The 59,810-nt window shown below is 35.2% G+C and overlaps 4 protein-coding genes across 18 annotated transcripts; 1 reads left to right on the top strand and 3 right to left on the bottom strand.

Annotated features, from left to right (window-relative positions):
• Positions 1 to 2,181: 2,181 nt before the first annotated feature.
• LOC148615300 (uncharacterized) lies at positions 2,182 to 10,643 on the bottom strand. Of its 5 annotated transcripts, none has more exons than XM_088590139.1 (10): positions 10,489 to 10,642; positions 8,879 to 9,765; positions 7,277 to 8,585; positions 6,595 to 6,761; positions 6,124 to 6,250; positions 4,852 to 5,015; positions 4,526 to 4,562; positions 4,283 to 4,309; positions 2,890 to 2,928; positions 2,182 to 2,433 (listed from the first exon to the last, which is right to left on the bottom strand). In XM_088590139.1, the coding sequence occupies exons 1-10, from the start codon at positions 10,520 to 10,522 to the stop codon at positions 2,237 to 2,239; spliced, it is 2,988 nt and encodes a 995-aa protein (XP_088446265.1). In that variant the 5' UTR covers positions 10,523 to 10,642; the 3' UTR covers positions 2,182 to 2,236. The 5 variants fall into 5 exon arrangements, 4 of the variants coding, with proteins under 4 accessions (XP_088446265.1, XP_088446268.1, XP_088446266.1 ...); XM_088590142.1 differs by having other exon boundaries at positions 8,879 to 9,776; positions 10,489 to 10,575; XM_088590140.1 differs by lacking the exon at positions 10,489 to 10,642 and adding an exon at positions 10,308 to 10,446.
• A 3,573-nt stretch (positions 10,644 to 14,216) lies between these two features.
• LOC148615299 (uncharacterized) lies at positions 14,217 to 16,970 on the bottom strand. 2 transcript variants are annotated; one of them, XM_088590143.1, is made up of 5 exons: positions 16,820 to 16,970; positions 16,120 to 16,206; positions 15,863 to 15,880; positions 15,528 to 15,623; positions 14,217 to 14,383 (listed from the first exon to the last, which is right to left on the bottom strand). In XM_088590143.1, the coding sequence occupies exons 1-5, from the start codon at positions 16,853 to 16,855 to the stop codon at positions 14,255 to 14,257; spliced, it is 366 nt and encodes a 121-aa protein (XP_088446269.1). In that variant the 5' UTR covers positions 16,856 to 16,970; the 3' UTR covers positions 14,217 to 14,254. The 2 variants fall into 2 exon arrangements, with proteins under 2 accessions (XP_088446269.1, XP_088446271.1); XM_088590145.1 differs by lacking the exon at positions 15,863 to 15,880 and having other exon boundaries at positions 15,528 to 15,641.
• A 1,449-nt stretch (positions 16,971 to 18,419) lies between these two features.
• LOC148615298 (uncharacterized) lies at positions 18,420 to 34,410 on the bottom strand. 4 transcript variants are annotated; one of them, XM_088590135.1, is made up of 8 exons: positions 34,324 to 34,410; positions 30,558 to 30,746; positions 26,887 to 26,970; positions 26,117 to 26,263; positions 25,641 to 25,790; positions 23,820 to 24,113; positions 23,366 to 23,571; positions 18,420 to 20,461 (listed from the first exon to the last, which is right to left on the bottom strand). In XM_088590135.1, the coding sequence occupies exons 2-8, from the start codon at positions 30,727 to 30,729 to the stop codon at positions 20,276 to 20,278; spliced, it is 1,239 nt and encodes a 412-aa protein (XP_088446261.1). In that variant the 5' UTR covers positions 30,730 to 30,746; positions 34,324 to 34,410; the 3' UTR covers positions 18,420 to 20,275. The 4 variants fall into 4 exon arrangements, with proteins under 4 accessions (XP_088446261.1, XP_088446263.1, XP_088446260.1 ...); XM_088590137.1 differs by having other exon boundaries at positions 25,641 to 25,787; XM_088590134.1 differs by having other exon boundaries at positions 34,363 to 34,410.
• Positions 34,411 to 41,174: 6,764 nt separating this feature from the next.
• LOC148615297 (uncharacterized) lies at positions 41,175 to 59,525 on the top strand. 7 transcript variants are annotated; one of them, XM_088590133.1, is made up of 3 exons: positions 50,474 to 50,766; positions 53,161 to 53,498; positions 58,471 to 59,525. In XM_088590133.1, the coding sequence occupies exons 2-3, from the start codon at positions 53,193 to 53,195 to the stop codon at positions 58,501 to 58,503; spliced, it is 339 nt and encodes a 112-aa protein (XP_088446259.1). In that variant the 5' UTR covers positions 50,474 to 50,766; positions 53,161 to 53,192; the 3' UTR covers positions 58,504 to 59,525. The 7 variants fall into 7 exon arrangements, with proteins under 7 accessions (XP_088446258.1, XP_088446259.1, XP_088446255.1 ...); XM_088590129.1 differs by lacking the exon at positions 58,471 to 59,525 and adding an exon at positions 50,941 to 51,011 and having other exon boundaries at positions 50,482 to 50,766; positions 53,161 to 55,708; XM_088590128.1 differs by lacking the exon at positions 58,471 to 59,525 and adding an exon at positions 50,941 to 50,997 and having other exon boundaries at positions 50,483 to 50,766; positions 53,161 to 55,708.
• Positions 59,526 to 59,810: the final 285 nt, after the last annotated feature.

The following is a 59,810-nucleotide window of genomic DNA, read 5'->3' as shown; positions in this document are numbered from 1 at the left end:
GGATTTTTTCTTCGTGACAGGCATGTTGTCAGCTGTTATCAGTGTGGCTTAGAACTTTGTGCTACATGCTTTACAAGGTTTCCTATGGAAGTACATTCTTTGCTTATGCCGGATTGTGAATTTATTTTGAAACAGAATGGAAAAATTTAAAATTGACTTTGGAAGAAATATTACGTGTACGATGTGTCTAGTACAAATAGCGAGTTAGAATTTAGTCGGATTAATCATGTTAATAGACTCGCTAATACTAGCGCAAAAACAATTCAGACTGAGTTTCAAACACATGAATGTGTTGCATTCATGATTTGTGATATAGATTAATAGAATATTTTTAGGTCAAGACCGGATGACAAAAGTTGAGAAAAAACTGTACAAAACATTCACTTTATGTAGTACTTATCCGGGCTGAATTTGACTTCTATTTCGATGTTATTGGTTTTGAGTACTTCTTGTATATATGTTTTTTTCTTAAATCTTGAATTATAATGCTACTCCTTGAAACACGTGTACTGCTTACCGACGTGGTTGATTATTAAATGTGTTGATAACAGTATGTTAATATTTTACATAACATAGGTCGCAAGAGAAATGTATCGGTAAATGACAATTGCTTTTTTGAGATACATTGTATATAAAAAAAATTATATCAATAATTTGTAGTTTTATATATCCAGCCTTCTGAAATACTTAAGAGGACACATTAGGTATAGTTTATATCCTTCAAAATTGAGAATAATAAAAAGTCTGATGAAAAAAATGGTATGTACTCAATATAAAAAGCACATACAATGTCATTAGGTAAAAAAAAAATACAAATGTACTTAACTCTGGACTAGTTTATAGAGCACAGTTTGGGAATATTAGTTACCGAACTCGAAACGCTAAGGACGTTAGACCTAGATATTTGCGCGCTAAAGTCCATGTACATGGTGTTTTATGAGCTCGTAAGAAAAACATCATTCGGACTCAGAAGTAGTTCATTATTTTATGGCAATTTAATAACTTTTTTTCTCAAATGGAATGCTTGATTTTACCCAGTACAAGGTAAGCGTCCAACTAAACGATATTGTTTGTTTAGAACTCGGAGTTTTTTCACTTGTATTTTATTTTAGGGTCTTGACTATACAAAGCATTTGGTTGCAATATACTCCAGCCATGCTAGAGGTTGTCTGCCAAGCTATTTTCCGACTTAATGCCAGCCTAACGGAATTCCAACCTCTTACATTGTTTGGATAGTTCTACTATTGCCTTTGAGAGGTTACTCCATGAAACGTGTACATCATAATGATAATTTGTAATATTTACAATGTATTTATGATTTGGTATTTTTTTAATAATTATAAACCACTTGACCGATGCCATTGAAAGTGGTCCATATTCACAAGTCCGGTATTCTACCTTGATACTCTCCCATGCAGAATATCGAAATTTGCATATGATTGGTATTTTCAGTGGAGTCAGGGTTGCTCATTTACTGAGAATGTTTCTTTGTACCTGTTACGTTTGTATTTTGGTTGTTTCGTGTTCTTTGTTGTGTTTGTCTATTTTCCCTGTAGTCTAGTCGTGATCATTGGAACATATTTTATTACCGCACGAATCAGTACTCTTTTCTTAGTATTCCATTTTTGGCCATGTAGAGTTTTCATATAAGAATGGGTTTCCCAATCAAGAAATACCATTTTTGTTCCTTTTTACAGGATCCCATCCATGAAGCGCAGTGCACATATCTGTTCGATTTCTTTTCAATTCCATTAACGATTTTGCATATAGAATGTTTAACCTTTTTGGAGAATTTAACATTTTCTTTTTATACTTCTTATTTGTTCAAATAAAGTTAAGCTTTAAGACAGGTTACTCATTTCCTTTACACAAAGTGAGCATGTTAAAAGGTTCGTGGTTACAGTTCAACTTTCTTCAGTTTTTTCCCACCAGTGTCTCTTCACTTATTATATAATAAGCTTAATATCTTGCAATGCCGTCCGTCTGTCCACATTTCTTGTAAAACAACCACAGAAACCAACTTTAAATAAACAACAAACCAGGAAAATAAACAACTTACGTGAATAGGTACAGAATGAATACGTAGGATAAGCGTACTCATATTTTATTACTAGAATACATCGCTGTGTCTGTTCTGGATTTTCGTCTTTTATGTCGATATAATGAAGAAAAAATACTATATACGCATAAAATTTACTATATACACCTACGATTTACAGAATATTAAGAGTAAAGTTTAAGCCAGGAATGTTTTAATGCGGCTCTTAATTTTCTTGTCACAGATAAGACAGTGATCAATCTTGTTGCTACACTCTTCACAGACAATCCTGTGTCCACATGGTCGGAACACAATGTGACTGTCATTCGTCTTACACCGATGACATAGAAACTGTTCTTTCAATTGTCTGTTCACTTCTTTCAATTTCTCTGGATCTAAAGAAAAACAGAAAATATAACATGCTTATTGTTAAATACGGTCAATTACTTAAGTTGTTCTATTCATTTCGTCGACCCATTACGAAGAATTGACTTTTTTGTGATGTAATATTTTCTTGGAGTAAAAAAGCAATGTTTTGTCAAAGAAGGATGGAGATTGATGGCATTTACAAATGAAAATATTATCTGTTACATATAAATAATTTCACTTTGATAAATCATTATTTCACAGTAATATTGATAATAAAGTTGTAATATGGCAGAAATGTACCAAATCTGATTGTTTTTGTTTGTTTGTTTTTACTTCGTTTTTTACAATATACAACAGTCACCTTATATGTGTAATTTGATTTTAATATTCATTGGTATAAATATATATGTAGCCCTTTTTCGAATTTGGCATGTCATTGCATTTCATTTTTTTTTTAAATGAATTCGTATATTACAACATACCATTTTCAAACTGTCCAACGTTTGTGTCATTGATGGTCACTGCAAGTGAATAGTAGTCGTTATCACATAAATCAAAAACCATTCAAATATGAAACAAGTTTCGTGCCAACCACCGCTCTTTACAAAAGCACTTATTCCTTCACATTTGTTATTATCACTTTGGTCGTGATTATTTTTACCAAGGCATTTTTTATTTATTTATTTATTTTTGTTATTTGAGATTTGACTAGAAATCAAGTTGAATGCAAATCTTTGAGTCTCAAATCCTTTTGTAGATTACACTTTCTAACAATTGTTTGTTTTGTGCAAATTAGATATGTCTAAAACTGACAATTAACAACAGGAAATAAATAAAACATAAACAAAAATTGCATGAATTACTAAATGATTGATTGATTGTTGGGGTTTAACGCCCAACCAGCAATATTTCAGCTATATTCAGGCGATGAACGCGAAGTGGATGATAAAATGAACATGAAATGATGATGAAATGAAAAATGGGATGGGGCACAAGGATAATGGGTCGACAAATTTTGATTGCCACTGCAAATAGGGAGAGGTGGATAGGGTCGGCAATTTAGCCTCCTGTGACGGAGCCCTATGGTTCCTACTCCGGGAGAATGCCACAGTAAGGTTCTTTAACGTGCGAGGAACGTGGCATCTTTCCCAACACGGTGCACCACTATGGTTTGCGGCAAGGTTTTCCGTATTGTAGCCTGACAACCCCAGCATGTAACACGCCAGGGGTACCCCATTCCACCACCTGGGGTACACAACACACGCCCTAGCCCCTGGCTAGGGTTCTGGGCACTATTTAGTCGCCTTTTACGACAAGCTTAACGCTGCTGCAGGCCTATTCTTTCGACACCCGGATCTGCATGGGCTGAATTACTAAAAACTATGAAACATATCTGTAAACGTATAAATTGTCTCTGAACACACGTGTTTTTATACAAATTTGACATTTGTTCATATTTACATATATGTTCAGGTTTACAATTCTTCCTTTGGTTCAGAGGAAAGATTTATCCCTGGATTGCATTCTTTTGATTTCCGCAATAATCTTGGTTACCTTGATTACTCTCTAGATAGTGTATTTAAACATGGATTTTATGAAACTCAATTCAGAAGAACACATGCTACTTTCCCCAAAACATACACAGCAAAACAAGAACTTACATGTACATATAGGTTTAACATGTCGTCACGCTCTGGTGACAATTGCCAAATAATGGGTTTAACGTGACGTCACGGTTTGGTGACAATTGACAAATATATAACCGTTGTTATTTGACACCCGTCAAATGACGGACCATTTCAAACCCACTTAGTTGGATATTATTCGACAAGGATCATGTAATATAACTTGGAAAACAGAGCATATGAATCATACCTTCACTTTTAGGACGTTCTGTCATTGCTGAAATATAAGTGCATAAGTGTGAATTATAATAAAAGTATTTTTTTAATGTCTTTGTCAACATTTTAGAGCTTTTTTTCTTTTTGAATATGCTGAAATGAAAAAAATATAATCAGGAAACTTATTTCCGCAAAAGAATTTTAGTTCAAGAGTATTCTATCTATAGTATGAGTATTAATTTATGTCAAAGCTGTGAGTAAAATAGTGAATATTTACCTCGTGAAGTTGTTTGTTCTTCGTTAACATCATTTGTCTAAAAATGAAATTGAATCGTTTATTTCCCAATTAGTACTTTAGTTTATACAAACTTTACTAATACGGACATATTTCAACAGACAAAAAGAAAATTAAGCTGTAAACACTTTCATTGCTAGAAAAACTTGTCTATTAGGACTTACAATGGGTTCCTGACAAAATATATTATTAATGTAAAAATATGTATGAATGACTAATAATCAACTTCTGCGTGATTCTTAATTTTAATGATGCTTTTATGTCTAATGAATGCGTAGAAACGAGACAAAGATGTAATTTTCCTAGACCTCATTTTGTCTGCGAATGGTATCGACATATTCTTTTCCTTTAATTTTTAGGACATATTTGCAGAAGGGAAACCATTTTGCATGTTCTTCCCATGGTACGTCGTGCCACTCCCAGTTCCGTAAACCTCCGTCACAATAATGACATCTTACCACGTCTTCATCGCCTGCATCAAAAATCATACGTTTTTGTTTTGCTTTGTGTTACATTGTTTTGTTTTATGTTTTATGTTTTATGTTTGGTGTTTTTGTTTTCTCTTTGTGTGTGTGTTTTTTTTTCTGATTTTTTTTTTGGGGGGGGGAGGGGGTGTTATATTTGTAGTTTTTTTTTGTGTTCCTATGGTTTTGTTTTCTTTTGAATGTGTGTGTGAGTTTTTTATTTTTTTTATATTTGTAGGGGGGTTTGTTTTCTTTTTGTGAGTATGTGTTGTTTTGATTTTGTTGTGGTTGTTTAATTGGGGGTGTTTATTTAAGTTAGAAATGTCTACTACTCAAGTACAAAATAAGATATGCTGCCTTGTAGTATGGATTTGACATAACTGAAGAATCATTTATTACTAGAGATATTTCTTAATAAAAAAAACAAAAAGTAGAGAATGATGTCAGTAATTATACATCTAGTTGGAAGCATAGATAGCGTCTTGTCCAGATATTTTAAAGATGTTGCACATTTAATTAAAGCAATTATCAAACAAAGTAAAAGAAATTAGCATGATATTTTTAAAAGAAAAGAAACCTCAGAAATCATTTCGTATTTTTTTATAATTATTATGATTTCTTTTCTTACCGTTATTGGCTCTTTGTGCAAGAAAAAAACGCAAACTAAAATTAACATTTATACAAAAAAAAATGTAAATACTGCTGAAGGAAAACGGACTAGTCCTATCAACGAATTCAGATTTCAAAACGGCCAATCCAACCCTACCATGTCAAGCATAGTAATATTGTTCAGACGGATATAAACGAAAACATTATCATAGACATTTATATGATTTTATTACAGTTATAGCTAAAAACTATGAACTGTTTTTTTTTTCTCTTTTGGCCCATAGTTCTAAAACGGTTGAGGACATCACCCCTAAAATCAATACCAACCCTTTTTGTGATTTAAAACCTTGTTATGAACTTTTATAAAGATATGAAGTTTTCAAGGTATCGCAAGAAACCCAAGTGTCTACGGACAATGACAACATGGACAACAGTGCCACGGCATTATACCACCGCAATTATTTTTTTTATTTTTTTAAGTATAAATAAATATGAGTCAACATTTACCAGTATAGAAAAATCCAGCGTCAGCAAGAATTTCTGGTGTTTGTTGTATATCTGTTCTCCATACATCACGGAAAGTGTTCAGTCTAGATTGTTTATTCTGTAATGCTGGGTGCTTTGGGTTATATATCTAACATTGATGAAAGTAAAACAATGTGATTAAAACATATCATGTTCACTTGTTGTATTTCCTTTGAATAGGGGTTGCGGACGCCCTCACCTGGACCCGCCCCTGGGAATTATTTATTTCAAGTATGACTTAACTTTACCATAAACTTGACTTATTGTTGTGTGACTTTGGTCGTTTTTAAGTATCTTTCCGTTGTCTCCCCCTTTTCTATAACTTCCCTTAATACCATAACTTTATCAATGAATATGAGAGTTGGTATATTTCCCTGAGTTACAAAATATTTATCCCTTTTCCTCCATTCTAGAGTGTCTGAAATTCTCTTACCAAAGAATACCAGAGCTTACTTTTTTCCAATCATTCTGAACATCTCTGACGTAATCTTCTCCTTTTTCTGTCACTAAGAACCAGCAGTCAGCACTGTGTCGCGCATGCTCTAACCATACATCATCATCAGTGTTCCATTCAGCCAGACCAAGGTCGCAACAGAAACATCGCACGACATCTGCCTCCCCTGGTTACCATCAGGTAGAGAAAAATGGACTTTGTTAACAACAGAAATGGAAATCAGTTAAATTACTATATTACTACACTGGGTATATCTTTGAGGTGTTTTGTTTTATTTTTAGAGTTACTTTTTATGTGTTTTTTTTTCTTGTTATTGTTTTTATATTTGTTGGCTTTGCTTTGTTGTTCTGTTTTTATACAAAACAAGGATACTGGGAAATGTTTTTTTTTCTAAGCACTACTTATAGGTAATACCAGAACGGGACTTTAAACACATCGTCTAGGATACAGAATGTAAGTGTAAAGGGTGAGCATGATTTGACTTCACAAAATTATACTCCGCCACCTCACTACTTACTACAACGTAGGTATGCCGTCCCGCCACATAAGCATTAACTGAAATTCTTGTAAAGTACGATCACCAAATAAAAAAATACAATACGTATACAGTTAAATGAACCAAAATCAATTGGCTATTTCTATCTGTAATAAAAAAAAAATCTGATAAAACTACATTCTAACCGGTATAGAAGTACCCAGCTGTAGACAGGACTTCCGGTTTGATGATGGCGGAATAGCTCCATCCCATATAACTGTAAAGTCTAGAGTCGAAGGTTCGGTATTCCGGGTATCTATATATAACTGTTAAATCATCTTGGAGACTTGTATCAAACATTTCAGTATTAACTGTGCCGTGGGATTTATCAAGTGTTCGTTCTATAACAGGTTTATATGCTTTATTATCTGGATCCAAACGGCCAAGGATAGCGTCATCGTTTCCTAGTCCGGCGTCTGTTTCCAATTTGGCTTCATGGGTGTTAGCAGTTTCATTCCTTGGTAACTCATCTATGGTATCCGTTGTAATGCCATGTCCCCATGCATCATTTTTCATCGCGGTACTATAATGGTTTTTGCCGATGTTCAAACGATCTATCGATAGATTGTCAGGCGAGAAGACGTTACCATCGTCGTACATAATGTGTCCTTCTCCCGATTCCTGTGTAATGTGTCTAAACTCTGTAAAACAATCGTTCACCTGTCTTGAAAGTGCAGTAGCGCGTATAATGCTATCAGCAACATTGTCTCCGATATCAATACTATCAATTTCAAATGATGGCGTATCAATCGGTTTTAAACTGGCATCATTCACATTTGATAAAAATTTACGGTTAATATTTTCAGATTCATATTGCGTTGGACTGTTTATTTCTGCTGCTTTTTCCATTTCCTTAAAGTCTACAGCACTAGTGTTTACTTCCGGCTTTTTATTTGAAAGATTTTGAATTCCAATAGAAATAAGGTAATCACATCCCGGATTATTTCTAGAATGAACCAACAAAGCTGTATCAGTGCCTTCCCAGTTACGAACAGAATCAGTGAAATCACATGAAAAACACTGTACAATATTATCTTTCCCAGTGTAGAAAAATCCTGCTTCAGCAAGTACAATTGGCCAAAACTTAGGATTGTATGGCCAACTATTGAATGACATTAGTCTTGCCTGTGGTGTTCTAAACAATACATTGCCCGTGTATGAGGTAAACATCGTTAATGTAGCATTACATTGTTGTACAAAACTTTTTCTGTTGGTAGCATTATCATATATTGGTTTATTTTTCAACGTTAACATTTCATTCTCATGAGGGTCTACTCCTCTCGTTAAAGCCTCCCTATTAGTCTTGTTGCGTGGCTGGTCTTGGTTTCTTGGAGGTATCACCTTTCTAGATTCTAACACATATGTAGCATTACATAATTCAGAGTCTTTTGAAATACCCGGTAAAACGTGGTATATCTTTGTTACTTTTAGCACCCGCTTGGGGATATTTTCAGGCTGAAACAGGATAAAATATTTTCTTAGAATGTCTATCTACCACCTACATCTACTTTAAGTAATATCTGCCTTTACACGGTCTTTGGCGGTGGTTTTTGTAACAATTAGAAAACAATAAAAATTAAGGAGGATTTTCTCTTCATTTCCTATTTTAACCATCTAAAACTATATTTTCTAATGGAGAACGTTTAATGCGGTCTTTTCTTCGTCAAATCTTTATATTATAATTCAATTCACATTAAGCAAAAAAATGTGTGCATTGAAAACTTGAAAGAAATTAATACCAAAGATACCTTCGATTCTGTTTTCATTGTAGTTCTCCTAAGCTTTTCATCTGTATCGTCTGCTTCCTTACCGCAAGGGACATGTTGTATTAATTGAGACTCAATCTTCTTGAAAGATGAGATTATTTGTCTCATTACTTCAAAATCGAGTGAAGGATTTCCAATTTTTTTTCCGATTTTTATCAGTTTTACTATATGAACTTGAAGTTTTGAAAATGTTTGTAAAAGATGCTTTGCCAGGAATACATTGTCCTCTACAAGTTGTTTCCAAGATATAGCTCTTGATTGACACAATTTGCTCAGGTAAGATATATGTGCGTCGGTTTTCAAGAAATTATGCGGTAATTGATTCGTGTAAAACGAGCACGAAGTCCATTCGCTCTGCTTCCGATGAACAGGGGATAGCTGTACACTCGAAGGATTTTGAAAAAACTTTTTGATTTCCATTTTGTGCTCATTCACTAATTGATGCAGCGTCTTATTCCGATACTCAGTACAAAAGTACCAGAATATTTCGTCACAAGTATGAACGACCGCTAGTGCTATATCCATATCCATCTCTTCCAAAGGCATTGGAATAACTGTTGATTTATCTTTGATGAACAATCTGCTTTTGTCAATAATCGATAATTTACGAAGCTGCTTCCATGTGAGAATCCGACTTGTGGGTAATTTAGGATCCGGTGGACACATACTACATGTATTATTTATAACACAACAGTGATATAAATCATGTCTGTACTCCCATACTAAATCTTTGAAAGTTAGATGGCTCTGAACCAGGAAAACCTTCAACAGACTCTGTACGTGAAGTAGGGCCCGATTCTGTATGGTATCCCTCAGAATTGTTCTCTCTCTATCCATTACTGTTATGTTCTTTTGCTTGACTCGTACACCTAGAATCAAACTGTGACAAATTAAACTTTCGATTTCATTCTCCTATACAAATAGTCCTCTTCAATCTGATGTGTTTCAAAGTGCTATCAAATAAACAAAAATAGTCCTCTTCAATCTGATGTGTTTCAAAGTGCTATCAAATAAACAAAAATAGGAAAGATCAAATCTAATAATACTTATCATCAACTAAAATATTTTCGTGGAAAATTTAGTTCATTTTTTACCACAAGTTTAAAAATAGTAATATTAGTCCATGCAATACTCCTCAGTTCCGTCCGGGCGAGATACGAAAGTGTGCTCAAGGATCAATCAACACTCAGTTCTTTAACATCTAAATAACGGGCAAATACTCAAAGTGAAGTCTAATCACAGGGGCTTGCTCCCATCACTATCAAATACGCAGCCCGACAAGTATATATTATTTTAGTTGACTATATTTGATCATATTTATAGTTGTGGTCTAATCTATTCCACATTTCGTACTTCAGTATCATATATCTGTCTTTCTATATTCAATACATTCTATCATTATTCCACTTACTGCACTAGTCCGAATTTCCTCTGACCCTACAACCATCCTCCTTTTCATTTGGATATTGATATGTCGGGTCGGACTATCGCTGCACTCGAGTATGTGAGTCACCTGTAGTGTGTAATTTAATACGCAGTTAGTCTTTGTACTGCTTCATGTTTTTTCTACATTGAACAATTATGACACCTACCTGTTTTTTTTTCTGGAATACAAACCACATTCATAGCATTTACGTGTCCAGAACAGGATCGATGATCTGTATCATACTTCCTTGAATTTAAGAATTTTCGTTTCTAAATTTAGCTTTAAATTGTCGATATACTCGTGTATATGAATTAAACAAACCAGTAAAAAATAAGCAAAAGCAATCGTTGAACAGCAACTGGTTAGACAATAAAAATTCCGGAGTTGTGTTGTTTTTTTAACTTCCAATCTCTTATGGTCTTCATTTCCAATTTGAATTAGAAATACATTAGTATGTGCTCACGTAAAGAAACACCTTAATACATTTTGTATTTATGATTCAGTGCTGTCACTTTTGCTTAATCTCACTTGGCCACATACTTTGTGAGCTATTGACATTACTTGGCGTCCGCCGTCTATCGTCTGTTAACATTTTTTTTCAAAATTATTCTCAGAAACTACTGGACAGGATTTAATGGAATTTAATGGGTGGTTCTAAGGTATCCTGTACAAAATTATCCTTGATATTTTTTATCTGTGAAAAAAAACATGGCTACCGTTACTTAGAATAGAACAAAGGGTTATATAGCAGTTTTTCGCATATACTTCCAAATTCGTCAGGTTGTGCTCAACTCACACATGTGTTCAACATGATGAGATCTGTTTGAGGTCAAATTTTCGTGAACATCTGTTGGAGTTATTGCCCTTTTAGATTTTTCTTTTTCTATTTTTTATGTTTTTATGTTTGTTTTTTTTTAAACATTTCCTCGGTGAAACTACTTTACAGAATTCAGTGGAAGTTGATGCGATTTTTCTTTAGGATATCCTGCACAAAATGATCGTCGGGATTTTTATCCGTGAAACAAAATGGCCACTGTTACTAAAAATATGACAACTGGGTCAGACTCCAGTTTTTTTTTGTTTTTTTTTTGGCATGAAATCTGTTTGCCTCTCGTTTTTATTTTTGTTTTGTTTTGCTTTTTTTTGTTGAATATATCTTGTATTTATTTGATCGAGCGGTAATAAAAACAGTGCAATAGGGATAACTAGACAAAGATAACAGACACACGCAACAATGAACATGAAATAACCAAAATAGCACGCACATAGTTAACAAAGATCAGGGGCGGGTCCAGGTAAGGGCGTAATGGGCGTCCCCCCCCCCCCCCCCCCTTTAAAAAAAAAAAAAAAAAAAAACTATCGTTATAATCTGCTAGTATTGTATTGAATGATGGCAATTTATCATATTCATTAATTAAACACATACTCTGATTTCTTTTTATACTGATTCCCCAATTTGATGGGTCATCATCAACCGTAAAATTTCGTTTCTCGGAGTCCGGCGTGTTCGACTCTGCGATTAGTATCCATTGTTGTTGATGTGATAAAGAATTCGCAAAGATGTCGATGTCAAAAACAAAACGTCAAAAGACCTTAAAATCGTATCAAGGTGTCTTGGACACCTTTTTTAAACAACCAAAACGGTAAGTAAATCAGTATAATACATGAATTTTGGTTGTTTTGTGTGACACTAACTCGGCATAAAAAATGTCACACCCTGACACTTTAACTATAAAATATACATGCTCCAAGTCAGGAACCGTTACATTAGTGCAATTCTCTATTATTTTATGCTTTTAAGCCAAAAAAGGTCCAAAAATTTTTTCGCCTCGCTTCGCTTCGCTCGGCGAAATATTTTATTCTACGCCCCCCCTTTCAAATATCCTGGACACGCCCCTGAAGATAAATGAGCAACCCGGAGTCCACTAAGAGAATAGACCAACGCGGTAGGGTAAGCGTCCTCTGCTTTTCAATAAACACCCTCGTGTTGCTCAATTAAACGCCACGACCGGTGTAGAAAAAGAAGAAAGGAAAACGGTGAAAAAATAAGCTCTCATTGTGCAGATGGATATATACACCATAACGATCCACGAGTTCATGCTAAGACGTCCTCTCCGAAAAATGCATGCTCGTTTCAGATTTATTATTTTCACCCAAAATGTACATTGAAACCAGAGTATTCATAGGTACTACTCTGACAAATCTACGCTTACCTCTGTGGGGAGACGACAATAATGGTGTTAAAACGTGTGTCTAATAGACCATAGTTGCAATCTATCCTTTTTGCCTTTCATGTTCAAATATAACACAAGATATTGTAACATGGATGATCTGTATTAAACGAGAATAGTAAATATGTGTACAACAATTTGCCGTTTGTTCACGATTACAGAGTTATTGCTATCTTTCATTCTACTTTGGTTTTAGTTAAGATAATCATAGACGTCTTTAAACAGCCTATACATTGTTTCCGGTATGGTTAATATTTAATATATTTTTTCTGATGATCAAGAAAAAGATACACATTTTCAAAAGTGAATTTTCTTTGCTAAGTTCCTGTTATATATGAATCGTTTTAGGTCTATTGGCAGTGGGTTGTTCTGTGACTGGACTGTCGGGTCCAACATCAAAAACTTTGTTTCTCCTTTCAGAACGTGTGGTCTCAGAACCAACCTTGTTATCATCAGAACAGCGACAATGACAACATACACAACCATTACAGTCACCGCAGTAACAAGTTGTGCTTGGATCACATAGACAGCAACATATAATATACACGTCTGTGTTTTGGTTGCCCGTAGGACAGCAGCAACAGTCACATCCAACCGTTCCACACGAGAAAATTAAGAGACAATATTGTATTGTATTGTTACAACACATGCAGAATTCTCCAACGCATTGACGACATTCAAAGTCAGAACAGCAGTCCCCTCCGTCACTACACTCACAATCGAGACACTTGATACAGCTAGAATCATTACTAGGACTATTTTCACAACAGCAACAGAGGCAATGGGTGCAGCTAGAACAGTCACAGTCACAGTGTCCGTCGCCGCCAAATGCATTACAAATATCACCACACGCTCCACATAGTTCACAAAGGGCACCAAGTCCTTCTAAACCGTCACACATGTCTAATCTAAATGAAAATTGTTCTTCAGTTTTTGTGTACGTTACATTTAGAAGCTGATATTTTTATAGTATAAAGCTGGGTTATTATACATAAAGGTCATTAGTTATACGTTATTGTTTAAGATTGGCAAACGGACACTGTTTTATACTCAATTTCTGTATTGGAGAAATCAACATGTATGTAAATTGCTTTTATTCTTAGAGCGATCTCAACAATTAACGTAGTTTGTAGTATAAAATCGTCAACTTTTCTTTTCGTAAAATGTATATGTGTCATTCAATACTGAATGGATATAATGTGATTGTGCTGTTTGCTAGAAACCATTGTATTTTTATGAATTATATGTAAAATCTTACCTAAAATCTGAATTCACACAAGTTAAGTTTGTTTATGTATAACTGTAATTAGTAACTATTGACCATGTTGAAGTTTAAATTCTTTCCACACATGGACATTTCTCTAATAATAGCAACCTTTATTTAGTTATGGTATAGGAATTTAAATCTATGAGATTTATACTACTTCGCCTGGCTTTTTGGTTCATCGGTTCTAATGTGTAAAGTAATCTAAAATAGGTTATGGCAGTATAAAAAAAATATATTGGGAGCATATAAACACTGTTCAGCTGAGTTAGCATGGATAATGCATTTTGTAAATACTCCGAACAAATTATTTTTTTCTCCAGGGAGTGATACATGTGTCAAAAAACCGTCAAGTTTCATATCGTGCAGGTTGTTTGCAAGTATATAATGGTAAACATGTTTGATTGAGTTGACAATTCTTTTATTTCACTTAAATTTTACATGTTAAGCGATTTAGTCTGCATATGAGCACAGAAACGAGCTATAGTGCGACTGAAGTTGACGAGTTCAGTGTGAGTCAAGTGTGTGGCATTGGTGACTGTAGTAATAAGTTCTATCATCTTAGCCTGAAAAAGGATATAAATATTATGCATGTGAAAACATTAGCAGTCTTACTTTTTGTAAAAATGTTATATGCCCCAGCAACTAAACCTTACGTGCATATTATTTGACCCTCGTCCTTCCGTCCCATGAAAACTCAAAAACGCTTGCACAAATTAAATTGAAGCTTTAAGAAAGTGTTCATATCTATAGCAGCCTTTAAGTAGCATTCAAGATAAGAATTATGCAAAATGTTATTCATTTTTGGAAAGCCTACATATTTTTATTTTTGATATTTTGTTCAAAATTAAGGGAGATAACTCTGTAAAATTACACTAAAATACAATAGAAACTATTGGATTTTCAATGTGGATTATCTCCTTAGGGCAGGCAGATTGAAAAATAAAATCATTATACATTTCATCATATAGACCTATAAAGCAACTTATTAACAAAAATAAAACAATGTGTAGCCTTTTGCGAGGTGTATCACATATTACAGAATTTGCATGATTCTTACAAAAACTACTACTTAATTTTCTTTTTTAAATTCCAATTTTTCGTTTTCGAGTTTTATTCATTGCAAAGGGTGGTGTGTTCCGGTTTTCCCACACTAACTCAAACAGGCTTTCACCAATTATAATGAAACTTTGGAAAGTGTAAATATATCTATATTGGGAAGCTCCCTTTAATTCGTTGAATTTTTTATTTGAAAATACTAGCAGCATTAGGGTGATATGTCAGGATTTTCGCGATGGTATTTGATCCAAAGATGCATGGTGATTTTTTTGAAGGATGAGTATATCGCCCCGTTTACCTCTACATACAACTGTATTATGTCTTCAGTGATATGTTCACCGCTCTGCTTAGCTCTAAAAGTATCATGCCTTCATGGATACGTATGTTTATCCCGACGTTCTTTCTTCAACAAGTATCTTGTCTTTGTTAAGATGTAAACCGTCCAGCTTACCTCTACAAATATCAACCCTTCGTGTATACAAAACGCCCTGCTTACCTCTACAAGTTTCATGCATTCGTAGATTTTGATATACCGCCCAGTCTACATCTGCAAATGTCATGGCTTCGTGGATATCTGTACCACCCAGCAAACCTCTGCCCTGCTTACCTCTGTAAGTATTATATTGGGAATGTGTATACCGCTTTGCTTACCTCTACAAGTATCATGCCTTCAGGAGTGTGTATTCCGCTGTGTTCTTCTTCGGTCATATTGTAGATATAACACTTGTTACTATGATGAGATCTAACCTTCAGTGCCAGTAGTTTCTGTTGAAAATTGGCATTGATATTTATTGATTCCAAAACCAGATTTTGTTCACGATAACCTCAGAACAACGTACAAAGTGTGATTCTTACTAGTAAACTAGTTATTTACAAAACAATGTAAAGAGTTTCTACAAGTTTTCTCGTTATGCCAAGAAAAAGTTTATAATTCAGGCCTTTCAAACAGCACCAATATAACACTTGTTACTATGATGAGATCTAACCTTCATTGCCAGTAGTTTCTGTTGAAAATTGGCATTGATATTTATTGATTCCAAAACCAGATTTTGTTCACGATAACCTCAGAACAACGTACAAAGTGTGATTCTTACTAGCCAAAACAATGTAAAGAGTTTCTACAAGTTTTCTCGTTATGCCAAGAAAAAGTTTATAATTCAGGCCTTTCAAACAGCACCAATATTCGCGAAGTGTAGTATAAATTTTACGTAAACACATTTTTTTAAATCCATAACCGACTCACTGAATCTGGTTCATAGTTGAAAGTATAGTCTGAATGTTCTACGCTGTTGGCAGCAATAGAGAACTGAATGCTGAACAATACAGCTATCTAAAAAGAAGAAAAACTTCAATGGGTATAACCTGGATTTTTGGACGCTGCAATTTTGCATAAGAATTTATGCATATAATAATTCGTTATAAATTATTAGCAGAGCTATCAAAATCTGTATTTTAGTTCAAGTGTTATCAGAGATATTTGTGGTTTATGTTTATATTTCAAATGTATTTGTTTGTGAGGAGATTCCATGTGCGGATATCAAAAAGTATCTTTTTTATTTAAAAAGGTGAAAACTTAGACGTGGGCGTAAAATCCCCTGTGAATAGGGTACGTAAGATAACACGACTGAGCAGAGACACCAAGATATCAGTTCCATTGTTACTACCGTAGAAAACTTCCAAAAAGCCTTTCAGTCGCGGATCCAGAGTTTTAGGTAAAGGGGTTCCAAAAAATATTGACAGGATCACCGGTGAGGATCACGAAGTGAGTGTTTTTCATAATTCAATACACACAATTTTCCAACAATTTTTTTTCTAAGTTGTGGGGGGGCAAATGCCCCCCCCCCCCCCTTTGGATCCACCACTGCCTTCAGACATTCTGTTGTTAAAATAATAATTAGACCAGAGAGAAAACGAATTTCAGTCGTTTCTTAATGACAACTTACCGGAGAAATCCAATACAAAGCTGTAACAAGTGTCATTATTGTAGAACAGGTAATACTTATCAGTACTCTTTGATAATATTCGGTCAGAGAATTAATCCTCTATCAAGGCTTTCAGATAGAGTCAGATTGGTACGGAGTGTTAAAAATTTGAACGCATTTTTATGAGAAAGCAAGTGTATAAGTAGTAATTATTGTGATCACATATTAATTTTAAGGATCTTTGCACTAATCTGTAATATAGATCTGTTTGAATTTATGAATCAATTTCAAGATTTTAAGTTGTTGTTAACTGTTTCCATTTTTTTCCTTTCAGTTTAGTGTTATTTTGTTCTGTAGTTTGTATTGATGTTTGTCTTTCTTGGTGTGTGTTATTGATTTATATTATTTGTTTTTATCTGTTTTATTTTTATTTGATTTCCGTTATTGTTTGTTTTTGTTTTGTTTTCAGAAGTAACAATATGTTGATAATCAATTTCAGTTAGACCATGTATTGTATTTGATGAAATAAGGGAGAGTATATTAGAATCCCATGAGACAATTCTCGTCTAATGTGTACGAGTAAACACTGTAGTCTAGTTAAGAATTGTAAGTGGCAATTTGCCACAAAATCGGCCAACTGCATGGCCCAAAGTAAGGGCTTCAGTCCGATTTAGTTGTGTTGTACTTGTGGTTGTTGTGGCGAGATCTAGTGATTATTGATTTTTCCAGCCAATCATCTCTTTGATTCCACTGTTAGGATCTCTACACACGCACTTCTTTTGCATAATCATTTGGTTAGTTAAATGTCGTGCCATGTCTAACCTTTTTACTATTTCACATTGTTTTATCTATTCTATTACCCATGTAAAATAAGTGATTATTCCCTCACACGAGTTAGTTTGAAAATGTGTTTCGAATAATTGAATATGATAAAATTAAAACCTCAAAGCGTAAAAAATAGACATAACTCATTAATAACAGAAGAACCCCCTGAAGAGTACAATTTTACTATACATATGTAGTACTCAAATGTGAAGTACACCATGCTTCTTATCAGCGGTCTTAAAATATACCATAAATACATATGGTTCTGTTACCAAATACCAGTTCAGGCAATCGATACTAGTATATAGGACTCTTTATCTTGACCCTGGCTCTACGATTTTTCCATTATAAGTAGGTTCAAAAGGTGGTTGAGTTGTGATCACGCCAAAAAGTACTTGGGACCCTGCAGCATTTTTGCAACAGTCCCCAAGTCAAGAATTTCTATCCTCTGCGCTTCGACTTCCAGGTCAAATCAATGATTTTTGTGAGACAAATTCGTGTTTGGGTTGTAACTTTTCTTTTTTCATTTATGCCTTTAAAATTGGGCATGAGAGTACATCAGCTTGGACAATGTGTCTTGTATCATAGTTGGTTACCTTTGTGACATGTCTAATGTATACATATTAACCACAATGGGGACACAGAGATAGATTCCATCTCAATGACATATAGCTTTAACTATTTTTCAATATTAGATACATCTATGGGAGTAGTCACTAATAAAAAAGCAATTTACACTGTATCGACCTGGATTCCTGATCTAGAAGCAGACGAAGATAAATAACTCGAACACAAATTTCTTCAGTCAATTTTATATCACCATTTCTTTTCACATCAAAATAATACAGAATTAGTAATACCAAGGTCTTCTCTTCCATCAAGGACAATGCACAAAGGAAACCATCACACAATTAGGTATGTATAAACACTGTGTTTCCATACTCAGGGTTAACAGATAGACAATTGTGAATTATCTCCATTTTATCTCACTCTACCTCATCAATCTCTACTACTTCCTAAAGTGAAGGGTTCTGCTTAAAAATTAGATATGAACTATGTTAAATTATGATATACAAAGTCACATACATGTACACTTTTTGACATTGGACAGTATAGCATTTCAATTACATGGTACATTTTAACATGTAAAGAACAACAGAAGAAAATACTTGTTTATAACATCAAAAACACTAATCTGAATAGATGAATAAAATCCTTATTGCACAAAGTCAACTGAAATACAGTTGATATAAGGAGACATAATTTGAAGTTAAAAGTTAACTGCAAGGTAATTAAAATAACTATCTTCTATTATCCTTCACTTCATAAAAAGGTCTAAAACCTTACTTAAAAGGACTGTCCCTCTCAAGAATCATTTCAGTATCATCAAGTATCACATGACACAATACAGAGTCCCTTTAATCAAAGACCCAATTTTACTCAGTTTCTTTGGTTAAGTTGAAATGACTTCAGCTATTTTTATAATGGTCAAATACAGTTGGAAAAACAAACAGCCAACTATTTTTTTTTATTATGAAATACTCATTATTTTCAAACTCACAAATAAAAACCATGAAAGTTTTCATTTTACAGAAAATGTTTCAAGTAATTTTTAAAGATACTTATTCACAGAAAGTATATTAACCATGTAACTATACTATAGTTGCTTCTTTAAATTTTCTGTGAACACCAATCATTTATGGTGAATAATAAAATTTCAAAATTATGCTGTGATTTAGGATAAAAAGAGGTTTGCCAATACAATTGCATTTTAGCCCTTGTTTAGTAATGTATAGCCTTTTTCATAAGTGTGAGAAACTGAGGCTAATTCTATAGTAAACAAACCAAGAGGGGCATATCAAAACATTTTAAAAAAAGGGGGGGGGTTGATCTAGAAATCTATTTAATTCATTTGCTTATTACTATCCAAATTATGCATAAATCAACAAACTTTTCTAACATAAGATAAAACATATGGAGGAATTCTCCACCTGAATCTGCCACTGAGTGAGGCTTAAATCAAATCCTGATTACGATCATGATTATTTCGTCTCTAAATTCCATGATTAAAATACTTACAATAAAAACTGATTCATACCATTCTTCATTTTTTAAAGGTTTCTCAGAGAAATCATAGGCAATTGTAAGCAATTGAAAACATTATGTGTAAAGAGCTCTGCAAGATACCTTCAGTAGATTTTATCCAAATAAAATTGAAATAATTCCCAACAGTCTTAAATATGTACTAATAAATGACTGCACTGATAATTTTATATTATAAACAAAATATATACAGATATTATATAATATTAACTAGTTCCATGTAAGAATCTAACCTGCCCCAAGAAACTCCACATCACAATTCTACACAACAATCTGCTAGTTTTACCACTGTGAAAATGCCTCTATGAAAACTGAAGATTCCTTCACAACATACTCCGTTAGGATTCTTACATGGAATAAGCTTATAAACCAAATCTACTTATGGGTACAAACATCATTGAGAAGCATAAAATACAGCTGCACCTTTGGTACAAACTTTCTGCCTGTAACTTAAATAAAATTCTCTCCCATCCACAACCAATAGGTACACAAAAATTACATCATAAAATGTTTAAAATTAAATTTGAATATTCCTAAGTTTGTCTTTCATCACTTGTAGCCCTGTTGGGTTGGTGGGTAGCCTTGTGAGGGTTTGGGATACCCTCCTCCATAACCAGGACCTGAACTCCTTGAGTAAGGGTTAGGACTGTTAGTACCAGGTGTACCAGATGGTGATCCAGTAGGTAGGGAACCAGGCTGTGGCTGTGGCTGTCCAGCATATCCTTGATACACATTCTGTAAAAAAAATAGGGATTGAATAACAGATTGTTTTTAAAGTACCAAAAAAAATAATTTATGGTAGTTTAACAAAATAAACACGGAAAATTGGTGAATCATCAAATAACAATAAGAAATCTAGAGGTTCTCAATGGCCTAAAACTATCACTATAAAGTTTCAAAACATTTGGGGAGGAGCTACCCTTTGCAAACTGACCAATAAGAAGCCTACAGATATTGTTTGATCAATCACAAAAAGTGTGTATCATTTATATGGCCCTTGCCTTGATTACATATTATACTGGACGTCAGTTCAAGCCCATTTTTGATTTAATCATAATTTTCTTCAACCTCTTTTATCTTTCTTTTTTAATTTGTTATGAGTTTCTCAGTTTATAAAAACTAAACATCAGCAGTTGTGATTGATATACACAATCTAAAAGAATTTTATGATTCTTAACGAGAAATTCCATTGTAATTCTGCCGTTTTTGTTGCTGGCTGCCGATTGTTGACAAAATATGAATAATTGTATTTTTCACTTTCTAGGTTGACAAAAATGTAATTTCTCACAAATTTGAAAATAAACATTTAGTAGGGACCGTAACCTCAAGAAGAATTTTTGACAAAGTAAGGTGGTAAATCTTTGTTTTTGTCAAATTAACAACCAAAAATTGTCTTGGTAACAACATCACGGCTGATTTGAAAATGCAAACATTGTGATATGGATTTAAAATGTCACTGGAAAAGAACAATTAACATTTTATGGAGAAGCCTCTTTGTGATATGAATGAGTAAGTTATTTAACACATTTTTAATATCAGTACGTGTCAATAAAACTGTAGACCAAATTTTATTTCAAATTTGAACAATATGTTATGTATGTGACAGCAAGTATAGTAGAGTTATATCCAAAAATGTGTTTCACAAAAGTACTAGGTATAAATGGTAATTTTGAATGGGTTCTGTCATCATTGAGGTCAACAACATTTTCAAAGAAAAAATCCACATCTTTTGTTACAAAGACTTTTGAAAATTGGTTGATTGGAGACTTCATTAGCCTCATGTGGCAAACTTGCTGAACACAGCAAGATGAAAGAGTAATCAAGGGAACCAAGGTTATAGCGGTAATCAAAAGAATGTAATCCAGGGACAAAAACCAGATATGGAAAACAGACATACACAACAAAGAACATAAAGTAACAAAAATAATACATACAAAGTAACAAAAGCAAATGAGCAACTAGGACTCCGCTAAAAACTGGGAGCATGGACCAGGTGCACCGGTAGAGGAAGCGTCCTTTTCTTTTCTAGAAACATCCGTCAAGTTGCTCATAAAAAGTCAAGTCCGGGGTAGACAAAGGAGGAAAGGAAAACTATGACACTTTGAACATTTCATTTTTTATGGCACAAATGGATACACCGTAACGATCCACGAGTTCATGATGATGACCATAAAACTTTTGTAGCAACATAACCCTGCTCCAGAAGCCTATTTGTTAGAATTCTAACGCGATGCAAAAAAGTCTGCGTAGACTCGGCAAGTTCTGGCATAACGTACGAGTTGTAATATGAACACTTCATACGCAGGTGCTGAAGGGATGTTGCCGCATATGAAAGGAAAGTCGACAATTTTGAATGAAAAGTCATCACGTTTGTCATAAAATTTGGTCAATAATTTTCCTATACAATTGATTTCTAAGTGTAGGTCAAAATATGAGGCAGACTTCACAGTGTCTGTAGTATCCTTTATCTCAAGTTCTTTGGGGTAGATGCGATGTATCAAATCCCCAAAATTAGGATTTAAGATAATACATCATCTATATAGAGTAAACTGAGATTAAAGGATCTAGCTAAATGATCTTCTTTCTTTCGGATCAGATCAGCTATAAAATCAGCCTCATAAAAGTGAAAAAATAGGTCAGCAAGTACAGGAGCACAATTTGTTCCCATTGGAATGCTGACCATTTGTTGGAAAACGTGTCCACCACACTGGACAAATATGTAGTCAATTAAAAATTTCAGAATTTTGTAAACACCTTCTTCTGTATATTTGGAAGATGATTTGGAATGATATCTTACAAAATCTCTACCAAGAACTATATATTTGTATCTAAGTGTACCATCTTTTTTGGAAAAACAACGATGTAAAATTTTTAAGTCAGGATTTTAACCAAGTATGTGGAATAGAAGTATACAGTGTTGAAAAATCATAGGTTTTAATGCTATTATATTCTGATAATAGTCTTCAACTGATTGTCTCCAAAAGATCTTTTGAATTTTTCAGGATCCACATTGAATTAATACCACTACGGGAGTAACAAGTGTTGTGGTACGACTGCAAACCCTCTTTGACAGCTGTGAGTATAGAAGTTAAAAGTTTTGAAAGAGGTTTGGTGGTACATTTTGAAGATCCAGCTATGCAATGTTGTTTGTATGGATTCTTGTGGAAATTAGGAATCCAGTACATAGACGGTAAATCACAGTCATCGTCCTTGGTAGAGAGACAAAAAGAGGATAACACAGATTTATGGTTATCCACAATTTCTTCTTTGGAGAATGAAAGACAGTTTTTGGTAAAGGCTCTGTCATACATCATTACTGCAAAGTTTGTCATAAATCAGTCAAATGGGTTTCATATTTTAGAAGTTTAGAAAATACGAAGGACAGATGAAGTGATAACATAAGCTCAAGGACAAGTCAGCTGAAATAAGTAAATTATGTTAACAACTTATTTCTTAAATAGTTTAGTAAGGGTAAGTTTTAGGAGTCATTTCAGCAAAAACCAATTCATCAATAACTGATGTAAATTCAATTCTAAAATATGTATCTCAAGACTCTAATCAGTCATGATCATGACAACTATTTTGTTCACAAAATTTACGGTTAACAGTTTCTGGATTTTCTGACAGTATAATACAAACCTGTTGTTGTGGTTGTTGCTGTTGATTCCATGGAGCCTGAGCCAGCTGTTGTGGCTGTTGCTGGGTATTCTGTTGTCCATAGTAACCATATTGTTGTTGGTGGGGTTGTCCAGCATATCCAGGGAAGGACTGTTGTGGGACTGATTGGTTGTGAGATGGGAATCTTTGAGACTGTGAGGTAGGAGGCTGTCCTGGTACACTATATCCTTTAACAAAGAAACTCAAGCTCTATTTATACAGAATTTAGAAAATTTCCAATTACAATCAATACAATGCTACCTTCTATGTCAATTAGCCTGTCTTTATGAGATATCATGCCCTTTTTTAACAGATAAAAATTGATGGGCTGACAAGAACCCTCTTTTTGCATCTCAAGGGGAATTTGTCTATTGTTGTCCAACTACATCTACCAGTTAATCTACATACAAAGTTCATAAGTATAAACTGAATTAACCTTGCTGCTGTTGTTGTGCCGATGGTCTTTGATCCTGTTGTCCTGGGTAGCCTTGTTGTTGTGGTGTCGGTTGTTGTGGATAGCCTGGTTGTCCAGGATGTTGTGTCTGCTGTTGAGGCTGTACCGGTTGGAAGCCTTGTTGTTTTGGTTGTGCCTGGGGCTGTTGTTGTTGGGCGGGTGGAGGCTGTTGTTGTGGTGTGGCCATATGTTGTGGGGTTGAGGGTGTTGAGTGTTGCTGTCGTATGCCAGAGGCTGACCCCTGTGAATTTATACTGTCTGGAGTACCTGGTCTCTCTAAAAGTTAAGTTTATAGGAAGGTTATAAATGACTACATTACATAATCATCATATGACATTTTGATTTTCAGTACAGGTAAGTCTTCCCTACTATTTTTTTAAAGTCACATGAGGCATGATATGCCTAGGATTTCATACCATTCTTAATATTTCCATTGAGGTACATTTACTTATCAGTACAAATTTTGGACATGCAAGATTACTATGTGTGAATAAAATAATATTTTCTTAATTGAACTAGACCCACTATAAAATCTTAATAGACAAATACTGAGTTAATATTATGACTTATAACAAAATGCTTCAAAGGGCACAACTTGATACAACTACTGGGATTGAACTTTAAACAGTTGGGGCAAGTATGGACACACAATTTAAACTTGATACTGCTTTGAATTTTGATTAGGATTAGACATTTGATGTAGAATAAAAATTTGACCTGAACTGAAGTGGTAACTTTTTGGCCGTTATTTCTAAATGGTTCCAGTCAAAACCTGCAAAATCAGTACCAAACTTCCTGTGGGGCTATGGCAAATTGTGGTATAATTTCATACCAATTCATTTTTTACTGAAGTAATGGTCTAGACATCAGAAAAATACTTTTTTCAGGTCTCTAATTCTAAATTGGATTAAGCCCCCAAAATTAATCCCAGCCTTTCTTTGGTGAAATTGCACCTTGTGATATAATTTAAAAGAAATCCATACTCTAGTTGTCAAGTTATTGTTTAGACATCAGAAAATGCTGTTTTCTGGTCCTTTTTTAGCTCCCAAATCCTCAGAATTCAATCCCAGTTTGACTTTTGATGTGTAGAAGGTTATGGAACAATCATTAGACATCCATATGCTTTTTCTGGAGTTCTTAGTATAGTAAAATTCTATGAGATGCATGTTTTTGGCCCTTAACAATCATTAAACTTCCATACGCTTTTTCTGGAGTTCTTAGTGTAGTAAAATTCTATGAGCATGTTTTTGGCCCCTAATTCTTACACGGTTAGGCCATTACCCCTAAAATCAATACATGTATTAGCAATCTTTTTGAATTTTGTTGTAAAATTTATAGATAAACAAACTAATATTCAAGCTGTCACACAATATTTAGTGTCAAATGTTTTGTAGTTATATAAAAAAAATATTGCATAAATACTCAAAATAATGGAGCATTGATTTGGGTACAGGAGTATGGATGCCTTTTGAACAGAAACTTGATTGAATTAGAAAAAAAATTCAAAAAATAATTATATGCAAATTGACAACATCTTTTTCAGATACAGAGATCACTAAGACACCTATTACACAACCAACCCCATTATAACCTGTTTTTAAGGGTACACACCCAATCCTGTTACTTTATATTACATAACTGATAAGGGTACACATCCAATCCTAATATTACATACCTGATAAGGGTACACATCAAGTCTTGTTATTGAATATTACATACCTGATAAGTGTACACATCCAATCCTAATATCACATACCTGATAAGGGTACACACCCAATTCTAATATCACACAATATTACATACCTGATCCAATACCAAATGATGACATCACCTTTTCTTCTGTGGCTTTCTGTGATGACAGAGGATCAAATTCTTTACTGTGTGCTGAGTTTGGTGGTTGGACCTGTACAGGCTGGGAAACTACTTTTGTACTTTCTGTTACCATAGGTTCTTCTGACAAAATTATATCATCAACAGAACATCGCAATATAAAGAAACACTAAGGTTTTATATATGCTATTTGAATTTAAGGAAATTATCTTACTACATCTTACTAACTTTTGTTAAGCACAGATATTAATGTATAAATTACATTTGTATCTAAGAAATTGTTAGTTTCTACAACCACAAGGGTATATTCATAAGCCAATGTACACTTGTATTAAAGAATACATGCATTTTAAAAAATTTCATAAGATACACTAATTAAAATTATCTTCAGCAACCTATAACCAAAAACATAAAATAATCACACTCCTTATGTTAAAAGTAGAATGTACCTTTAGTTGTAGAATCCAATATAATCTCTCCATCTCCTTGTGGCTCTAAAGTATCTAGGATATTTATAACCTTGTCTCTAATATGTCGTAACTCACATTTGATATGCTTAATCTGACTACTTTCCATTGGCTGAGGCTGTCCATTTACTGAAAACCATGTATACATTGATAATGAAACATTTTATATACATATATATTATTAGATTCTTATCATGATTATTTATAGGGATGTTTAGCTTTGTTGTCTATTTTTTTTTCTTCAGAAAATGAATAGATTTGGTTTATTGTTTATGAGCTAGCTGTAGCAGCAATGAGCATACATTCTTTAATATAACTGATATGCCAGTAACTTATTTTTTATTACTGAAGGTAAAATTTAACACAAGATTAGTGTAAAGGCTTGAGATGGCACGCGGAAAGCCAGAAAAGGGGTCATTTCATTTCTCACAGACTGTGAGACTTAAACAAAGACTTTACATGTTTATATTATTATAGACATATTTTTCAGAGGGAAACTTTATATATTATTAATATTACTTGTAAATCTTTGATTGCATACATGTATATGTCATATTGCAGGTGGGATTCTTTTGTTGAATTTGAATTTAATGAACATTCTAAGGGTCAAATTACTTCTACAATAGTCAACCAACTATAACTCTACATTTCACCACAACACTAAATATACCTGTACTCACCAATGAGAAATTGTATAATGTAATTCATGTAGGATTTATTCATTAACAATGTAAACTCTTAAATCTATTTACCAAAGAGTGTGATTTTCAGAATTCTGCTGCACTGAATAGCAAATGATAAATCAGAATCATCAAATATGGTTATCAGGTCATTATCTGAAATAAAATGGTCATACATGTATTGCATCTAGAAACTGCCAGGACATAGTACTAAAAATAATATCACTATTGTTAATGGTGTTTCACTAAAGTACAAAAAAATCTGCTGTATCGCCAGAAATGAATACATCACCTACATTCTAATAGTATTGTTACAAAACTGTATTTTGTGAACTTTAGGATAAAACGAAAGAAATCTTTGTTTGAGGTGACCATTCATCTTAAAATGGAACCTGTAAAAACCTTAACCACAAGACCTAGTAACAAGAGACTCTCTTAGAACCTGAATCGCTCACCTGGCAAACCATGCCCAATTAACTAAGTCAGTTAAGGTATCATGCTTTGTTACAATGTTTGACAAAAAATTGCTGAAAAAGAGCATATATTGATGAATGCTGTAGGTTCGAGTGGGTACCTACAGCACTGTAAAATGTAGGAAATAAGTGTTTTTAGAACCTCTAGCAGGGGTCTCCCTATGCAATGTTATTCCACAGGGCCTGTGAGGGGGCATTAACCCAGTAAACATTTGCTGAAGAAGAACATAAAATGAAGTTAAACCATGGCTATACAACATTTTCATCATCCCCATTCAACTTAGGAGACAAAGTTTACTATAAAAACCAAATATCTTGAAATAAAAGCAAGTATAAAATTTGCGGGAAACTGGCTGCCCAGAACAAACTTTTCATCACCAATCAACTTATAAGACAATGTTTCCATAAGAAACCAAAATCATTGGAATCCAAGCAACCGGTGAAAATGGTTGCAAAATGGCCGCTTAAAAAATAATTTCATTAATGCCAGTCAACTCAGAATATCATGCTTATCTTACAAATAGCTTTCATCTTCATTATTCTTCAATAGTTGAAAAATAGCAGGAAAAGCATTTTTACCATAATGTTCTATCTTTAATAACGACTTCTATTAAATTTTGTTGCATGGTTTCAGAGAAGATTACACATGAAAAATGACGAAAATTGTTTCAGGGGCCATAACCCCTTCATTGGTCAATAAATCATTTTGAAAATTTCTGCATAGGTCCGTCTTCTGATGCTGAACAATATTACACCACAAAAGATTTTGCTAAAGGCAACAACTTTTGAGTTATTTGCAAAAATTGCCTTCTGACCCCTATGTTCTATTTTTATTAACAGCAGCCATGTTTTTTCACGGATCAAAAATCTTAAAGGTCGTTTTGTGCAGAATATCCTAAAATACAATCATACATACTTTCATCGAATTCTGTACTGTAGTTTCTGGGGAGAAGATTTTTGTAAGTAATAACATCAAAACAGCATAAAAAGTCAAAAAGAGAAATAAATCCAAAATCTACCAACAGAATTTTACCATATTGTGACCACAGATAGATTTCATGAACACTTTTACCCCAGTCAGCCAAAAGGTTTTGGAGATATATGCAAACAAGTACTATCTTTAAAACTAAAGATAGACGACGCAATAAAATTTTCTTTTTACTTATCAATTTCTACCATACATTCAGGAAATAACACATGGCACACAATTTTAATTTTAAATACATTTTTTTCAACACAGCTCAGTCATCAGTGTATGACCAATTGGGAAACATAATTGTGATCAGGTGACTTGCATTTCCAGGGCAGTGCTTCTTTAAGGTCAAAGGGTAAAAAGCGAATCATACTGACTGTGTGGGAAAAACTGCCGTTTGACCCCTATCTACTGTTTTTAGTAAAAGCGGCTATATTTTTCCACAGGTCAAAAATCCTTTTGGAAGGATATCCTAAAAAACAATCATAACAACTTTCATTGAATTCTGTACAGTAGTTTCTGAGGAGATTTTTGAAAGTAATCACATCAAAAAACAGCAAAAAATCATCATGGGTCAACAGATTTTCACAAAAATTTTACCACAGAGAATCTCATCACCTTGAACACTTTCACCTGTCAGAATTTGGTTTAGCCTAACAGTTTTTGAGATATAGGCAAACAAGAGGCTCCAAGGAGCCTGAATCGCTCATCTTGTTGAATTTAGCCTTTCAAAGGCAATAAATTTAACATTAAGATGTCAAAAAATTTTGAAGACTTTGGTAGGACTTATTTCAGCAATTGAAAGTTTCTTTCTATCTATCATAGTTTCCCAAGATATTGGCTGAAAACTGTAAAAAAAAAAAAAATTAAAAAAAACTTCATTTTTCATCCTTCAAGGGCAATAACTCTTACAAGGAGTCGTCCAACAACTTCCATCCCTGAAGACTTTTGTAAGCCTTATCATAAGGATCATTACAGCTATTGAAAGAATTTCGCTAAACCTAACGGTTTTGGAGATATTTGTGAAAAACTTCTGTCTGACCCCTATGTTCCATTTTCGGTAACAGCTACCATGTTTTTCGACAAATCAAAAATCCCCATATCAGTTCTAGGCAGGATACCCCAATGAACAGTTATATCATGTTTGGTTCCAAGTCAGAAGAGAAGTTGGAAATGTATAAGTTGGGAAAAAATCCATTTCAAGACCTATAACTAATCCAATGGTCAATGGATCTTTCTGCAAATTTTGGCATCCTAAGGTCCATCCCATCATGCTGAATAATTTTACCACCTACTAATTTAGCTAAATCAAACAGTTTTTGAGTTATTTGCATAATGATTTATTTTCAGTAATGGTGGCCATGTTTTTTGCAAGATCAGAAATCCTTACACACAGATTTTTAAACATGTTCTACATAACATTTGTGCAAAGTTTTGCTTTAATCCATCCAGCAGTTTTAGAGGAGAAGATTTTCAAAGTTGGAAATGTAATATTTAGGAAAAAAATCCATTTCAGGACCCATTACTCATTTATTCATCAACAGATCTTTCAGCATAGATCAGCATAGGTCCATCCCATCATACCAACAATTTAAACCCCTACCCGATTTTAGCTTAATCCAACTGTTTTTGAGTTATTTGCATAATTCTACAATACAACCCCTATGGTCTATTTTTAGTAACAGCGGCCATGCTTTTTGCCAGATAAAAAATCCCCAAACATGGATTTTTAAAAATACCCTAAGGAACATTCATGCAAAGTTTGGTTACAATCTGTAGAGTAGTTTCAGAGAAAAAGATGTTTGAAAAGTTACGGGATGACAACAGATGATGGACACATAGTGATGGCAATAGTTCAAATGGTCTTTTGGTTTATGTTCTATTTTTAGTAATGGCAACCATGTTTTTTCACAAATCAAAAATACAAATGCTTGTTTTGGGCAGGATACCCTAAAGAACAATCATGCTAAGTTTCATCTAAGTCGATTCCGTAGTTTCAGAGGAGAAGATGTTTGAAAAATTGTTAACGATGACAATGTGATGGCAATAGCTCACATGGCCTATAGCAAGGTGAGCTAAAAATGTGTTGCTGGCTTGTAACTACAGTTGGATTTGATGTGATAATTGTTTGAGCTTGCATTAAGCTTTGAGAAAAAATTGTCACTGAACTGGTGCACATGCTCTCACTGCTGATCATGACTCCAACCAGTGATGTAACCTGCTGAAACCTATTTTTCAACCATGATTGAATTGGTGACTAAGTCTGTATTACAAAGATTGTCTTATGGCCACCATACCTTCATCTTTATATTTGATTGTAATATCATCACTGTTTTTCAGCTTTCCTCTATAAACTCTCTGCATCATCAACATCAGTTCATCATAAGTGATATCCTCATTGTGAATTGGAATTCTTCTGATGTCTTCACCAAGTTGTGCTTTGATAATCAACTTGCCACTTAAATCCATGACTGCAACTTTCTAGTCTATGAGAAATAAATATAAGTGATGAATAACGCTATTTAATATTCAAAATCTTTATAATCTAAGATCTGATCAAACATACAGGTAGTACTTGACTATTAATCTATGCAATTCTAAAAAAATAGTAAAAAAACAGACATACACAGAAACTGATAACAATCTGGAAATTAGGGAAAAAAACAATAGAAACTTTTCAAACAGAGGTTCTATCATATTGGTTGAACTATGGCAAACAAGCAGTTGTGGCAACTTTTTTATTTTGAGTTTAAAACTGTTTGGCCTTATGTTAGACTAATTTTTGAATATACATGTACTTATGAAGTTTGTGAAAACTGTACATGTGGAAAAGTAAATTGTTTATGAGAGATCTATATATCTGCATTTTAATAGATGCAATTAAGTTTACAAAAACACACAGCAACAAATCAACCTTTTTCATGTAAACACAAACCTAATTTTATGAGATCAACAAAGAGAAAATTGGCAAAATTAGAGGTAAATATTAAGTACTACATGTATAAGAATCATACATGTACATGATGTAACAGCAAACTCCAGATTTAAAACATGGATTTCAACTTTCACTGATTCATGGAAATCACAATTTGGTCTGTAAATCAAATAAAATAAAATCTTTGAGTTTGGTAACCTAACAATACTATCAGTTGTCCAGCAAGCTTTTTGTTTCTTGATATGGCGCCATCCTAACAATGTTCGAAGTCACTCCAAACTTGGTTATGCTAAACAAGTGTTTAAATATATGTTCTGTCTTTTAAATGCATACAGGAAATTTAACCTATTTGTAATAAAGCAATAAAAGTTTTTGCTAAAATCCCATGAAAACATTTTTAATCTGAAACATTTCAATTTGACCACCTTCTCATTGTAGGAGCAAATAGACTGTATAGTAAGCTTTAAAAGGTAAAATATTTAGTATAATTAAATTCTGCCTACGCTCAAGTACAAAAATGTACGTCAGAGTGTGCGGTTTGCAATAAAGTGCACAGAAGTAAGAGACTGGAGTATGGAGGAATGAAATTCCAACCTCTTACAAATGGTATCTGCATGCAGGAAATTGTTACGGCAGTGGCTGCTCGTCCATGCATTTGAGGACAGGGAGCATTTACAGGCTAATTGTCCATACATCCGGTTTGAGTCAATAAAACACGGAATCATGACAGAAACGCTTCATTTACATGTACTTTAGTAATGTGAACATCGTGAGAAATTCATTTCAATATACAAATACAATAAAAGTTATTAAATCCTATCTGATGTCAGCCCAAAGTTTGCACATCCAGAAAGATTGTTCTAGCACATTCAGCCAGGCACATTTTAACTCATAATGCTGTCATTCCAGACAGCAGTCACAAGCAAGTGAGTCTTGGTCAGGCAATTTCTCCTGACATGTGAAACATGTCCAATCACACTAGTCCTTCTTTGTAGAAACTAATATATTAAGAATATCCACTGAAGTACTTTTTAACATGCGAGATATTCGCATTTTCATCCAAGATTTTATTACAAATTTTTCAAACATCTGGTAAAGATGATGCATTGACTTTGACACCAGACATCATATCTTCTGTGACTTGTTCTGTGTCTGACCAATGTAAAATCCATCCATTTTCAAGCACAGAGGCTTGCTCCTACCATCAATTATGCAGCCTGACTAGTATATAACACAAATAGAAAACTGTTTAGTTGATTAAATCTGATCACAGTTCACGAATCCATTAATAGTCGTATATTTGTGGATAAATTTGACAATATTTCCGTAACAAATCTGGTGTTTCTGTCACAATTCTGTATGTTATTGATGCAAACCGGATGTGTAGACTAGTAGTCCGAGATTGCTCTGACGTCCAACGGCTGATGTGCCAGACAAGCTGGGGCTGTGGGTTGTCAGAGCTTGTCCCTTATCAATAACTCAGGATTTTGCTAGAAAGTCGAAATTCTGTAAACTAAAGGGAAAGCAGTTACATATTGTTGCATGTACATCAGACAACACTATTTACATGTTTTACACTCTATGCAAAATTTTTATACTGCTTCTTTTAACAAATTTACAAAATATTTGACTCTGTGATCTTGAATTCACAAGTTCAAGATTATAATATTTAGATAATTATTTTAAATTTCTATTCTGAAAACATGTTCTGCAAAAAAGTATGTACATAATATTCTTATTAGTATAAACTTTCATTACACACATGTACCTAAGAAAGTAGTAAATTTTTGCCTCGAAGCGCGCATGAAAGTTTGTGCACTAAATCCCGTTTTTGACATGGGACGAGCTGGGAGGTCCAATTGCCCAGCTTGTCTGGCAAATCAGCTGTTGGACGTCAGAGCAATCTCGGACTAGTAGACGAGGAGCCACTGCCAAATTGTATTTGAACCAAAACTTCTGTAGCCAGTATTACCCAATATAGAATATAGTAGTGGACACTGCTAGGTAGTGTGACCTCTACAGTTATTACATGTACTGTCTAATTTTCCTTAAGGTTCCCAAATACACTAATGGGAAAAGAAGTCCCAGAAGAAACAAAAATTGACTGTGCTTATAAAGAAATTCATCATTCCCTCAAATCAAACAAATAAAAATAAATATATACAATGTAGGTTAAGATTACACTTCCATAAAATAACTTGATCTATTCTGATATTGTTTGAGTCTTTTCTATATTTTTTTTTATTTATCAAAAGAAATGAATATGATGTGTTTTAAAAAGTTCAGGAGAAACAGTCGAGGCAAAATTCGTTGGACCATCAGACATGACCCGCTCTTAGCCGTCGGTCTGGTAAAATTTGTGTGATTTCTGGTACGTTTTTTTTATTAGACACACCTCAACCGAAACTTTCGATTTGATGATGGCATCCAAATCAAGGCAAATTTAAATTGAATTTTTTCGGTGTGGCAGATAATTATTCGGTCTACCAGATTTTGTTAGGTTGTCTGACAGGTTGAAAAATGATTTCACCAGGTCTGGAAACACGTGTATCTCTGCTGTTCCACTGTTGCTGTTGTGAAGAACCTAACCCGCCTTGAAAAAAATATAACTCTGATTGAAGTATATCTTTTCTTTTAGGGATTTTCAGCTATCAGTTGCGTCTGAATTTTATTTACGTCACATAATACATGTATGTGTAAAATGTTACCACCAGCCGTGGAGAACTGTAATATTTCGGGTATCAAATTAATCTAGTTGACCTGCTTAAACTGAAAAGGATGCTGCTAGAGATGGCCTTAAGGGTTAAAAATTGTAAAGTATGGCTTAGTCATACAAAGTCTGACCATTTTGATAGCGAGGGAAAAAGAAGGGGCTGGTGGCTGGGATCTTTTTTGAAAACAAAAACAAACACAATAAATGTTAAAATTTTAGAAAAACATTATTTTTCTCATTCATTTTTGAAAATATTGTGTGGCACTGTACATCTTTCAAACGTATATATACAGAATCCATCGCCGGTCACGTTACCGTACGACTATTTAAATCCAGGGTGAATAGTAAGGAAACAATGATTAGATTTTCGATGAAGTTATATATGATAAAATGCTCAAACACATTACAAACGTACAGACAGATTAATGGACGTTAAGGAAAATTACAGCCTTACCGATGACACAAATTTATGTCAGGTGGCAAAGGAGCCGCTTACATCCACAGGAAATAAGGTCTTCATGATTATAGACAAGTGACGTCAAGGGAATGAAGAAACAGAACTGAACTGTAGGCAGGGGGTGTACATTGGAGGAAGAAGTCATTGTAATAATCTATATATGACACTGCCGTTTTCTCAAATTTCTCTGTTGAAAATAGGGTAGCTTTGCTAATGGTGTTTGTAAATACCACTGGGTGGATTTTGATGAATGGTGTTTAATTACTCAGGTCTTCAAAAATGAAGCAATAGAAATGTAATAATTTATTTTGCCCATAATACAAGAAAATAGATTTCTTATGAACGATATATACATGTACATGAAGTATTCAGACACATAAATATAAATTTGACCCTCACTCTTTCTCACCAAATAATAAATCAACAGAAAAAAGCCCATCAAACAATTAAAAAAAAATAACAAAAAATAACCAAAAAATAGCTGTTTAATAAAAATATATATGTATGTAATCGTAATTGCACACTTATTGAAGAAGGAAATAAGCTGAAACTGATAAGACAAATACTGAAGTGTAAAATAGAAGCTAAAGAAGAACGAAGTACTTCTTCTAAAGCATGAAATATTCGGAAACCCTCGGGAGATGAAATACTCCCCTGTCAGAGTTGACTCTCACAAACTTGGTGCAAGAGATGGTCTGCTTTCTTAAAAGCCCGAACTCTTCGAAATGGTCTTCTTCCGATAAGAGTAAATTACTTCCAATGGATGAAGTTTTCCTTTGTAGAAGTACAAGAAAGAATCTAGAACGAGAAAGTTTAACAACAATTATAATTTATGTAACAAATAGTACTACAAAACTTCTACATGTATGTTAAAATTAAATGAATAAATAAATAACCAGCACAATATAAACTTTTTCTGTTAACAATCCTATTTAAGATGCATTACAGCCTTTATTAAACACCATCTAAGCTGCTTATAATCTTCTTAACTAAGATGCAAACCCCCGTCTCTTCTCGCAAATATACAGAACGTATGGGTTGCCCATGCTTCAAAAACTTTTTGTAAGATTTTATGAATCCAACATCAAATTATGTAAACTACTATTGATATTTATACACAAATAACCTTGGAAAATTCAAAATCTATTGGTCTTGGAAGAACTGAAGAAAACAAAATATTGGAAGCATGAAAATGACGAAGACAATCTTTAATCAAAAATTTGAAATTTGACATAATCCTTTGCATCTTATCATGAATATTATTATTACTGCATGCAAAATGATATGAGAATATTTGTCTAAATTAAACTCCCCTGAATTAATTCTGTTTTCTAAGTCCGCTATTCTAGCGCCACTATACGAAAAAACTGAAAGATTCTCCACTCCCTCTATGTACTTAGTCATAGAATCCGAAATCAGAATAATTTCATGTGATTATAAAATCAACAGAATCAGCGAGAAGTTGCACCACAGAAATTTTGTCCTCTAAAGTGAACTCTAAATAAATAAGATATGCATCGATTGTCCAGTCTCCGTGTACTTTAATTAATTCGGAAGGAACTCGAGATTGAAAACTAAATGTCGCGCCACCGCGTCTAAAACTACGACTAGAAAAGTCGTCGCTATTAAGCCCTATGCGAGAAATCAAAAATTTTAATTCACACTGAAATATTGAGTAAGAAACTGGTAGTAAAACTCCATGGGTCAAATATACAAAAGCTGGTGCGTCTTTGGGAGCTAGTATCAATCAGCACATTCTTAAATGCGAATAGACTTGCTACAAGTTTCTCTGTAATATATATTTTATTTGATTAAATATTATCACTATCAAATATTCATTCTCTGCCCAACTGCTGTACAGAAAGACGGATAGTGAATGAATATTTGATAGTAATGATATTTAATCAAATAAAATATATATTACAGAGAGACTTGTAGCAGGTCTAAAATGCGAGCACCGAGCGTAAATCAGAACATTTATGTCGTACCATTGGAATTTTGAGTAAACGCTGACTGAATAGTTTTCGACCACTTAAATGTGACTACGATTATCATTAACTCAAATTATTTTCAAACACTAAATAAATACTAGATAAGTAAAATTTACTCACCACCCATTAATTATCTAGATGACCAAAGGTCAGGAACTCATACAGGTACATATATGAATAATTTGACCTTTAAACTCGTAATTACTTTATAAATATAAAACTAACACAAATTAAAGATAAAAGATAGGAGAACGGCAACGTGTTTTTTATTCATTTAAAATAAGGGGAATATAAATATGTACCATTTCAAAGTCTTTTTAGAAAAATAAGCAAAAATTCACTATTTTTATAAAAAAAGGTTCTTAGAGAGTAATCAAGGGAATCAAAAACTGGGAGCATGGACCAGGTGCACCGGTAGGGTAAGCGTCCTCTGCTTTTCTAGAAACACCCGCCGAGTTGCTCATAGTAGTCCGGAGTAGACAAACGAGGAAAGGAAAACTATGATACGTTGAATAAATCAATTTTCATGGCGCAGATGTATACACCGTAACGATCCACGAGTTCATGATGACGACCATAAAACTTCGGTAAAGGAGCACAATTTGTTCCCATTGGAATGCCGACCGTTTGTTGAAAAACGCGTCCACAACACTGGACAAATAGGTTGTCGATTAAAAATTCCAGCATTTTGTAAACATTTTCTTCTGTACATTTGGAAGACAACCTGGAACTATCCCCCACAAAGCATGAGGAATCCCTACACAGAACCATACAAAGTATGTTATGTCATTGAATGTGAGTAGTAAGTAGTAAGCATGCACGTTTCAGGTTGTAGTTTTCAGGAGATGCATCCCTATGCGCATGCGCATGACGTCAAATCCGGAAGTGACCCTTGTGTGAGACCGGAGGTGGACATTGGTTGACCGGAAGTGGACTTATATGGGGGACCAATAAAGGGAAAATGGGGACCTTTTGATGTAGGAAGGGGATCTTAAACGTGTTGTGCAATGTTTACCACTAGGAAATAAATATTTATCATTGTTTTTTTTAATTGTGTTTAATATTTTTTTGTATTCAGTTTGAAATTTTGACTAACCCATAATGATTATCCTGACAATTGTAAGATTTACATTTGGAACGTTTTGAATGGTGTATTGTCTTTCATTTTATTAGTCGACCATTTCATCACATATTACAGACCCACTCAACCTTTTCATCGATTTTATCCGTGTTATGGGGCTCTATCGGGTAAATTCCTTTTTTCATATTTTCAATGTTTACATGTCGCGCGTTCTTGATTTGACCCGCTATGGGGTTGTTTTGGGTAAACCATTCTTTTCTTTTGTTATTATAAGGAGATTGAACTTTTTACCGCCATAGTATTTTTGATATTTGCGTGTAGCGTACACCCTTTGAACGTGTTATGAGGCTATAGTGGGTAAATTTTTTTTTCATACTTTCAATGTTTACATTTGACCCGTTATGGGGGTAAGCTATTGAACTACGGAATTTTATTTTTCTCTCCATAATTTCATTCGTGGTTTGTTTCTTGCGCCCTTTTTTGTTAAAGTTTGAGACTTGTGTGCTCGTTTAATGTTTGTCTTTTGTTATTATAAGGAGATTGAACTTTTTACTGCTACAATATTTTCTATATTTGTATGTCGCGTAAACCCTTTGAACGTGTTATGAGGCTGTATCGGGTAAATTCCTTTTTTCATACTTTCGATGTTTACATGTCGCGTGTACTAGATTTGATCCGTTATGGGGGTAACCCATTGAACTACGGAATTTTATTTTTTTTCTCTATAATTTCATTCGTGGTTTGTTTCCTTCGCCCCCTTTTTTGTTTAAGTATTGTATATTTTTTTTATAAGGAACTTTTTATTGCTATAGTATGTTTTCAAATTACTTTCACTTTGACCCGTGTTATGAGGCTTTGATAGTAGATATGTTTGTTATGCTGACGCTAACGGTTTTAATAGGTGTTATCGGTTTCGAGCTATCCTCTTTTGTAAGGAGGTCTTTCTTTAGTCTAGTTTTATTACGCAACAAGATTTTTTTTCTTTTATCTTTTATTTACAATTCATATTCATATATTCGTCGGGGTGTCGTCAAATCCGGGTCCTGCTCAATGGTCTGTTCCATCAAGTGTTATTCTTCCCTTTAAAAAATTTCATGATCCGATCTTCTTATGATTTCCGCTTTAGTATGAGTCTTCTTGTCGTCCGAGTATCGTTGACGTCATGGCTGTTTTTTTTCACTCCATTTAATCTTCACTTCCTTTTGTTTACATGACTTCTAGTCTTTGAACTAGGTTTTTCATTGTACATCCCATATAGCTCCTCCTTTTTTGATGAACTATCCTCTCAGGTTCTTGCACCGTAGATCAATATGATTCATCTAGTTGAACTTTTGTAACTTTCTTGATTTCTTAAGGTCGTTGTTTCTTATACAAGGATGCACGATATTTCGCTCTGGTTTCCACTTGTATTTGATATTCTGACGTTGTATGTTTTACGTTCTTAATACAGCTACCCGATCTTTGTTCCGAACACTCCTCTCTATACAGTTCCATTTATAGGTGTCATATCTGTTTTCTGGTTGGCTTTTTTCTTTCCTCCAGCTGGTCTACCACGAGGTCTTTTTGGGACATTCTTTTCTTTTGACAGTTCATTCTTTGGTTTGCATTGTGCACGTTCTGTCGTCCATTTCACGTGTACGGCATCACGTCTGGTGACCTCTTCTAAATGAATCCCTCGACAGGGAACTATCTTGTAAATCATTATTGCTCCGGGTGCGTCCATCTCCTTCGCGGGTCATTCACAAAGTGACCACACGTCCTTTTTCATCTCCATATATACTTTTATTCATCCAAGAACACATCCTGAATTTCCCATGGGAAAATATTGCTTCTCAGTCTCAAGTTGTCGGCAGTGCCCTGTATCATGTCGATCAGTAAATATCCGTGGGGTTTGGCAGTGGCACACTCGTACGATTTCATAAAGCAGTTTGTTTTTTTGGAGAACATTTGTTGGGCCATGGTCATGGCATGTGATACGTCTCTGATATTTTTAAACAGAACCAAGTAATGGGCATTCAGACTGATGGTTCTGTGATATTTGTTTTTGTTGAACAGATTTTGGACCAACAACATGACACTTATATTTTTATGGTGAGAATATTTCGTTAAGAGATGGGAGATAGATTTGGTGACCGAATTCATCATATCGTCTAGAATAAGCAAATACGTGTTTCTCTTTGGAATCCAATTTGTCAAGGTCGGGGAGTCCTTGTAGAAAGTCGACATCCTCCATGGTTCCATAAATCGTCTGGTACAAGTCGTGGCACCACGTTATCCGATCGGGTCATCATGTGCTTCACGTTTTGTACGAATCGACGTACAAACATCGTTTTTCCACTTTCGGTGGGTCCTGCTATGACACTGGTAAAAGGATGGGCCCACGACATGAAATGGTCGTCCAAGTATCCTTTGGGTACGTCGAAAGCAAGGGGATCATCTGTCGGGTGTATGAAAAAGTTTTCGTCAGCTGGATCCTTGGGTAAGTTTTCTTGAGTTTCATCCTGGATTGATTGGGGTAGTCCTTTCTTATAATGGTCTTGGCGTAGTCCATTCATCAAAGTATCTTGTATTTTTTTCTTTTCCCAAAGCATATTGGTGTAGTTCTGTCATCAAAGTATCATAGTCCGATAAACCAGTTTGCATTGATTCTGTCTTTCTAAGGTTGTCTTTTGCTGGACAGGATGCGTATGTGGACTGTATTGGTCTGTTTGCATGATTCTCATAGCGTGATGGAAGCAGTGATCCTTGCGATTGTCTAGAATAAGGAGAACACCTGATGGGGTAGATCAATTGAAGCTTGGTATCCATGAGTTTTCATAAAATGACGTTTCATATTATACCTTCCAGTAAAGATCCTCTTGCATTCTGGACAGGTCGTGGACATCTTGTAAACGACGACCTTCTTCTTCGACAACTGAGAACAAAATGATAACAATTCTATTTTACTTTTACTTTTAAGACTATTTTTTGCAAGTCTTCTCGTAAATATTCCTTCCATACTTTACCCCCTTTTGAGGCTATGTTTGGCTCTTTAATCTCCCCTTCCTTCCTTTCTTTTGACCCTTAATATTGACTCTTTACTCCGACTCTTGACTCTTACGTCCGACTCTAACGACTCTTGACTCCTACCCCGACTCTAACGACTCTTTACTCCGGCTTTTGACCCGTACACCCGACTCTAACTATGTCTATCTTTAATTCTAAACCTTTAACCTGACATGAGGTTTAACACTAATAAAGTCACACAAGAAAGAGTTAGGGTTAGGGTTAGGGTTAGGGTTAGAGTTAGCGTGAGGGTTAGAGTCGGGGTTAGGGTTAGAATGAGAAAAATAGAAAATTAATCAGATCAATACGAAAACAGAACACTAGAGACTTGGGATTATAGTTAGCGTTAACACAATAGAAAAAAAACTACCAGAACAAAGATTAGGGTAAGGGCTAGGGATAGAGTTAGAGTCGGCGTTAGAGTTAGGGTAAGAGACATGGTTAGGGCTATGGTGAGAATAATAGAACTTTAAATAGAACAATGTGGAAACGACTAACAGAATACTAGAGACTTGAGATTATATTTAGTGTTAACACAATGATACCGAAGTGACCTAAAGAACACATTATACATAGTCACATGACAGGGATAAGGTTGAGGAGGTGTAAGGGTTAACATAGAACGAACAGATAGGACTGTTGAAGATTAGGGTTTGTAATAGAAAATTTGTCAGAGCAAAAGTGAAGACTAGATCTAAAGAACAAACTACAAATGGTCACAGTTTTAAGCTGGATAATGTGTTAGGATAGGGTTATGGTAAAGTTGGTGTTGAGTAAACATTGAAAAGACCGGGCTAAACAGAGTTAGGGTAAGTAAAAGCGAGGATAAGTGTTACAGTGAGGGTTATAAGTCAGGGGTTAGGGTCAGATGTAGTGTTAGATCTAGGGTAGGTTCTTCGTCTAGGATACGGTTAGATCTAGGGTTAGGTCTTCGTCTTGGATACGGTTAGATCTAGGGTTAGGTCTTCGTCTTAGATACGGTTAGATCTAGGGTAACGTCTTCGTCCTGGATACGGTTAGATCTAGGGTTAGGTCTTCGTCTTGGATACGGTTAGATCTAGGGTTAGGTCTTCGTCTTGGATACGGTTAGATCTAGGGTTAGGTCTTCGTCCTGGATACGGTTAGATCTAGGGTTAGGTCTTCGTCTTGGATACGGTTAGATCTAGGGTTAGGTCTTCGTCAAGGATACGGTTAGATCTAGGGTTAGGTCTTCGTCCTGGATACGGTTAGATCTAGGGTTAGGTCTTCGTCTTGGATACGGTTAGATCTAGGGTTAGGTCTTCGTCTTGGATACGGTTAGATCTAGGGTTAGGTCTTCGTCCTAGACACGGTTAGATCTAGGGTTAGGTCTTCGTCTTGGATACGGTTAGATCTAGGGTTAGGTCTTCGTCTAGGATACGGTTAGATCTAGGGTTAGGTCTTCGTCTAGGATACGGTTAGATCTAGGGTTAGGTCTTCGTCTTGGATACGGTTAGATCTAGGGTTAGGTCTTCGTCCTGGATACGGTTAGATCTAGGGTTAGGTCTTCGTCTTGGATACGGTTAGATCCAGGGTTAGGTCTTCGCCCTGGATACGGTTAGATCTAGGGATAGGTCTTCGTCTAGGATACGGTTAGATCTAGGGTTAGGTCTTCGCCCTGGATACGGTTAGATCTAGGGATAGGTCTTCGTCTAGGATACGGTTAGATCTAGGGTTAGGTCTTCGTCCTGGATACGGTTAGATCTAGGGTTAGGTCTTCGTCTAGGATACGGTTAGATCTAGGGTTAGGTCTTCGTCTTGGATACGGTTAGATCTAGGGTTAGGTCTTCGTCCTGGATACGGTTAGATCTAGGGTTAGGTCTTCGTCTTGGATACGGTTAGATCTAGGGTTAGGTCTTCGTCTTGGATACGGTTAGATCTAAGGTAGGTCTTCGTCTTGGATACGGTTAGATCTAGGGTTAGGTCTTCGTCTAGGATACGGTTAGATCTAGGTTTAGGTCTTCGTCTTGGATACGGTAAGATCTAGGGTTAGGTCTTCGTCCTGGATACGGTTAGATCTAGGGTTAGGTCTTCGTCCTGGATACGGTTAGATCTAGGGTTAGGTCTTCGTCCAGGATACGGTTAGATCTAGGGTTAGGTCTTCGCTTGGATACGGTTAGATCTAGGGTTAGGTCTTCGTCTTGGATACGGTTAGATCTAGGGTTAGGTCTTCGTCCTGGATACGGTTAGATCTAGGGTTAGGTCTTCGTCTTGGATACGGTTAGATCTAGGGTTAGGTCTTCGTCTTGGATACGGTTAGATCTAGGGTTAGGTCTTCGTCTTGGATACGGTTAGATCTAGGGTTAGGTCTTCGTCCTGGATACGGTTAGATCTAGGGTTAGGTCTTCGTCTTGGATACGGTTAGATCTAGGGTTAGGTCTTCGTCTTGGATACGGTTAGATCTAGGGATAGGTCTTCGTCTAGGATACGGTTAGATCTAGGGTTAGGTCTTCGTCCTGGATACGGTTAGATCTAGGGTTAGGTCTTCGTCCTGGATACGGTTAGATCTAGGGTTAGGTCTTCGTCTTGGATACGGTTAGATCTAGGGTTAGGTCTTCGTCTTGGATACGGTTAGATCTAAGGTAGGTCTTCGTCTTGGATACGGTTAGATCTGGGGTTAGGTCTTCGTCTCTGATACGGTTAGATCTAGGGTTAGGTCTTCGTCCTGGATACGGTTAGATCTAGGGTTAGGTCTTCGTCAAGGATACGGTTAGATCTAGGGTTAGGTCTTCGTCCTGGATACGGTTAGATCTAGGGTTAGGTCTTCGTCCTGGATACGGTTAGATCTAGGGCTAGGTCTTCGTCTTGGATACGGTTAGATCTAGGGTTAGGTCTTCGTCAAGGATACGGTTAGATCTAGGGTTAGGTCTTCGTCAAGGATACGGTTAGATCTAGGGTTAGGTCTTCGTCAAGGATACGGTTAGATCTAGGGTTAGGTCTTCGTCAAGGATACGGTTAGATCTAGGGTTAGGTCTTCGTCCTGGATACGGTTAGATCTAGGGTTAGGTCTTCGTCAAGGATACGGTTAGATCTAGGGTTAGGTCTTCGTCCTAGATACGGTTAGATCTAGGGTTAGGTCTTCGTCTTGGATACGGTTAGATCTAGGGTTAGGTCTTCGTCTTGGATACGGTTAGATCTAGGGTTAGGTCTTCGTCCTGGATACGGTTAGATCTAGGGTTAGGTCTTCGTCTTGGATACGGTTAGATCTAGGGTTAGGTCTTCGTCCTGGATACGGTTAGATCTAGGGTTAGGTCTTCGTCTTGGATACGGTTAGATCTAGGGTTAGGTCTTCGTCAAGGATACGGTTAGATCTAGGGTTAGGTCTTCGTCTTGGATACGGTTAGATCTAGGGTTAGGTCTTCGTCTTGGATACGGTTAGATCTAGGGTTAGGTCTTCGTCCTGGATACGGTTAGATCTAGGGTTAGGTCTTCGTCCTGGATACGGTTAGATCTAGGGTTAGGTCTTCGTCCTGGATACGGTTAGATCTAGGGTTAGGTCTTCGTCAAGGATACGGTTAGATCTAGGGTTAGGTCTTCGTCTTGGATACGGTTAGATCTAGGGTTAGGTCTTCGTCTAGAATACGGTTAGATCTAGGGTTAGGTCTTCGTCCTAGATACGGTTAGATCTAGAGTTAGGTCTTCGTCCTAGATACGGTTAGATCTAGGGTTAGGTCTTCGTCTTGGATACGGTTAGATCTAGGGTTAGGTCTTCGTCTTGGATACGGTTAGATCTAGGGTTAGGTCTTCGTCTTAGATACGGTTAGATCTAGGGTTAGGTCTTCGTCAAGGATACGGTTAGATCTAGGGTTAGGTCTTCGTCCTGGATACGGTTAGATCTAGGGTTAGGTCTTCGTCTTGGATACGGTTAGATCTAGGGTTAGGTCTTCGTCAAGGATACGGTTAGATCTAGGGTTAGGTCTTCGTCTTGGATACGGTTAGATCTAGGGTTAGGTCTTCGTCTTGGATACGGTTAGATCTAGGGTTAGGTCTTCGTCCTGGATACGGTTAGATCTAGGGTTAGGTCTTCGTCCTGGATACGGTTAGATCTAGGGTTAGGTCTTCGTCCTGGATACGGTTAGATCTAGGGTTAGGTCTTCGTCAAGGATACGGTTAGATCTAGGGTTAGGTCTTCGTCTTGGATACGGTTAGATCTAGGGTTAGGTCTTCGTCTAGAATACGGTTAGATCTAGGGTTAGGTCTTCGTCCTGGATACGGTTAGATCTAGGGTTAGGTCTTCGTCCTGGATACGGTTAGATCTAGGGTTAGGTCTTCGTCTTGGATACGGTTAGATCTAGGGTTAGGTCTTCGTCTTGGATACGGTTAGATCTAGGGTTAGGTCTTCGCCCTGGATACGGTTAGATCTAGGGTTAGGTCTTCGCCCTGGATACGGTTAGATCTAGGGTTAGGTCTTCGTCCTGGATACGGTTAGATCTAGGGTTAGGTCTTCGTCCTGGATACGGTTAGATCTAGGGTTAGGTCTTCGTCTTGGATACGGTTAGATCTAGGGTTAGGTCTTCGTCCTGGATACGGTTAGATCTAGGGTTAGGTCTTCGTCAAGGATACGGTTAGATCTAGGGTTAGGTCTTCGTCTTGGATACGGTTAGATCTAGGGTTAGGTCTTCGTCTTGGATACGGTTAGATCTAGGGTTAGGTCTTCGTCTTGGATACGGTTAGATCTAGGGTTAGGTCTTCGTCCTAGATACGGTTAGATCTAGGGTTAGGTCTTCGTCTTGGATACGGTTAGATCTAGGGTTAGGTCTTCGTCTTGGATACGGTTAGATCTAGGGTTAGGTCTTCGTCCTGGATACGGTTAGATCTAGGGATAGGTCTTCGTCTAGGATACGGTTAGATCTAGGGTTAGGTCTTCGTCTTAGATACGGTTAGATCTAGGGTTAGATCTTCGTCTTGGATACGGTTAGATCTAGGGTTAGGTCTTCGTCCTGGATACGGTTAGATCTAGGGCTAGGTCTTCGTCTTGGATACGTTTAGATCTAGGGTTAGGTCTTCGCCCTGGATACGGTTAGATCTAGGGTTAGGTCTTCGTCTTGGATACGGTTAGATCTAGGGTTAGGTCTTCGTCTTGGATACGGTTAGATCTAGGGTTAGGTCTTCGTCCTGGATACGGTTAGATCTAGGGTAACGTCTTCGTCTTGGATACGGTTAGATCTAGGGTTAGGTCTTCGTCCTGGATACGGTTAGATCTAGGGTTAGGTCTTCGTCTTAGATACGGTTAGATCTAGGGTTAGGTCTTCGTCTTGGATACGGTTAGATCTAGGGTTAGGTCTTCGTCCTGGATACGGTTAGATCTAGGGTTAGGTCTTCGTCTTGGATACGGTTAGATCTAGGGTTAGGTCTTCGTCCTGGATACGGTTAGATCTAGGGTAACGTCTTCGTCCTGGATACGGTTAGATCTAGGGTAACGTCTTCGTCTTGGATACGGTTAGATCTAGGGATAGGTCTTCGTCTAGGATACGGTTAGATCTAGGGTTAGGTCTTCGTCTAGGATACGGTTAGATCTAGGGTTAGGTCTTCGTCTTGGATACGGTTAGATCTAGGGTTAGGTCTTCGTCTTGGATACGGTTAGATCTAGGGTTAGGTCTTCGTCTTGGATACGGTTAGATCTAGGGTTAGGTCTTCGTCCTGGATACGGTTAGATCTAGGGTTAGGTCTTCGTCTTGGATACGGTTAGATCTAGGGTTAGGTCTTCGTCCTGGATACGGTTAGATCTAGGGTTAGGTCTTCGTCTTGGATACGGTTAGATCTAGGGTTAGGTCTTCGCTTGGATACGGTTAGATCTAGGGTTAGGTCTTCGTCCTAGATACGGTTAGATCTAGGGTTAGGTCTTCGTCCTGGATACGGTTAGATCTAGGGTTAGGTCTTCGTCTTGGATACGGTTAGATCTAGGGTTAGGTCTTCGTCCTGGATACGGTTAGATCTAGGGTTAGGTCTTCGTCCTGGATACGGTTAGATCTAGGGTAAGGTCTTCGTCCTGGATACGGTTAGATCTAGGGTTAGGTCTTCGTCTTGGATACGGTTAGATCTAGGGTTAGGTCTTCGTCTTGGATACGGTTAGATCTAGGGTTAGGTCTTCGTCCTGGATACGGTTAGATCTAGGGTTAGGTCTTCGTCCTGGATACGGTTAGATCTAGGGTTAGGTCTTCGTCTAGGATACGGTTAGATCTAGGGTAAGGTCTTCGTTTGGATACGGTTAGATCTAGGGTTAGGTCTTCGTCCTGGATACGGTTAGATCTAGGGTTAGGTCTTCGTCTTGGATACGGTTAGATCTAGGGATAGGTCTTCGTCTAGGATACGGTTAGATCTAGGGTTAGGTCTTCGTCCTGGATACGGTTAGATCTAGGGTTAGGTCTTCGTCCTGGATACGGTTAGATCTAGGGTTAGGTCTTCGTCCTGGATACGGTTAGATCTAGGTTTAGGTCTTCGTCTTGGATACGGTTAGATCTAGGGTTAGGTCTTCGTCTTGGATACGGTTAGATCTAGGGTTAGGTCTTCGTCTTGGATACGGTTAGATCTAGGGTTAGGTCTTCGTCTTGGATACGGTTAGATCTAGGGTTAGGTCTTCGTCCTGGATACGGTTAGATCTAGGGTTAGGTCTTCGTCCTGGATACGGTTAGATCTAGGGTTAGGTCTTCGTCTTGGATACGGTTAGATCTAGGGTTAGGTCTTCGTCCTGGATACGGTTAGATCTAGGGTTAGGTCTTCGTCTAGGATACGGTTAGATCTAGGGTTAGGTCTTCAGCTGATTACATTTAAATCTATAGTTCGGTATAGGGTTATGTCTACGCTTATGACTTAGTGTAGGGCTGGGACCAGGTCTTAGTATTTGTCTATGGATAAGGTAATGTCTAGGGTTAGGATTAGGTCTAGAGATAGGTCTGGGTTAGGTTTCGTTTAAAGTTAGATCTAGACTTAGGTCTATGGCAAAGGTTTAGTTTATGGTAAAGTGTTGGGTTAGGCTTAGGGTTATGTTTAAGGTTGGGGTCAGATGTTGATGTTTGTCCAGAGTTATGGTTAGGCTCAGGTCAGGGTTAGGGGTAAGGGTTATGGTTATGGTTAGTGGTAAGGGTTAGGGTAAGGGTTAGGATTAATTGTATGGCTAAGTGTTTGATTAAGTATATGGTTATGTATGGTGCTAAGGTCAGGTTAAGGTTATAGTTTCTGATAAGGTCTGGTGTCAAGAAAATTGTTCGAATCAACCGTTAGTTATAGGCTCAGGTCAATGACAAGGGTTAAGTTTATGGTTAAGTGTTGGGTTAGGCTTAGGGTTATGTTTAAGGTTGGAATCAGAAGCTGATGTTTGTCTATGGTTATGGTTAAGTTAGGGTTAGGTTTAGGATTAGGTCTAGAGATAAGTCTAGGTTGGGTTTCGGTTTAAGTTAGATCTAGACTTAAGTCTTGTGTCTGGTGTTGGTCTTGGTGGTCTAACTTGAGGCCTTTGATTAAAGTTATATCTGGAGTAACTTATGGGGTAAGGGTAAGATACATGTACTTGTTCCGGTTCTGGGTTATGTTTCGGCTTCGTGTTTGGAATGTAGTTAAGAGTTTGTATTAAGGTGAAAGATACTGTCATGATAAAGTTAGAGCTAGAGTTAGGGTCTGAATTTCAGATAAGGTCTAGTATCAAGAAAGTTGCTGGAGTCAACCGTTAGATCAAGGATCAGGTTTATGGTAATGGTTAGATATATGGTTTATGGTTATGTGTAGATTTAGGTCTATGATTATGTTTAAGGTTCAGATAAGGTCTAGTATCAACAAAGTTGCTGGAGTCAACCGTTAGATCAAGGATCAGGTTTATGGTAAGGGTCAAGTTTATGGTTATGTGTAGATTTAGGCCTAGGGTTATGTTTAAGGTTGAGGTCGGATGTTGCTGTTTGTCTAGGGTTATTGTTAAGTCAGAGTTAGGTCTACGTCAGGTCTTAGACTTTATGAAAGTCACACATAGAGTTTGTTATGGGGATAGGGGTCAGGTCTCGATCGTTACTTGTTCGGGTTCGGGGTTATTACGTGAGTCAGTGTTATATTTAGATAGTTGGCGTGCGGGTCAAAGAACTAGGGTTAGAGTTTCTGATAAAGTCCGTGTCAAGAAAATTGTTGGAGTTAAACGTTAGATATAGGTTCGGGTTAGGATTAGCGGTATGGTTAAGTAAAGGGTTAGGCTTAGGGTTATGTTTAAGGTTGGGGTCAGATGTTGATGTTTGTCCAGAGTTATGGTTAGGCTCAGGTCAGGGTTAGGGGTTAGGGTTAGTGGTAAGGTTTAGGGTTAGGTTAGGATGAGAGTTAGGATTAAGATTATGGTTAAGTGTATGGTTAAGTATAGTTTTAGGGTTGAATTTTCAGAATTGCGCAGGGTTACTTGTGTCTATCGCAGGTTTTGTATTGGTTAAGGCTTGGTGTTAGACCTTTGTGTTATGAATGTTATTTTAAAAAGAAATAACCATCTAGTGTTAAACCTCATGTCAGGTTAAAAGTGTAGAGTTAAAGATAGACATAGTTAAGGTTAGGATGAGTGAAGGAGAAAATTGTAGGTGATTAGAATCAGTAGAGTAGAGACAAGAGTCGTTAGAGTCGTGCGCAAGAGTCAAGAATCGTTAGAGTCGGGAGTAAAAGTCAAGAGTCGTTAGAGTCGGCTGTACGGGTCAAAAGCCGGAGTAAAGAGTCTTAGAGTCAAGAGTCGTTAAAGTCGGGGTAAGAGTCTAGAGCCGGAATAAAGAGTCGGAGTCAAGTTGGAGTCAAGAGTCATAAGAGTCGGGGGTAGGAGTCAAGAGTCATTTGAGTCGGGGTAGGGGTCAAGAGTCGGAGCCAAGAGTCATTAGAGTCGGACGTAAGAGTCAAGAGTCGGAGTAAAGAGCCAATATTAAGGGTCAAAAGAAAGGGGAGATTAAAGAGCCAAACATAGCTTTTATACTTACCTGTTTATAGTATGCTATATAATGACACTTGAACTTTCCACTTATTCATTAAACTAAATGATTGTAGCGGGCGCCCAGAAAACGTTAAAATGTAAAACTGAAGATTTTATTCAATTATCTTTAAAAACACAAAAAGTTGTGATGAAAATATTGAATTAATTTTTAATTATTTTCATTTTCGTAAAAATCAGGGGGTATGAAACTTGTTCTCCATACTCATTCATTCATTCATTCATAACTTTATTTCATAACATAATTTTCATAACAATTATATATACATATCATGCAGACAAACAGAAAATATAAGTAGAAGTAATTAATACATATAAATACTTAAGCAAGATCAATACACAAAAGAAGACATCGGTGATTCTATTCTACTAGTCTAATTCTTTAAGTTTTTCCTGCATTAGCGTATTTACATTCCGGCCCTCAAGAGTTTATTGTAGTGACATAGGCATTGAACGATATGTAAGTGGCAAAGTCTGATAAAGTCATAAGGGTCAACGTAATCAAATACTACATTTTTCCAAGTAGTGTTACGAACAGCTGATCTTCGTCATATTCATATAATCCGGTAAATACAAATAGCGGAAAATTTTTAATTAGTAGGCTCCAAAACATATCTTGAATATTGGAAGCGTTGTTGAACATCTGCATATCGCATGAACATATATGTCATTGAACATACGGTTACATAATACACATAAGCCTTCTGTAATATTTGGTGGGTCTGTAAGAAGTTTAATCACAAAATAATAGTTTCTAATATCATACTTTGTTTCGGATACATTCCAGAACGGGGCTAATTCAACACAGTCTATTACGCGTTTAAATCTGTCCGTAATTTGACCGATCCGATTTAAAGAATTATAGTTAAACCGGTTGAATTTTTTACCATTACTTTTTTTCTTAGCTCCTCACTCCGCGCCAAAATTTTTGGAAGAGTTGTTCATTATTTCTAGTAATATCCAACTATATTTTTAGCGCCACCTGATGGATAAAACTACTTTGATTCGCGTATGACTACAATTCCGGCAATTTTTTCAAGAAGAAATCTCCTTTCTGCATCCCACGTTATTTTTAGTGTAGTGTTAGTTCCGATAATACGATATTCGTGATACTGTTTTAGTTAGGATCATTCTTGTTATCACCTGGAGTCATATTTTCGCTTCTTGTTATCACCTGGAGTTAATTATTAAGACCTCCACCAAAATGTCGCTTACAACATTAAACTGAAAAAGGGAGACTATCATTAACAACATTTTTTTTATTAGATTGTACTCTACCAGAAAAGGGTAAATGATATATCCTCATCTAAGCAGAATTGAAGTAGTAGGTAAACATCAATCAGATACCGGCATCTTAATAGTCCATTCGATATTTCGAACTAAATTACATTTGCCTGTAAACAGCTGGGTGTCAAAATGAAAGAAGTGTGTACACCAGGCATTTCGAAATGCTACGCCATCCCACACAATAGTCAATATCCGTTTTTTTTTTGGTATTTAAGAACTACTAAAGAGAGGACAAAGTCGTATAGATATAAGCTTAAGGCAGAACTGTTCTGGTATGTAAAATAAGGTAAATGAGAATTTAACGAACAACTTTTTGTAATTGTATTTATAAAATGCGTGTACTGTAATAAACTTTTGAAAGTAAACTTAAACAGGTTGGGAATAATTTCTGAAATTAGGATACTATTCCTTATATGGTGTCCCATTATAAAATTAAAAAGCTATTTAGCACATATCAGTTGAGAGTATATTTGAAAGTACATGTACAATATGAGTGTTACTCAACTTTTAGCATAACTTTACTGGAAAAACGCTTATAAAGGTAGTAGATGGTATGATGTCGTATCATGTTATATAGACATAGGTCATGGTGGAAATGCTGCGCTAGGTTGCTAAGGATAGTCTAACAAAATACAATGTATAAACAAATGACGGTCCTCTGAAGCACTTTTCATTCTTCGTGAACAGGGTTGGGGCTGATTACTTTGAAATGTAATTGATTACATCATGATTACTTAGGGTTTGTTTTTTTTTTTTAATGTAATTGATTACAGCATGATTACTTAGTTTTTTTTTTTTTTAATGTAATTGATTACAGCGTGATTACTTGAAAATTCTTGTGTAATTGATTGCATTTGATGAAGTAATCTTGATTACATAACTGCATTGTATTTACCTTTAAAGCTCTTGCATGACACCATGAATGCTTTCATGCAACAATCTAGCACTGTGCCTTAGTAGTATTTTCTGTGAAACTAAAATGCTGTTTTAACGCAGACATCCTTTCTGCTTTGATGTCACAGCCAAAAATAAAGTTCACCACATAAAAGGATGTATATTATGTAAAGTCAGTGAGCTGTTTTTACATGTAAAATAAAAAGATCCATTTTCTCCCTTCAGAGAAAGTTTACCCAAGGGACAAACTAAGAATTGTTCTCTCATTTCACAATTGTTACCCTAGGGACATTCTATAATTATAATAATCATTCTTTTAACATGTTAAATGAACTCCTGAAATAAAGCAAATATATTTTTTGGAAATGATCTGAATTCAATTTACTTCAATTGCAATTTACAATACACAACATATTGCTCAGTTTAAGCATTTGTTAAACACATACATATTTCAATTCTTACACATTTTCTTTACATGTAATCAGAAAGTAATAATGATTATAGCCTTTTTTCCTTGAGTAATTGATTATATTTGATTACATGTAATCAAAAAGAGGCATCAATACTGATTACATGTGATTACTGTCAAAAATATAAAAAATTACAGATGATTACTGATTACGATTATCCCATTCCTGTTTGTGAATGAGAGTTCAGTGTTGGTTTGCTAGCGTGACCATGTCCTTCAACGCTTGGTTTTTGTGTGATAAATTCAATTGATTTTTAATACAAGGTTTCAAACTGCAAAAGTAAGGTTTGTATTGATTTTGGGGGTTATAGTCCCAACCATTTTATAATTGAGGGCCTAAAACAAGCATTTCTTTGAATTTGACTTACATGTAAAAACTCCAGTAAAAGCTTTGGAATATTTCACAATATTCTATACCACAAGGGTCAGACTTTGATTGATTTTGGGGGCCTGAACTTTTCAGAAGTTAGGGGCCAAAAAAAGTGGGCCAGAAACTGGCATTTTCCTAATGTCAAGACAATAGCTGATTTATTTTTTCCAATTTTGAGAATTTTTTATCGGAATCCTTATGAAAATCCCTGGCTGCGATTTTCAGTCAGATTTCAGATATCTCTTATTATTTTCGAGTTATGTGTAAAGGGTCCTAAGGCCCACCTCAAAAAATCATATATTTTATTTTTTGGTCCACTTTTGAAAATTTTTATTTATTGGATTACTTGAAAATATCAATCAGAATTCAGATATCTCTTATGGTTTTCAAGTTATAAGGAGCCACACCTGAAAAAATCAACATTTTAATATTTGGTCTGATTTTGAAAATTTTTAATTGAATTTCAAATTTTGTGCTATATTGGATCCAAACCAGTTGTTGTGTCCATTATGAAATGTAAGTCCCTATGCTTAAGTGCGTCAAAAACTAAATGAATTTTACATTGTAATTTGACCCATCTCTGTTAAGTACAACAGGGCTTTGTGGGATAACTTCTGCATTGACTACATATATCACACAAATGTTATTATCTGCCATGATGGCAGTGGTGTATTTTACATTTTTGTGGTTTTATTTTTAAAGGTCTCACTACATCTGCTGACATATAGCTCTAGATGTCATCAAGTGATAAAATAAGCTCTGATAGCAATCAAACTGAGAGACAATTGCAAAATGAAAACCAGAATGTGAGTAAAACGGCTGATCAGAATCAAGTTGCTCTGTCTATGGTAGAAAACCATGAAAATGTTAAAAATAGTGACAATCCAAAGTCTCCAGATGTCATTACTTTCTCCATAGAATCACAGTATCAAAACACATCAAAGAACCCATACAAGGAGTCAACAGCTACAGTACCTCATCTGATCAGAAAAGTTCCAGAGAGTTCTTTAACACCAAAACCCTTCACATCATTTAATCAGGTTATTATATTTAGTTACATAAGTGTTCTTTTTTTCATTATCATTGGAGCATTTGCTGCTAAGGATGCTATGAAGGCAAAGATTCAGATGGGTAAAGGACTGTATGTGTTAGCCAAAGAGCGAGCTAGAAGGGCTGTCATCTTAAGTTACATCAGTATTGCTTCTGGTGTGATAGTTGTCTTGATTGTAGTCTTGACAAATTTAGAAGAACTCAAGTGATCTGTCCATTTATAGACATAAACTATTACTATATTTACAATATGCATCTTGACTATGTAAGAATCTGCTACATCAAAGCATTTTTTATTTCATTGTATAGAAGTTACACATAACTTGGAAGTCATGTAACGAATCAAATTATCAGTATTATTATTACTTTGTATAGAAGTTACACATAAATTGCCGTATATATTATGGAAGACATGAACCAATTTATCAGTTATTTATTTTTCACTCTCTTCATAGTTTGCCTTCTATGAAATGAGATTGTGTTTGTTTTTTGTTTTTGTTTTTGTTTATCATCAAGATGTTTGATAAAAAATCAATTAAATGTGAGTAAACATAGACTTAAAACCATGTTGTAATGAACACCACTTTACATTGAACTTATTGACATTATAATTAGCAGAAACAATTTGGTTTTAGTCTCTGAAATTTTGCTCGGTCAACTTTAATCTGAAGTAAATAATATTAATTTGTACTTGTAAATGTATTGGAAATTAGTTCTAGTCTTATTTTTTGTTGTTGTTAAAATTGTTTGTATTTTCATTTGTGAGAATTTTTAGTTATTATTTAAAAAATTACATTATAAATGATGATAAAACTATGGTGCTTTAGATAGGGAATGATTTACCTACAAACTATATACAGTGTATGGTTTCCTGTTACATGGTCATTTTTTTCGTCCCATTTGATGTAATTTTTTTTATTATCTTTTCTTACATGTAATTACAAATTACTGAGGTTTAATACATGCACTTGTAGATAATAATGTAAGTTCTTTTTGGTGTTTTTTTGGTAATTTATTATTAATACTGTGCAATATATGCAAAATTGTCTACTTTTCTCAATTTCAAAGTATAATTTTATATAATCAATCACAATTTCAATAGCACGTCTAATCTGGTAGAAACTGGTTTACAGTTTTATACTATATAAAGAAAGGATATTGGATTCGAGGGCTGGAAGAACAGTAATAGTTATGTGGTAATACATCTCCGAAAGTTAAAATATCTAAAATGCTTTATATAAATATATATGTACAATTTAAAAATTCCTTGCAGCAATCGAATAAGGTTTCTGTTCCCTTGGCTCTCATTACACTGTAACCCAATCTTACACTTGTTGACCCCAGTTGACCTTGATATACTTGAAGAACTTTCCCAGAACAGAAGTGAATGTGAAAGTCATCAATAGTAAACCTTACATGCTGTATCTCGTACATTTAATAAAATCATATAGAAGTTAAACCAGAAGGTTAAACTCAAACTAATTAGCAGAACTGTTGATAGCACTGTGTCAATTAGTCTCGCACAGCTAGACAAAAGTAGGGGATAATTTATGCATCATCAAATCAAAATTGTTGTTATTTATTTTTATATGCTGTTATTAGCTCCCCTGGACAAAAGGTTCTAGTGAGCGTATGCCATCACTTTGCATCCATTGTCCATTAACTTTTAGCATTTTGCTCCTTGACCAATTTTAACCAAACTTTGCAAAAATGATGTACGCAAGGGCCTTTACAAAAGATCCACTTCTGGTTCCGCTTGTTTAGACAAGATGCCCCTTGCTACAAGAATGTTTTCTACAATGATCTACACTGTGGCTCAGGCGGTTCAGCAGGTGGGTGCAGCCACTCAAACCATTAAAAACTCTTACAGGGAAAACACATTTTGGCCTAAATTTTCGCTTTTACTGAGCCAATGGTGACCAAATTTATCAAAGTAATAAAAGTTAGCATCTGATAAAATTTTGCCTTTGCTTGATTAAACAAGATGGCCACCAGAGACGTTATAAGGTTCAAATGATCAAATGATGTGACCATATGATTTCAAGTTCTCCAGGTGAGCAATTCAGGCTGTCTAGAGCCTCTAGATTACTTTATATTTTATATTGTTGATGTTTTATTAAGTGGCATATATCCATGTTGTTACAAGAAATTATAAACATGTAATAGCTGGACTTGGTATTAAATCAAAAGTCACATAGGCTCCAAGGGTTTTTTTTTTCAGTTGACTATAGATAACAAAAGCAACACATTGGCGTAGTAATATAAGTTAACTTTGAAGTATGCATAAAAAATCACTTTGTATATTTCATGAAATACTAGGCATAGACATAAAACACATAATACCTCAAATCACACAAGCAGTCACGCATAAAATATCAAAATATAAATAAAGAAAATAATCCAATTCATTAACATCTATAGGCCACGTGATATTCTTGACAGATAAAAAAAACATGCTTTTGATAAAAACAAAGGTAAAACCGGACTGGAATTTGAGTGAACTAATAGAACATGTTTGTCCTCCCCAACAAACACACACCCACTGTTTTTATAACTTCTAAACTCAGCACTAAAAATAATGGCCTAATTTGGCAAAGATACCTTGGACTTCCTTCCATGGTTACCACGGCTGTGGAATGCAACTGCAACATATACAATATATGCACACTCTGTCTAGCTAGGGAACATTGCCTAAGATAGGTTAAAATACATGTGCATTTTGATATACATATATGGTTTTATGTTACATGTATAGTCCGTTTCAGTTTTATAAGTCTTCGAAAAAAAATTCTTATGAAATCATTTTTCGAAATAATTTTTTCAACTGTACATGTATTTGGTTTTCTAAAATGCAAAGCAACTCTGAGAATATTTTCAGAATCACAACAAACACAAAGAATTCCCATCAGGCTTAATGCAATTTTAATTTTAATTTTAAATATTTAAATATAACTTTTGTCTGTTCGAATGTTGAACAGCTATTTCAATATTTGATGTAAAAATAAACAAAAAGCCATGTGCTCAGGCTACATAAAAAAGCTAGGTCACTTTAAGTAATTTGAATATCTATAGGTGTCAATACATGATTATAATGGATTGTTTCTGATGTTCAACCAAAATCTGTAGATAGTCACATGAGTTGATGTCTTAATTATTTACCCGAATATTCAAATAGCTCTTACAATACCAAGGCCTACAAAAAAGAGTAGAAATATATATAATTGAAATAACATAAAGCCTAAAAGGAAAGGTTTTTTTGTTTATTGAGATTAAATTCTGAAAGTATTTCCCAGAGTTCGTATGTACTGTAGAAATGAATCTGCAGCAAAAATATTAGAAAATTTAAAAAATGAATTTTTAAGAATTTTTTTTTTCAAAGATTTATAAAACTCAGACGAACTACACCAAAAGCAGAATATGGACTTATCAACTTAGTATTGCGATTGAAAGAGCTTTCTATTCATCAGAAAATCGGGCTTTAATCAACGCCCTATTAGATAGCCGCTCATTGATAAAATTTTCTTTTCTTTTGCTCATATGCGCTTCCGAAAAATGTTTATGACTGCCTTTTCTTCTTCCATTCTATCTATTAGCATTCTGCTTGTCTATACCTTTTTTTTTTAAGTTTAGTCAACTCTAGGTTGTGTTTCAGTCATTCCACTTCGATCAAATTCCTTGTGTCCAAACTAAAAATGTATTCTGAATACTTTTTTTTTTGGTTTATTTATTCTTTCCTTTCTTAATAAAAGTTTTGTTTATATACCATCGATTTCGATTTTTTTTTGTCTCTTTAAGTTGCATGTTCTTTCTTAGTAATTGCGGAGACGTGATTAAGTGTCTGGTTCCAATTTTCCCCATTTACAGATCGACGTAAAAGTTTGAAATGTTCTAAAAGTGAAAAATGAATGACAAATCTCTAGACATTTGTTGTGTTCGAATTTTATCCGTTTTAAATGATTTAAACAAGTGCACGTACAATTACAAAGTATCATTACTTCATAGAAGAAATTGCCAATTGATTATAAAATTACGTTGGAGCATGTAATTTTCTCAAAGAATGCGGAAAATATTGACTTCAGACATTTCCTGAGGCATTTTCAAAAAGCCGCAACTTAATTTTTGTTTGTTTGTACTGAAATGCCGACGTAGAATTGCAGAAAGTATGTATATTTTTGGGAAATATTAATCGGAAAAGAATATTGTGTAAATAAGTTCTTACATTAATAACAGAATTTGATTACTGAACATTTTTAGAAATCTGACAATTTACCAACACTTTCATTTTTTGCATGTAATATTTTTTTGCCTAAAATAAACGCAATTTCGATAATTTTTTCCAAAAAAGAACACATTAAGTTATTCTTCTATGCAAAATTTGGCGAATTTCAAACCCTCTCCAGGAGCGCAATTCACTATTTTTTTTCGTTTTTAAGACCTACGGTTTGTTACACCTGACAGGCAGAAATCTGACGCTATTACGGGTTTTTTTTTAGAAGTTAATTGATTATAAAGAATTTGAAGGACCACTTGTGACAATTATTCAGAACTGATAATTTGTTCTGATTCCAAAAGTATACATCTTTTTATGACAGTTTTGATTGTTTTACAATAGGTATAAAGCTGTACAACAACTTACTACTTTAAAAAGAATTGACAGAAACTTGTGTAAATTAAGTAGATTAACTATTTTTCACACATTTATATTGTAAAATTTTAATTTTTGCCCTCTTTCTTGGCACTTTTGCTCATTGACTAATACAAAGAAAATAGAAAAAAAATACAATAGGTATGTCTATTTTGATTATAACTTCTCTTATGATGATCTTTTAGCAAAGGCCAAGATGCTTATACTTTACATGTAAGACGTATCAGAGTAACGGCATTAGAAACTTATTATATGATCAGGCTCCACCTATATTTATCTGATTTAATGTGTAAACAAAATCATTCGTACAATTTCAGAAAGAGCAACTTATTACAGATACCACATGTTAAAACAACAAAGTATGGGAAACAATCATTCAGGTACGCTGCTCGCTCCAGTCCTGTTGAATTCTCTGCCCGAAAACTTAAGGCAGTGCTCGAACTTCAATCAGTTCAAAGCCATGATTTCAAGCTGGGATGGAAAAAAATGTTCTAGTGTTGCTTATAGCGACTGTTAATCCATACCTGGAGCAGCGACCCCGAAACCATATTTTTGTTGATTTTATTTATATTTGTTTAGTTGACTGCCTGTTTTGCGTTTAGTTTCATTACTTGATTTTCTCTTTTTAAAATTGCTATTTATGTCGGTGTGCTGTATTTGTCTGTCTTATTATAACTGTTTGTCTTATTGCTTTGTCAATGTAATTTACATGTATGCATGCACTGTATATCTATATACCTTATTATGAGTGGCCGTTCATGTCAAAATAGCGTTATTTTCATCTAGATGTAATTTTCTATCTAGATACTTCTCATGAACTCGTGGATCGTTATGGTGTATCCATCAACACCATGAAAACTGATTTATTCAACGGGTCATGGTTTTCCTTTCCTCGTTTGTCTACCCCGGACTTTACTTTTTATGAGCAACTCGGCGGGTGTTTCTAGAAAAGCAGAGGACGCTTACCCTACCGGTGCACCTGGTCCATGCTCCCAGTTTTTAGTGGAGTCCGAGTTGCTCATTTACTTTTGTTACTTTGTATTATGATTTTAGTTACTTTATGTTCTTTGTTGTGTGTGTCTGTTTTCCATATCTGGTCTTTGTCCCTGGATTACATTCTTTTGATTACCGCTATAACCTTGGTTCCCTTGATTACTCTTTTTAACAAATATATAGATACTTCGCATAACTATCTAGATGCTTCATTCAAGTAACTAGATACACAAAAACTCCTCACGAGTATCTAGATACTAAGCAAAAGCATCTAGATGCTTCGCAAACTCATACCTTATGTTGGTTATAAAAGCTCCTAAGATCTTACGTTGTATTGTTGTTATGAACTTGCCGACTTAAAATAAAGCTAAATTGATTGGATGTGAAGATAGGTGTGTGTTTTTTTTTTGTCAACACGACCGCAATAGTGTGCGTAACGTCTTTTAAAATTAATTCGAATGTTGCCTATGCTGAATTATTTATCTTTCAATATTTTAGCTGATGCAAAATTCTAAATATGCCTATACTTAAATATTTATGCATAGGCATAAATCGAATTTTGCATTTGCTAAAATGTTAAAGCATATTCCTAATTTCTTAATTTTAATACTAATAAAGCATAGGCTTAAATAATTTAGTATATACAGAACTCTATTATAGCATA

Source organism: Perna viridis, chromosome 6, assembly GCF_037379345.1.
Source record: "Perna viridis isolate PV_CMFRI_1.1 ecotype Kerala chromosome 6, ASM3737934v1, whole genome shotgun sequence".
In the NCBI taxonomy this organism is placed as follows: domain Eukaryota; kingdom Metazoa; phylum Mollusca; class Bivalvia; order Mytilida; family Mytilidae; genus Perna; species Perna viridis.
This window is presented reverse-complemented; position numbering and strand designations above follow the sequence as displayed.

What these genes read in the sequence shown, in the direction of transcription:
- LOC148615298 (XM_088590135.1), bottom strand. Translation starts at nt 30,729, where the DNA reads ATGGATTTAAGTGGCAAGTTGATTATCAAAGCACAACTTGGTGAAGAC. An exon ending in TCTGAAAATCACACTCTTTG is followed by an intron (nt 26,264 to 26,886) that starts GTAAATAGATTT and finishes CATGGTTTTCAG; the next exon opens with TAAATGGACAGCCTCAGCCA. An exon ending in ATCATTTGGTATTGGATCAG is followed by an intron (nt 24,114 to 25,640) that starts GTATGTAATATT and finishes CTTAACTTTTAG; the next exon opens with AGAGACCAGGTACTCCAGAC.
- LOC148615299 (XM_088590143.1), bottom strand. Translation starts at nt 16,855, where the DNA reads ATGACACTTGTTACAGCTTTGTATTGGATTTCTCCG. An exon ending in CTTTGTATTGGATTTCTCCG is followed by an intron (nt 16,207 to 16,819) that starts GTAAGTTGTCAT and finishes TCTTCTTTTTAG; the next exon opens with ATAGCTGTATTGTTCAGCAT. An exon ending in AAGGCATGATACTTGTAGAG is followed by an intron (nt 14,384 to 15,527) that starts GTAAGCAAAGCG and finishes ATCCTTTTTCAG; the next exon opens with GCTAAGATGATAGAACTTAT.
- LOC148615300 (XM_088590139.1), bottom strand. Translation starts at nt 10,522, where the DNA reads ATGAATGTGGTTTGTATTCCAGAAAAAAAAACAG. An exon ending in AGCTGGGTACTTCTATACCG is followed by an intron (nt 6,762 to 7,276) that starts GTTAGAATGTAG and finishes GATGGTAACCAG; the next exon opens with GGGAGGCAGATGTCGTGCGA. An exon ending in TTCAGAATGATTGGAAAAAA is followed by an intron (nt 6,251 to 6,594) that starts GTAAGCTCTGGT and finishes CATCAATGTTAG; the next exon opens with ATATATAACCCAAAGCACCC.
- LOC148615297 (XM_088590132.1), top strand. Translation starts at nt 53,193, where the DNA reads ATGTCATCAAGTGATAAAATAAGCTCTGATAGCAATCAAACTGAGAGA.